This window comes from Anomalospiza imberbis, chromosome 8 (assembly GCF_031753505.1).
Source record: "Anomalospiza imberbis isolate Cuckoo-Finch-1a 21T00152 chromosome 8, ASM3175350v1, whole genome shotgun sequence".
Classification (NCBI taxonomy): Eukaryota; Metazoa; Chordata; class Aves; order Passeriformes; family Viduidae; genus Anomalospiza; species Anomalospiza imberbis.
The window spans coordinates 34649906-34719979 of NC_089688.1; the positions used below are offsets into that span (position 1 = coordinate 34649906).

General features: G+C 49.9%; 2 protein-coding genes across 2 annotated transcripts; one reads left to right on the forward strand and one right to left on the reverse strand.

The window, feature by feature from the left end:
• Positions 1–27037: 27037 nt before the first annotated feature.
• Positions 27038–31556, reverse strand: C8H10orf143 (chromosome 8 C10orf143 homolog). The gene is made up of 4 exons (XM_068198361.1): positions 31465–31556; positions 28567–28707; positions 28375–28440; positions 27038–27668 (listed from the first exon to the last, which is right to left on the reverse strand). The coding sequence occupies exons 1-4, from the start codon at positions 31531–31533 to the stop codon at positions 27639–27641; spliced, it is 306 nt and encodes a 101-aa protein (XP_068054462.1). The 5' UTR covers positions 31534–31556; the 3' UTR covers positions 27038–27638.
• An 8572-nt stretch (positions 31557–40128) lies between these two features.
• Positions 40129–60692, forward strand: GLRX3 (glutaredoxin 3). The gene is made up of 11 exons (XM_068198362.1): positions 40129–40287; positions 44203–44311; positions 46540–46614; positions 47946–48141; positions 54593–54765; positions 54851–54912; positions 56338–56395; positions 57069–57121; positions 58510–58549; positions 58630–58722; positions 60455–60692. Exons 1-11 carry the CDS (start codon positions 40220–40222, stop codon positions 60503–60505), a joined length of 978 nt encoding a protein of 325 aa, XP_068054463.1. The 5' UTR covers positions 40129–40219; the 3' UTR covers positions 60506–60692.
• The last annotated feature ends 9382 nt before the right edge of the window (positions 60693–70074 follow it).

Consider the following 70074-nt stretch of genomic DNA (forward strand, 5'->3'; position numbering starts at 1 on the left):
TCTGTGCCACCCCTGCCATGGCAGGGACACCTCCTGCTGTCCCAGGCTGCTCCAGCCTGGCCCTGGGCACTGCCAGGGATCCAGGGGCAGTTGCCAGCCACAGCTGCTCTGGGAATTCCAGCCCAGCCCTTCCCAGGGAACAATTCCTTCCCAATATCCATTCAAATCTCCACTTTCCCAGCAGGAGCCCGCTCCCTGTGTACCTGCCAGTGTCCCACATTCCAGCCTGCTCTTGGCACTGCCAGGGACCCAGGGGCAGCCCCAGCTGCTCTGGGCACCCTGTGCCAGGGGCTGCCCACCCTCCCTGTGCTTCACTGCTGCGAGGTGCAAACGGAGGCACAAGGGAGGAGTGAGGGGTACAGAACTCGTGGTGGCTCTTCCTACTCATCCCACGGGTCAGGAGGCTCAGGTATTGCATTCCCCCCCGGCGGCTCCCCGAACACTCGTGTCCCTGCGCGCAAGCCATGGCCCGTGCTGCTGCCGGGGTAAATCCCGCAGAAGCCGGCTGGCTTTCCCCTCTCCAGCCGTGCTCCATCGGAACGGCTGTGAAATGCAAATCGCCGCTTCCGCCGCTCGCTGATTACCGGCTCATTAAAATGCGTAACCCAAAAACTCTCTCCCCTCATTACGGAGCTCCGTGCCGTATCACTCCACACTAGAAAGCAGCCGCGTGTTGGCTCTTTGATATTGGAAACCCTATTGTCATTAACCTCATTATGACAATACTCCTTTATGGTATTTGAAGCGCCTGCCTTTCAAGGAGGATGCTACAAGGATGATAATATTTTGCTGGTTTGCATAATGCACAGTGGAGGAGGGGTGGAAAACAGGCGGCAGGAGATGAGGAGACTTGGATTATTTATTAGTGTCCTCAGGAACCGTGGTGCTTCTGGGAGGTTGGACACCACTGAATGCTTGTGCTTTGAGCAGGGGTCTCTCAGCAGGTGGGAATAGTGGAAAATGTAGTTTTCACTCCAAAGCCTGTTGCTGTGGATAAATGACCTGAGCTGTAGGAGACACGGGCTGTTGCATTGGGAATTTCTGAGGTGCTAACCCCACATGGATCACTCTCCCCTGAACTTGTTCTTGCTTGTTGTACGTTCCATCCTGAAGAAGTGTTCCCTGAACGCAGTAATTCTTCTCACCACGAAAGTTCTTTCCGTTTCTACAGGTTTTTTTACCTTTTTTTCTTTAATTTTTTATCTTGACTTTGAGAGTGGGAGGAGCTGGAGCTGCAGGTGGTGTCCAATGGGCAGCTACACCTCGGATCTGCACACCTGCAATGTTTGTTTTCCTTCCTTGTAATCCTTAATGCTCCAGTTTTTACTGGGCTGGATCCTTCATGGAAACCAGATTTTGGGCTTGGGCTTTTGTTTCCATCTCTCGGGTCAAGAGAGAAAAGGAACAGCTGGAGAGGGCTCAGTGGAGGGCTGTGAAGGCGAGTCCTGGCAGAGAGGCGGTGGAGTCTCCTTTCCAGCTGGAGATGATCAGAACCCACCTGGGTTTGATCCTGTGCCCCCTGCTCGTGGTGACCCTGCTTTGGCAAGACGTGGAGCAGATGATTCCCAGAGTCCCTTCCAGCCAAGCCCTCAGGGATTCTGTGCAGGGCAGCAGAGGTGTGGGCAGTGCTGCATCCTCCCTCCTCTTCACGGCCTCAGGATGCCCAGGGAGGGCTCAGCTTGGACAGCAGCAGGAATTTCCCCGTGGAAAGGGTGCTCAGGCCTTGGCAGGGGCTGCCCAGGGAGGTTTGGAGTGCCCAGCCCTGCAGGTGGCACTCAGAGCTCTGGGCTGGGGACAAGGTGGGGATCTGGCACAGGTTGGACTCGATCCTGGAGATCTTTCCCAAGCTCAGTGGTGTTTCTGCCTCCCTTAACCAGCATTTATCACCAGTTAAACATGGCAAGTTCCAAACCAGAGCAGGATCCAGAGCCAGGATCTTCCCTGGCATCACATCCTGTGGGTGGGGCAGTGCTGAACTTTCGCTCTCAGGGCGATGCTGAGGTCAGCAAACCCCACCCGAGCCCTGACGAGTCCTTCCAGCCCATTCCCAAACTTCGGGGCTGTTTTGTTTACACTGCACAAGGGATGCTCCATCTGCATTTCTGATTGGGAATGCCTCTTTCCATCCGAGTGCACTCCAGTTTGGCTGCCTCCTCTCTGGGGTGAATAACAAAGAGCATGCCAGTTGTCTGGAGGAGCAGCGGCTTTCTGAGTCACAAAAGAGCCCATTTTATCAGAAAATCTAATAATGTGCAACACTTTCGTGAACCAAACCCTGTGTGACCAGCTGGAACTTTGAAAAATTTCACAAGAGGCCGTGGGGACAGTTAATCATGACAGAGGCAACTTTTATGCAATTCCTGAAGCAGCACGGAGTTACATGATCTGTCCAAGGGTAAAGAGGGCTGGGGGATGCTTTGGGGGAGGAGTTTTTGTGTACAGGCTGTTTGCCCAACGAACTGCTGCTCAGGACAGGGTGGTTAGCTCCCCTGTGTGCCTCAGCTCACATTAGAGACACTGAATTTATCCTTTCCACGTTCTTGTCTGGGATGCGGCTTCCTCAAGGGTCTGGAGCACACGTGCAGGACTCGCTGGCTGTAGCTGCTCTGCACAGCAATGAGAGATCAGCCATCAGCCAGTGGTTTAAAAACTGCTAAACTGGGGAGTTACTGCAGCTCCAAGTGTTCTTCTGATGACAGGTCTGCCAAGCATCCAGCTTCCTGACTGTGCTGGATTAGACATCACATATTTAACTGTGCATTACAGGAGAGCCTCGGGAGCCCAGTCATACTTCCAAGAAGGCAGCTGTGAAGAATCCCAGAATCCCTGAGGCTGGAAAAGCCCTCCCAGACCATCGACCCCAGCTGTGCCAGATCCCCACCTTGTCACCAAGTGCCACCTCCAGGAATTCTTTGGACACCTCCAGGGATGGGCACTCCAAGCCTCTCTGGGCAGCCCCCTCCAATACCTGACCGCCCTTTCCATGGGGAAATTCTTCCTGATGTCCAACACTATGTAATCATTACTTAATTATTTGGGGTGCTGTGGGGAGAGCTCTTTCCTGCATGTTTAATTCTGGGGCTGGTGGGCAGGAGGGGCCTGAGGGTGGAGGAAGTTGAGGTGCTCAGCCCTTGGACTGCCCCATCCCTACTGACCTCTCTGAGAAATACAAGTGGGGTTGATTCTGTGAGGTCTGGACAGCCTGGCGTAGCAGGAAGTGTCCCTGTTTGTGGCAGGGGGTTGGGCAGGGTGGTCCTACAGGTCCCTTCCAACCCAAACCCGTCTGTGACCCAAGCGCCGTCCAGCTCTTCCATGGCTTGGGTTATCAATGCAAATTTCATCCTGACCTCACAAGATATCCAAACCCACCCCCTTGATTAATTATTCTCATCCAAAATCCCTTATTTGCACAAGGCAGGCTCAGTCCTGGCTCCATCAGAGTGCTGCTGCTGGTGGGGAGAGAGGGAGGGATGGCTGTGCTGCTGATATCCCTGCAAACATCCTTTCATTTCCTACATGAAGGTTAAAATCCTGCATTTCAGCTCCGTCTTTCTTCTCTCCTTCCCTTTTAGCAAAATCTGCTTAAGTTTTGAAGCAGTTCTTGAACAGCTCCAAAGGCCCTCCCTGGTGGATTGCTCCACCATTAAGGCAGCTCTTTACGGATGTGTCCCGCTCATTTCGGTGGAATGAAACGGCAGCTCTGTCTCTCACACCATGGGTAAAAGCTGCAGGAAACTGAAACTGAAACAGAAGTACAACCCACAGGGGAAGCACTACCACAGGTTTCATGTATTCCCCCCGGAAATCACAGAAGTCTTTCAGGGTCTTACGTGTTTATGCTGAAGCGTGTGCAGCCCCTGCCTGGCTGAGGGCACCTGTGTGTTTCACATTTTGGTGTCTGGGGGGGTTTGCAGCAGATGCTGGAGCTGCAGGAACCTCTTTGCTTTCTGAGCTGGAGCTGCTGGTGCAGCTCAGAGATGTTTTCCAAGGCTTGGTGTTGGTTTTTGTGACACTGGGCAGGGAGGGTTTGTGCTTTTTGGGAGTGCAAGGGATGCTCAAACAGCCATGCCGTGGTGCAGGTTGTTATTTCATGGAATCCTGTTGTTATTTCCTGTTTCCTGATGTTATTTTATATAAATCCAAGCTGTTATTTCATGGATCATGGAGTATCCTGGTCTGGAAGGGACCACAAGGATCGAGTCCAGCTCCTGGCCCTGCACAGACACCCCAAAAATCCCACTGAGAGCATTGTCCAAACACTTCCAGAGCTCTGGCAGCCTCAGGGCCGTGCCCATTCCCTGGGGAGCCTGGGCAGTGCCCAGCACCCTCTGGGGGAAGAACCTTTCCCTGAGATCCAACCTAACCCTCCCCTGGCACCACTTCCTGCTGTTCCCCCCAGCCCTGTCACCAGAGCCCTCATGCACAGCTCATTACCAAAACCAATTATTTATTTCAATCCACGTTTTGCTGGGAATGTTCAGCCAATGACTCAAGCACGAGCTGTGATTCCGGCCAGCTCTGGGTGCAGCTGGCAGAGCATCAGCAGTACACACTCCCCAAAAATGCCTCCTTCCCTGGTTTGGAATGCAATTAGAAGGGCTTGTGTTTGTGCCTCTGCTGGGAGCCCAAGTGTTCCAATTGCTGAGCAGTTTCCCTTCATTTGAAAACTTTTCCCTTCCCTTCAGCCCAGGAGAATCTTCATAAAATAGCTGAACTTTGCTTATCTCTTTATAAAGTGCTGAACTTTGACCAGGGAGGCAGGACAAGTGGGCGTGTGAAAGCCAGGAGTGGTAGCTCAGCCTCGGGATTAAACCAGGATTAAGAAATGCCCAAATAAGAGGAAATAGGGCCAGAATTACCCGGTGAGCTGGGCAGGGCGAGCTGATCCTCCAGCAAACACCAGGCAGGAGCTGGGCCCTGCCATCCCGAGCCTCGGCCCCTCATGCTGGTGCTGCTGCTCCAGTTTCTCTGTCGTCTTGCACTGAAAATTTGTCACCGAGTCTGCAATGGAAATACTTCTGTAATTGCCAGTATTATATGGATCATTGACCTTCAACAGGGAAGCTGCTGAAGCAACTGTCCATTTATCTGGAAAATTACCACATGGCAAGAGCACATTAGGCTGCTCCCCTCTGTCTCCTGCAGCAAGGGCTTTCAGCTGCTGGACGACGAATCCCTGCCCGTGGCTCCAGCTGCAGCTTCGGTGCTGGGATACAGCAGGGAAAGGGGAGAAAGGAAAAAGGGCTTTCTCCACTGCAGCACCTTGAGGGGGGTTTGACATCCTCAGAGGGACAGCAGATCCCGGGTTTGGGTCCCCAAGTTAAATTTCAGGTTGAAAATAGAGATGTGAAAGGTGTAGGTCAAGGAAAGAGTGTCGGAGATGACAGGAAGCCTGCAGGGCCAGGGCTCCTGCTCCAGCACAGTGCCTGAAATAAAGGATAAATACAGTGATAATATGGTAATAAGTGAGACATACAGTGATAATATTGGAATAAATGAGAAATACAGTGATAATATCTTAATAAATTATAAATACAGCGATAATATCATGATAAATGAGAAATACAGTGATGATATCATAATAAATGGTAAATACAGTGATAATGCTGTAATAAATGAAAAATACAGTGCTGGGGCAGTGGAATGTGCTCCAGCCTGGAGCATTCCCAAAGTCCTGGACACACCAAATCCCAGCAGTGCTGCTTTGCATGGTGGGTTTGAGGGGATGGAGGTTCAGCACTTTTAGAGAATCCCAGGATGGTTTGGGGTGGAAGGGACCTTAAACCCCACGCAGTGCCACCCCTGGCATGGCAGGGACACCTTCCCCTGTCCCAGGTGCTCCAGCCTGGCCTTGGGCACTGCCAGGGATGGGACATTTTCCCCAAATTCTGCCTCGTGCAGTCACAGGAGGTTTGATCACATCCCAGGCTCCAGAAGTGACGTTCTTGTGCAGAATTTTCTTCATTTCCAGCACTTTTGTGGCATTAGAATTCGTGTTCCCGGCATGGTATTTCTGGAAACCCTGTGTGTGCCCAGCTCTGCTTCTCATGGAGGGATGGCTGCTCAGGGGCTCTTGTGTCCACATGAGTTTTGGGGTCAAAATAAACCTCGTTTAGTGTTTGTTCAGCAAAATGTGTTTATGGAAATTTATTTATTTAAACAGCGTCAGGTGAAGTGGGGGAATGAAGCCAAACCTTTCAGCTACACTTCTGTGCAAAATGACTAAAAGAGGATTATTTCCTATAAATATACCGAGTTATTTCCTTCCCAAGTGTGGCTCCAGTTTTCAGCTCTGACTTTGCGAGCTGATGTTTATCAGGCAAAACAAAGGATAAAATTAGCTGCTCGTTAAGTTCAGATCCACTTCTCTTATCTTGTAACTCTGCCTGGGGGTTTAAAAAAAGCCAAATGAAAAGCAGCTCCCTGGAGCCCAAGGCCATGAGCTGTCCTTGCTGGGGTTCCAGGGCAGAGCATCCTCCTGCTCCTAATCCTGGATGCCTAAAGGAGCAAATTCCTAATATCAGATATCCTAAAAACGCGGTTTTATTGTCCCTTCCTGGAGCACTGGCAATGCCTTGAGCTTTATTCAGAGTGTATTAATAATCCATCTAAAAGAAGCATTTCCTATTTTCCTTGAGGCTCTTGCACAGTCCTGAAGCAGTTTTTGTTGGGATTCTCCAGCTGGATTATTCTTTGCCTTGTCCCATAATTTGCAGCACTCTCCCATGAGTACAGCACCCTTAAATAAACCCCCCTAATTTTCTCCTGTAAATATTTGTATTTTTACCCACATCACTGGTGGGGAAGGTGCTGGAGAAATATGGAGCTGGTGGATCACATCCCTTCCTCACTTCATTTCTTCCTTCGAGAAAATTTTAGTGGTGTTTTTTTTTTTTTTTAGTTTTTCCTTCCCACATGAAATATTATCAAGAAACAGAGAAATTTAAGTTAAAACACTTTAATTGAAGATTTTCTCTAGAGCAGGTTAAGACATCTCTTAACCCTGGTGGGATGGAGGGGTTGTTGTGGGAGAAGGAGCTGGAATTTGCCATGTCTGACCCATGAAATTCCAGAGAGAGGAGCGGTGAATCTTCTGCCTGGGTATTTTCTCTCTTAATCCCATATTAAACTTTGGGCTCAGTTTCCAGGAGAAGTTTGGCAATGGAAAAAATAAAATCTATTCTTTAAAAGCTGAATGCCTTTCAAATATAATTTACAGTTAAAAGTTTTCAATAAGCTCATTCAGAACTTGCATGGAAAGTTTGGAGATTTTAAAGACTGTAATTAATTGGAATTTAATCTGGCCCCTCAGCAAACGCCTTGAAACACATCTCTTATTTCTCTTATTTCCCACAATTTATGTTATCCTGGGATGTGCCAGGATTAGGATTGGAGCAGCCCCGTCTGCATCAGGCTCACATCACACTCTGCTGTGACTTTGGATGCTGCCATAAATCAAAATATTCGTAATTTTCATATTCTCCTTAGTGCTCTCCCGTGTCTTTTCCAGCTCAGGCTGCCTCCACTGTGCTGTTCCATTTATGTCTCAAATCCCACGCTGGAGGCAGAACATGGAAAGCCTCAGGAGGGGGGCAGCACCACCAGGAATGACCCCAAAGGTCCTGTGGAGGCTGGAGAGTGGGATCAGCACAGCCAGGGTGAGTTAGGGGTGAAAGGGGGATGTGACAAAGCGTTCGTGTGGAGTTCTGTGCAGCACTTGGAGCAAAAGGAAAATTCTTAATCACAGGATAAACTTTGAGGTGAAGGTGCTGAAGGTGAGTAAGGTTCCAGGCCAGGCTGGACACTGGGGTGGGGGCAGCCTGGGGCAGGGGAAGGGGTCCCTGCCGTGGCTGGGGTGGCACTGGGTGACTTTGAGGGCTCTCCCAGCCAGAGCAGTGTGGATTCCAGGGTGGGACGGTGGCATGAAGTTCCCACTGGGCTGCAGGGTTTCTCCCAGCCTGGAAGAGGGGCCACGCGGCGAACGGGGGCTGAGCTTTGTTTCAGGGGCACAGAACAGCAGTGTTTGGGGGAATCTGGAACTCTCAGACCTGCAGGCAGTGAGGGTGCCCTGGCCATGGAGCAGGGCAGAGGGAGGCTTGGCCAAAACCCTGCAGGGAGCCTGGAGTTCCGCTCTGCTCCCTGCGCTGTGCCAGCGGGTGGCACCTGCTCCACCTGCGGTGGCAGAGTGCCCTCAGCACCTGGGCACAGCTGCAGCTCCTCTCTCACAGGCTGTCGATGTCTCGGGGTTCAGAGGGGTCAGGGTGACCCCGAGATCCTAAAGAGTCTTGGCTTCCCTAGCCCAACACAGCCAAAGAAGGAGCCTGGAATGTGTCTGATTGCTCTTTCGAGGTTGTTTATTTCTCCTTCTCTATAACATTCTCTCTCTGCCCTGCCGAGCTCTGCCTAGCAAGGAGGCCATGGCATTCTGCCCGAGCCTCGGGAACTCCCACCTTATATACTGCAAACTACGTGTGTGTGTGTGTTTACAATTGATTACCAATTCCCATCACCCATGTTAGACTGTGAATCTGTGCCTTAAACCAACAGAAAAGTGTCATCATCACAGCAAGACATGGAGGGCAAGGAGAAGGAGGTCAGGACATACCCAAATTCCTCCATCTTGACCCCTGAACCCCATTCTAAAATCCCCAAAATTCTACTTTTCCACCCTGTGTTAATTCAACTACCACACTACTCAAACCCTTGTGGCTTGTAATTCCTCAAACAGAATTGACAGTGTTCCAAGGGCTAAAATTGTAGCCACAGGTGTTTTTGACTTCATGCCAAGGTCTCTGAGCCCCCTGCCAGGGTCTGGAGCCAGCCAGGGCAGCCAGAGAGATGTCCTGGACTCCGACAGCAGGCAACCTGGAAATATTTGCATTTTACTCCAGAGCTGCCCAGGCAGTACAGAGAGCAGGATGAGGCCCCAGGCAGCCTTTGCTTTGTTAGTGAGAGGAGTTTGTACCAGGCTTCATTTTCACTCCCTAAGCCTCCCTGTGATCTGCCTCGTGCATCTGTTTCCCCTTGATCTCGCTGCCTGACTGACAGCTACTTTACACCAGCATTATCTGTCAAAACATTATTTAATGGAATCCCTTCTAGAAGGAGTTTTTGTTATTATTAGAAATCAAAATGCGGTGATAATTGAATCCCTTTGTATTCCCTGTGTAATGCAGGGAGTAAGACACATTCACACCTGAGGGGAAAACACATCTGGATTTCCTCTTTGCCCCAAGTCCAGGAGCTCTCCCTCTGCCTGGCTTTGATTCTCCTGCCTCAGAGGGGGAGGAAATTTGCAGTGTGTGCATCTCATCTGAGGGAAACAATGCCATACATACTCTGATTTTTTTTTCTTTTTGCTGTAGGAATGGCATTAAATAAATACATAGCAGGCTGCAGTGTCACAACAAGGAGATGTACAATTACGAAGAAAAAATACCCCAAGGAAATCAACACAAGGCTTATTAATATCCAGACCTGCAGAAGACAACTGTCAGACAATTGGTCAACAAGGTACATGGTATCTGTTAGATACTGACTAACCCATTATGATCTTTATGAAGTGTCCTTTTGGGGGTCTAGATCTTCAAATATGAGTTGGAAGACCCTTTTCTTTTATTAGTTGCTAAGCTCTTTATACTTTTACCATATTGCGGCAGGTTAGAAGTCTGAGCTTTATTGTCTTATGTTATTGAAAATCCAGATTCCCGCAGCCTTCTCCCTCAGGTCAAGATTTGTCTGAGAATACATTCTCATTTCTCCATGTACAAAGGCTGTCTGGAGAGAGGCAGAAAAAGATTATGACTGTAATATACTTAAATCCAATTTATTTGCCTGACTAGAAACTTCCACACTTCACAATTGCTTCCTACAGAAGATTTTGTATTTAATTCCTTCATCGCAGCGAGGAGCAGGAGAGATCCGAGTCCTCCAACAGGTCTGTGCTCCACACACACCTGAGCCAGAGGAGAGGGAGGGAAGCAGCAAATGGACGCTCACTTTGCACGGCTGCAGGTTATTTCTGCTTCAGAAATGAGCAGAAATGGGAAGGGATTTTAAATACCCTTTGCAGAGCCAGGTCTGGGGCGCCGGGGGCTCTGGGCACCCTGGCAGTGCTGTTTGATGGAGACATCATTTGGCTCAGTGACTTCATTCTCGTGCTGCTCTCCCAGTTCTGGTTTGAGAGGAGCACCTCAGCTGCTCTGGTCGTCCTTCACCAGGTCCCAGGGCTATTTTAAACCTTCATTTGAGAAGGCTTGAAAAGCCCTGGCTCGGGTTTCCTGCACCCTTTCCCTAAGCAGAGGTGGCACCAAAGCCTTTCTGCCTGGCTCCAGAACAACATGGCCAGGCCAGAATGGCTCTGGGCCAGCTTGGGCCTCACCAACACCTTTGTTTGGGGGAAAAAATGTAAAATGGGGTGAAAAGACGCTTTGCAAAGTGCAGCACTTGCCTTTGGACTGTGGCTGGGAGCCCTGGCTGCTCATAGCACTGTCCAGGGTGTGGGACACTCCTAAAGGATGGATAAAGGATGGGTAAACCCTCACAAAGGGGCCAGGAGTTGCTGCTGCATGGCCTTGGCTCTTGCACCTGAATTTGGCACTCCTTGCTCGGGCAGGGCAGTGCCCAGAAGCGTCAAAAAGGAGAAATTCTTTAGTTCTGAGAACCAAGATGCACAAAAGCGGGGCACAGCATGGTTTAGTGTGCAGCTCAGGTGCCCTGGGGTGACAAGGGTGATGGCAGCATCTCCCTGGCCAGCAAGGGCCCTGCAGCCCCTCTGCAGCTCCTGGCGTGGGAGGCCCTGGGATTTTTGGGATGCAGGAACAGAGCCAAGGGCTCTGGTGGCTCTGGGGGATGCTCGGACAGAGCCTTTGGGACCCTCAGACAGGGCCTGGTGGCCACTGGGCTGCCACAAGCCAAACACCCTGAAGCTGCAAAGGAGGAGCTGCCTCCACATCCTTGTAGATTCTTCCTCTACTTCAGAGCTATTTATCTGTCCTAAGAGCAAAATCCAGCCTAAAAGGACAGGAAACCCACTCTGGCACAGCTGTTTATTTGGGAAGATGCTGCAGTGGGGTTTTTTAGCCATAGAAAGAGATCTTAGCTTAGTTCTTGGTTTGAAACAGAGACAACCTTAATTCTCCCAGAACACACCATGGCACTGATAACTTCAGAGCAGCTGGGCTGGATAAAGCTCCTTTTCACCACAAAATGTATCTAATTGCTCCCAAATTCCTGCAACTTGCAGAATTCCAGCTTGTGGCTGTGTGGCTCGTACTTTCCAGGAGCACCATCCCTCCACTCCCCCAGTGATTCCCTGGCCAGGTTTCCCAGCTCTGTCCATTCACCCTGTGAGCTGGAGCCCTGTAATTCCCTGGCCAGGTTTCCCAGCTCTGTCCATTCACCCTGTGAGCTGGAGCCCTGTAATTCCCTGGCCAGGTTTCCCAGCTCTGTCCATTCACCCTGTGAGCTGGAGCCCTGTAATTCCCAGGCCAGGTTTCCCAGCTCTGTCCATTCACCCTGTGAGCTGGAGCCCTGTAATTCCCTGGCCAGGTTTCCCAGCTCTGTCCTTGGGCTGGTTTTGCACGGCCATGGCACTGGATTTTTTCATTTTCCTCCCAATCTTTTGAACAAATTCTCATTTTCAAAGTCTGCACCATGTGGGGCTCTAAAATCATAACAATTAATGCTGGCAAAGACTCCTGAAACCACCTAAGCCACCCCTCCTAGGGCAGGTTTGCTGGAGCAGGCAGAGAAATAAATGGAGAGGGGAGGCACAGGAGCGAGGCAGAGACCTGCTCCCGAGCTAAAATCGGGGTAAAAAGTTGAAATCGCCTAAAAAAGCTGCTAGTGGGGAAGTGGCAGAGCTGCTCTCTCACCCGAGTGCTTGATAGTTAACTTGGAAGGAGTTGCAATCACTAATTTATCACAATTTTAACTCTTATTTCAACATTTGGGTTGGTTTTTTTTTTTCCCTTATTTTGACTTTTTCCTGGTTTTGTAGCAACAAGGGGTGATCAAACAGATTTACAAGAGTCGGTGTTTATCACCCTTCCAGAGGCGTTAAGTGGCTATAAATGCATATGAAATATCTGCGGTGGATCCCTCGCCTGCTCAGCAATGTGTTCTTCCTACGTTCCTAATTGCTAGCAGGAAAAATAGGGGGAATTTGTTTACCAGCTTCCTGCATAATATTCAGACATCTGGAGCTGCGAGGTCTGGCTGGCGCTCCTGGGGGACAGAAAATCCATCAAGGACAATTAGACAAGCGGGGAGCTGCAGCCGTCAGGGAATTTCCCAACCGTGGGGAACGGCTCCGAGCGAGCCCCGGCACCCTCCCACCCTCCCTGGGCTCCCCTGCTCTTCCTCCTCTCCCTGCCAAGTTCTTCCCTGCTCCTTTCATCATCCTGCCGCTGCTGGGAATGCTTGGGCTCCGTGATCTTAGCGGGATGATTCCTAAATGATTTCCTGACCTGCTGCTTGCCCTGCTCTGCAGGTGCATTGTCCCCATCCCTGTCCCTCCTTCCTGGGTGGGTTTTCCCAAAGCACCCTCAGGAAAACCAATTTTTGTGCAATAGAATTGCTGTCTGTGCCTCTAAGGGCGGTTTAGGCACTTTTTAGGGAATGGAAACACCTGGGCACCACCCTGCCGCGTGAGCCCTCCCTTCTGGCTCCTGTCACACACCTGGGGGGACAAACTCCTTCTTGAGGGTTCCTCTGGGCTCCTGCCACCCCTCAAAAATCCAGGGATTGCCATATGAGAGCAGGGAGCTCCGGTGCCCGTGGGGCTGCTCCTCATCTGTGACACAGATGGGTTATTGATGATTTTCTGTTTCTTATTTAACAGCTTGAGATCAGCAGAGAGAGACTGTGTGGTTTGATTGAAATCAGCCAAGGAACTGCTTTTAATCATGATTTAAATCGGGAAAAAAAAAAGTGAGAAACGTTGGTTTAAGTAATTGGGTTTTAAATTTGCTTTGCATTTGGGCTTTTTGAGTTGCCTACATAAAGGTCTGTCCCCTTTGGGGGTGTCCTGGAGCCAAAATTCTCTTTGTAACACATTAGGGCCAAAGACCATGTGGTCCTCACTTGTGTATTTTGTAAACATACTTAAATTTAATTTAATTTTTGTACAAAGCCCGCTTATCTGCTGTATTTTTATTCTTTTTCTGCTGCCTGTGTTTTGTAACTCCTGGTATCAGGCAGGAGGTGACTGGAAGGCAGCCACGGGACACTTTTTCCTGGAGATAAGACTTTTTCTTCAACACAGATGTGAGAAAAGATGCTTAAATAGGTTGGACAGCGGGGCAGGAGGCTGGGGCAGCCTTTGGGAGCGCCCAGGTGTGCCCAGGGCAGGGGATTTGGGAAGGGATGGGGGTCCCTGAGCCACCTGGCAGCCCCAGGAGCTCCCTGGGACCTCCCCCTGACCTTCTGCTCTGTAAAATTAGCAGATCTCATTTTCTCACACCTTTGGGCAAGGACAGGTGTCCAAATCCAGCTTGGACAGGGCTGGGAGCACCTGGGACAGTGGAAGTGTCCCTGGGCATGGCAGGGGTGGCTCTGGATGGGATTTATGGTCCCTTCCAACCCAAACCACTCTGGGATTCTGGGATTCAGTGAAACCGTGGGCAACAGGGAGGGGAAGCACAGGGGGACCCCTTGGAGCACCCACAAATTGTTAATTTAGGGTTAATCTAATTTTATTTATCCCCTTCCACTTCTGAGAAGTCCTTCTGGCCAAGCTGGTTCCAGGATGGGCTGGGCAGGGTTTTGGGGCCCCTCTCCCCTGGGCTGGGCTCCATGGATGCTTTGCCTGTGGATATTCTCACAGGAGAAGATCCACAGAGAGCAGGAGCTGAGTTACGGCTGAGGCCAAATGGCTCTCGTCAGCTCGTGGAGCTGATTCCAGCCCAGCTGCTGCTGCTTGGAGGGTCCTCCACTCCCTCTCCTGTGGATTTAGGGAATTCTGGAATGGCCTGACCGGGGAGGTGGTGGGGTCACCATCCCTGGGTGTGTTTAACAAAGCCTGGATGTGGCACTGGGTGCCAGGGTTGAGCTGAGGTGTTGGGGCTGGGTTGGGCTCATGATCCTGGAGGTCTCTCCCAACCTGGAGATTGTGTGAATTACAGTTCACCCACCTGGCAGCAGCCCAGGTGAGGATGGAGCTGTGTCAGGAGCACCCCTGGCTTTCTGAAGGGGCGATCAATACCTGAGCTGATCTGCTGCTGCTGCAAAGGTTACGCTGGGAGCTCTCCCTGCAGATAAAACAGAACATTATGTCTTCTTCAGACTGGCTCAGAATTGCAAATCCTGGAGTGAGACACACTGGGGCACTCGCAGGCAGCCTAGGAACGAGGTTTGTGGCAGGCAAGGTTCTGCAGCCCTGAGCTCCATCCTGTCCATCCCGTCCATCCCGTCCATCCTGTCCATCCCGTCCATCCCGTCCATCCTGTCCATCCCGTCCATCCCGTCCATCCTGTCCATCCCGTCCATCCTGTCCATCCCCTTGCTGTGGGGACAGGAGGGAGCCCAGCTCCCTGCAGGACCTCGGTGCTGTGGGAAGGGGATACTCGGGAGAAGGTGATGCCACAAGCTCCCTGTGCCAGAAGCAAAGAACAAAGCAGGGATTTATTAAAAGCCCTCACAGGTCACACCTTGGGCAGTGCAAGAGCCCGGCCAGGGCTCCACCCAGGCTGGAGCCCGGCTCAGGAGTTTTCACACTGTTAGGAGTTCTGGTCCATTTCCACATGGGGTTCAGTGTCCAATTCCAGCTCAGGTGCTGCAGTCCCACCCTCCCAGGTCGCTCTCCTCCATTCCCTGCTGTTGGCACTTTTTGGGGCTGGAGCTGCAGCGGTGTCCTTGGTTCTGGGCTGGAACAGGATTGCTGTGTGTGCCTGAGCTGTGAGGAGAGCTGCTGGCACTGTGTGTGGAGTTAGAGTCACGCTGAGGCGGTGCAGAGTCTGGAAACAGGAGAGCCCAAACTGAAGGCATCGGAGGGGATGGAGCACACGGAGCTGTAGGGGCAGACGCGAGCCCAGGTAGCCACCGGGCCGAGCGCTGCTCCACGAGCAGTGCTGGAGCTCCTTCCTGTGGTGGCAGCGATGAGTTACTGCCTGTGGAGCTCCAGCCTGGCAACCAGCCTGGGAACCAGCTGGGAACCAGCCTGGCAGCGTGGTCCATCCCCCGGGATCCAACCTCCAGCCCCGCAGCCCGTGGGCTCAGCGCGGAGTGACTCGCTGGACACTGCTCCGGGACACTGCGGCCGTGCTGGGCCAGTCACCTCACCAGCCCTGGGCCGGTCACCTCACCAGCCCTGGGCCGGTCACCTCACCATGCCTGGGCCGGTCACGTCACCCAGCCTTGGGCTGGTCACCTCACCCCCAGCCCTGGGCTGGTCACCTCACCAGCCCTGGGCCGGTCACCTCACCCAGCCCTGGGCCGGTCACCTCACCCAGCCCTGGGCCGGTCACCTCACCAGCCCTGGGCCGGTCACCTCACCCAGCCCTGGGCTGGTCACCTCACCAGCCCTGGGCTGGTCACCTCACCAGCCCTGGGCTGGTCACCTCACCATGCCTGGGCCGGTCACCTCACCCAGCCCTGGGCCGGTCACCTCACCAGTCCTGGGCCGGTCACCTCACCAGTCCTGGGCTGGTCACCTCACCATGCCTGGGCCGGTCACCTCACCATGCCTGGGCCGGTCACCTCACCATGCCTGGGCTGGTCACCTCACCCCCAGCCCTGGGCCGGTCACCTCACCCAGCCCTGGGCCGGTCATCTCACCCCCAGCCCTGGGCCGGTCACCTCAGCCAGCCCTGGGCCGGTCACCTCACCCAGCCCTGGGCTGGTCACCTCACCAGCCCTGGGCTGGTCACCTCACCCAGCCCTGGGCTGGTCACCTCACCATGCCTGGGCCGGTCACCTCACCCAGCCCTGGGCCGGTCACCTCACCAGTCCTGGGCCGGTCACCTCACCAGTCCTGGGCTGGTCACCTCACCATGCCTGGGCCGGTCACCTCACCATGCCTGGGCCGGTCACCTCACCATGCCTGGGCCGGTCACGTCACCATGCCTGGGCCAGTCACCTCACCAGCCCTGGGCCGGTCACCTCACCCCCAGCCCTGGGCCGGTCACCTCAGCCAGCCCTGGGCCGGTCACCTCACCAGCCCTGGGCCGGTCACTCACGGCGTGTTCCTTAAACAATGGCATTTTCTAACTGGTGCAACACACCTTTCCAGCCAGGAGTGGTGGCAGTGGGGAATTTGGGCTGGGCAGCTCTGCCTGGCCCCGGGCACAGCCGTGGGTGCTGCCCACTCTCCTGGCTGCAGCAGCAGGGATGAGCAAGTGCTGCCTGCAGGTCTCCGAAAGAACAGAATCTGGCCCTTAATGTTCTTTTGATGTGTTTTTTTTTGGTAGGCAAATAAGGTTTAATTTGCAGGTTGAAGGTTTAGTTGGCAGGTGAGTTTGTCAGAGCGTTGTGTTATTGAGTTTATACTCCTGGGGTCAGCCCAGGCATTGGGAAAGCACAGCGAGCATTATTTATATTGTTAAACAAAGTCAAGGAATTCAGGCATCTGCTACTGGCCAGGAAAACAGACACTCAAAACAAAGGCACGTTTGTAATCATTCTCAGTAGTCTTTTTAGGAGCAGTAATTACTAAAATAATTGACAGGCATGGAAGGGTTAGCCTGGAAGATCCATCCCTCCCTTGCACAAAGCAGCTGCGGGGTGGAACGAGCAGCTCTGGGCTTGTGGAAGGGCGAGCTCACACTTGGATTTTGTTGTGTCAGCTGAGGAGCTCTGAGGGGAGCAGAAACAGCCCCGCTGCTGCCCGGGCCGGGCGGGGATTCTGAACCCAGCACTCTCCTATCCCATGCACTGATTTTGCTCTTGCTGCTCTGAAGAAACCAAATGTAAGTTATTAATTAATTCCTTTTAATATGAGCATTTATATGCATCGAGCTGGTGAGATTCAAGCTAAGGTGGAAAACATCCAGGCTGCTTTACCACAGGGATGGGGCAGCGAGGAGGGAATGAGTGGGAACCTGCACAGGCTTCGCTGGGTCCAGGCTGGCACCCAGTGCCTGGATGGACACAGGGCCTTGGAGCAGCCTGGGACAGTGGGAGGTGTCCCTGCCAGGGCAGGGGGTGGAACTGGATGGGGATTTAAGGTTCTTTTCCAGTCAAACCGCTCTGGGATCCTGTCACATCTGTGGTGATGCTCACGCTGCTCCGCAGAGCTTACCCAGCCCCACCGGCCAAAATTATGAGGTACAAAGCTGCTTTAGAGAGAAAATAGAGCTACAGAGATCCACCAGGTCGAGCTGCAGCTCCCTGAACCCCGCTGGGTCTTCATTCAGGGCCAGGCTCTGCGCTGAGAGCCAAGGGAGGAGAGCAGGACTGGGAGGAGGTGGGAGCAAACTCCTTCCACGCTTCTGGAACAGGAGCAGCGGGAATAAAATGCCACTTTTCTGGCACTAATGAACGTGTGGCAGTGCAGGAATAGCTCCGTGCCCATAGGAAGTCTGGATTTTCAGCTACTGTTTAAGTTCCTTTTCTTCTAAAAGTGCTGGTGAGGCTCAGTCCTGTCATCCACTTCCTCTTACAACTGCTGCCGACTTCAAAGGAAATCCTGCTGGCAAAATAGCTACAGAATTGTGTCAGGAGTTTATTTGCTCCCAAGATTAGATAATTAATGAAGATAGAATATTAAAATTACATTTACATAAAGCAAAGGGTAATCTTAAAGCGTTCTATTATTTTGTAAATGACCTGAAGTTTGTAACGCATTTATAATGATGAATCAGGAGACGAGGCCTTTCAAATCAGGAAGTACAATTTATAATCTCACATTCCTTCATTATTTATTCATCCTGCTGTGGAATCATCTGCTCTTCAAAACCTGAAAAACCACGGAGCTCCCTTTACCTGCCACTGTTACTCTAGACGGAAACCAAGTTTTATGTTTGAGTCAGTCCCAATCACAGGGTGAGGGCAACTCCACACAGATCCTTTTCTTGGGCCCAGTTACTCTGAAATTCATAAAATTCCAGCCTGGTTTGGGCTGGAAGGGACCTCAAAGCTCATCTTTTTCCACCCCTGCCATGGCAGGGACACCTCCCACTGTCCCAGGTGCTCCCAGTCCCAGTGTCCAGCCTGGCCTTGGGCACTGCCAGGGACCCAGGGGCAGCCACAGCTGCTCTGGGCACCCTGTGCCAGGGCCTGCCCACCCTGCCAGCCAGGAATTCCTTCCCAAAATCCCATCTAACCCTGCCCTCCTTCAGCTGAAGGTCACAAATTCCACAGAACTTCTGCTGTCTGGCTTTCCCTTCAGGCTCACACTTTGCTGCACCTGAATTCCTGAGGATGTAAGTGAGGGTAAAACCAGACATTTTTTATTTTCAGCATAAACCCATGGAAATAGTGATTCCTTTCCACTCTGGTAATGTGTTTGTGGCAGTGCCCTGAAGGATTGCCCCTGCATGAGCTCATTGCTCTGCTCCTTTCAATCCAGCCTCTCACCCAGCAGAGCTTTATTTAAACCCACTGCCCATTTCTGGGTGCAGCAATTTCCCACCCCTCACAAGGAAGAATTTTCAGCACACAAACTGGGCTGCCCCTGGATCCCTGGCAGTGCCCAAGGCCAGGCTGAGAGCTAGGGATCAGCCTGGGACTGGGGAAGGTGTCCCTGCCATGGCAGGGGTTGCACTGGGTGGGATTTAGGGTCCCTTCCCACCCAAACCATGCCAGGATTTTATCCCAAGTGTGGTGTGCTCTCAGTGGGCACCAAGGGCTCAGGAGGTTCCCTCTAAGGACATCAGGTCCTTAACCCAAAAGCTGCTCCAGGAGCATTCCCTCATCCCAAGCAGAGGAACAAGGCCCCCAAATTCCCTGCTGTAAGAGCTGGCACTGAACCCACTGCTCTCAGCACAGAGAGCCACACTGAGGTCAAGAAATGGCAGAGAAAATCTTCTCTCCCCTTCCCTAAAGTAACTGTCCCAGCCCGGGGAAGTGAGTTCCTGCACACAAGGACTGAGAAAGCAAAGTTTGGACAGGGCAGGATTCTGTGACTCAGCTTTTACCAGAACTGGAATGACTTCAGCAGGATGCTCAGCACAAGTGATGTAATCCTGGCCATAAATTCAGACAGAAAATTCAGAATGTTTTTTACTGGCTACCCTAAACTACCCAATCTTCAGTGAAATAGCCTCCCTTCACTGAGTAACTCACACCAGCTATTTCCCTTTCCTTACAAACTCTTTTAAAAATTACTCAGAATACTTTCCCTTGTCAGCTTTGCCCAGAAATGCACAATTTAAAGCTTCCCAGGCTCTTTCCCTGCTGAGCTAGAGTCAGGGACTGAAGCACCTGGCACTTGCTGGGAGGTGTTGAGTTCAGAGAACTGAACTTTTATTTAAAGGCTCAAACAAAGCAGCACCCTGTTAGTGCAGGGAGTGCAGAGGGATTGGAGCTGGATTCCTGCCCCTCTACTTGTGCCTGTGAAGATGAGGGTGGTGAGGATGAAGGCTGGTGCTCGGGAAGGTGCTCACGAGCAGAGGGAGGGTTTGAGAGGCTCAGGGAGGATTTTAACTGTGTGAATTCAGCTGTGCTCTGCCCCGCTGGAATATTCACATTCCACTCAACTCTTGTTATTCCCAGGGCTTAGAGCACCACTGGCAAAAGGAGAGGTGTGCTGACATGTCTTTATTAATTAAGGCCTGAATAATAAATTAGGATTCAAGTTGTGGCTGTTCCTGGATCCCTGGAAGTGTCCAAGGCCAGGCTGGAGCTGCCTGGGACAGGGGAAGATGTCCCTGCCAGGGCAGGGAGGGGCTTTGAGGTCCCTTCCCACCCAAACCAATTTGGGATTCCATGTAATTAAGAGGTAAACGTTAATGGTTTGAGGGGGAAGAGCTTCCCAAGGAGCTGGATGGAGCTGGAGCATGGCTGGGCTTGGAACAAGTGGAAAGGGAAGGAAATACAACAGGAACTGGGTGGTCAAGTCCTGCCAGAATTTCATTTATCAGTGACCTCGGTGCCTGCTCAGAGCCATCAGTGGCCAGCACGAGGTGACAGCAGAGCTGGTGGGGAGAGATTCCAGGAGGGATCTGCACGTGGGGACACCTCAGGATGATGTCACAGTGCTGGAATCCTCCATGGATGAGGAAAAGCCTTGGTGCTGCTGTAGGTCTGTGTTCCATCTGCAGCCTTCCCAAAACTTCACAGGCCTCTCACTGTGCAATTACAGGAGGATTTTAGTCTGATTATACATTAAAAACTCCCCTCTCCAAAGAAACTCAAAGATCAGAGACATTTCCTTTCAAGTATTACACTGAAATTTGAACACTCCTGCTGCTTATTACAAAGTGTTTCTGCAAGGCACTGCCAAACTCATCGACTCGATACTTTTATTGTTAGAATTGTTTTGTTTTCTCCATAAATCCAAGCATTTCGCTTCCATACCCTTCTTTTTTTTAAGGAAATGTTGTTAGGGAAGTTTTAGTCACAGCTTGAGCAGGATGCACAGTCACAAGCCACTGCTGTGGGTACATTACCAGGACCATGAGAATCACAACCAAACACAAAATAAATGACATGTTTGTCCTTCAGCTGGGTGAAAATGGGAATGCAAAGTCTAGAGTCTTATTTTTCCTGATCCCCACGATTCCCTAATCTTATCAAATATACATTCCCATGTTCCAAGGCAGCCTGATAAAGCAGCTTGCTAGAAATAAGTTGCATTAGATTGTGTAGAGCACATTTTCCTGGGAAATCCAATTTCACAATCATGTTCTGGTGACATTTAGCCATTGCTCAGTGCAGCAAGGGCTCCTCAGATATTTGAAACGCTGAGTCCTGTGGCAGCAGGACCAGGGCAGGGATTGTCCCCTGTGCCACCACAGGGCTCAGTCCAGCTCTGGGTCTCACTGCAGGAGAGCCCTGGAGGGGCTGGAGTGTGGCCAGGGCAGGGAATGGAGCTGGGAAGGTGCTGGAGAACTCCTGGTGGAGCTGGGAAGGGGCTGGAGAACTCCTGGTGGAGCTGGGAAGGTGCTGGAGAACTCCTGGTGGAGCTGGGAAGGGGCTGGAGAACTCCTGGTGGAGCTGGGAAGGGGCTGGAGAACTCCTGGTGGAGCTGGGAAGGGGCTGGAGAACTCCTGGTGGAGCTGGGAAGGGGCTGGAGAACTCCTGGGGGAGCTGGGAAGGGGCTGGAGAACTCCTGGGGGAGCTGGGAAGGGGCTGGAGAACTCCTGGTGGAGCTGGGAAGGGGCTGGAGAACTCCTGGGGGAGCTGGGAAGGGGCTGGAGAACTCCTGGTGGAGCTGGGAAGGGGCTGGGGAACTCCTGGGGGAGCTGGGAAGGGGCTGGAGAACTCCTGGGGGACCTGGGAAGGGGCTGGGGAACTCCTGGGGGAGCTGGGAAGGGGCTGGAGAACTCCTGGTGGAGCTGGGAAGGGGCTGGAGAACTCCTGGGGGAGCTGGGAAGGGGCTGGAGAACTCCTGGGGGAGCTGGAAGGGGCTCAGCCTGGAGCAAAGGAGGCTCAGGGGGGACCTTGTGGCTCTGCACAGCTCCTGCCAGGAGGGGACAGCCGGGGGATCGGGCTGTGCTCCAGGGAACAGGGACAGGAGGAGAGGGAACGGCCTCAGGCTGGGTCAGGGCAGGCTCAGGGTGGGCAGCAGCAGGAATTTCCCCATGGAAAGGGGGTCAGGAATTGGAACTGCCCAGGGAGGGCTGGAGTGCCCATCCCTGCAGGTGCCCCAGGAACTCCTGGAGGTGGCACTCAGGGCTGGGGACAGGGTGGGGATGGAGCAGTGACAGGGTGGACTCAGGGGTCTGGGAGGTCTTGTCCCACCTCAGGGATCCTGTCCACTCCTTCCCCCAGAGCCTGCTCTTCCCTGGCTTTAGAGCAGCTCGCTGCTCACCCTCTGCAGGCAGGAAAGGATCACTGCCCCTGAAGCCCAGATTCCCAGAAATGCCCGATTCCAGAGGCTGCCTGGCCACGGCACAGCTGCACAGGGAGCGTGGCTGTCCCTGTTTGTCTGGGAGTGGAGGTGCCTCCAGGTTCATAAATCTGTATGCAGTAGTAGGGGTTCTCCACCAGCAATTCATTTTAATTATGTGAGACATAAAAAGACCACCTACAGATGAGACAATACAGCTGTAAGATTCTCAAGGTTACTACGGGGAATACTTCATAACTGAAGTATGTTTTCCCCAAGGAATTTGACTACCATTTGATTTAATTTTTAATTTTTACATTTTAATCAAAAATAGATCAAATGGTGGTGTTCTCCCCTGGGAACCATACTTCAGATATGAAGCAGTCCATGTTCCTTTTAAATATGTAAAGCTGCCATTTATGTATAACTCATGAATGACACCCTGTGTTGCAAGCAAATATCACGCGGCGATTTCGGGATTGTTGCAGTAACAACACCATAATCACACCAAAATATCCCCCAGCACAGTCACACCAAAATATCCCCAGCACAGTCACACCAAAATATCCCCCAGCACAGTCACACCAAAATATCCCCATCATAGTCACACCAAAATATCCCCCAGCACAGGGCCAGCAGCAGCCCAGGGAGGCCCTGGGAGCTGATCCTGCCCATCCTGAGGGAAGGAAGAGCCCCAGGGATGGAGGATGTGCCCCGTGGGGAGGAGCTGCTCTGGGAGCTGGGCTTGGGAGGCTCAGAAGCAGAGTTTGGGACATCAGAGCCAAGCACGGCTGCTCCAGGCTGGAGAGGGACTGGGGACAAGGGATGGAGGGACAGGACCCAGGGAATGGCTCCCACTGCCAGAGGGCAGGAATGGATATTGGGATATTGGGAATTGTTCCCTGGCAGGGTGGGCAGCCCTGGCACAGGGTGCCCAGAGCAGCTGTGGCTGCCCCTGGATCCCTGGCAGTGCCCAAGGCCAGGCTGGACACTGGGGCTGGAGCAGCCTGGGACAGTGGGAGGTGTCCCTGCCATGGCAGGGGTGGCACTGGGTGGGATTTGGGGTCCTTCCAACCCAAACCAGTCTGGAATTCTCTGACAAGAAACAGCCTCAAGCTGTGCCAGGGGAGGTTCAGGATGGGTATTGGGAAAATTCCTTCCTGGAAAGGGCTGGAGTCCCAGCCCTGGAGGGATTTCACAGCCCTGTGGATGTGGCACTGGGGGACACGGTCAGTGGTGGCCTGGGCAGTGCTGGGAAGGGTTGGACTCGAAGGGCTCAGAGCCTTTTCCAACCTGAACAATTCTGTGACTGTTGCATCTTCCTGGGATTTTTTATTTTTCTGTGTGTTTAAACATTGTGGCCACTGCCTTTTCTGCTTCCTTGAGAAGAGTTGGGAACAACTCAGGAGGGGAGAGGAATGGCTGAGTCCTGGTGGCCCCAGGGTGGGGGAGCTGCTGAATCCCTGGGCAAGCCCCTGGGAGATGGGGGAGAAGAGGAGGAGCAGCTGCTGCAGGCTCCCAAACTCTGCCTGTGCAGGAGCTCCCAGGGAAAGTCCCTTTGCCCAGAACTCCATTCCTGGTCCTGCTCAGAGCACCAAGCCCAAGAATGCACACGCAGGGATCCTGAGTGGAAGCTGGATGTGGGGGGAAATGCCCAGTGTGAGTGCTAATCGGATAATTATCTGCAGTAATCAAGGCAAAGGCAGATTTATTTATGTGTGACTGCATCTGCTAACACAGGGTATCACACCACGCTCCCAGGAGAGCTGCCGAGGTTTTAAGCAACTAATTTAGACACAAACACCACGGATTTTAAATCTAGTCAATAAATTATGATATCTAAAATAAACAAAAATAAATTTAAATATATTAACTATATTCATTTCAACACATAAGTCTTGGCTTGTCAGATCCAGGTTGCCTTTAAACCCCACGTATCCCAGTATTTTGATTTTCCATCTTTTTTTGGCAGTCAAGATGCCAAGTGGACCTGTAATGACCATCAAATTAATAAAGTGAGCACCTAAACCTACTACAAAGATTTTACATGACATAATTAATGTATTTCTTCTCCTCATCAGAGGTTTTATTTACCTTTATTCCTCAGAAACCATTCATGGAATAACACAGACAATTCCATGCTGCAGCCAAAGTGGTGTTTAATGCTTCTGCTTTTGTAAGGAGCAATTTACAAAATACAAAGTTAAAAATAAGAATTAGATCCTTTAAACCTGAATTAAAAACAGGCCAGGGGCCTTTCTCTCTATATACAGGTAAATAAAGCATCACTCTGGTTATTCTGTGTACAAACCACAGCAGTAGGAAATAGAAAGTTTATATTTTTTTTTTTCATCAAGAAAACAAAATTTCAGAGTTCTACAAGGCATACAAAAATAACTCTGTGGTTCCACTGCAGATTTGACACAAATCTGCTTGAAAGGAATATTCACTGCCCCAGCCTGTGCCAGCTATATGATCCTGGAAAATCCCAAAATAAATTACAAACACACCTATTTAAAAAAATATCACAATTAAAAGCCTTCAGTGGAGCAGACAATTAAACTCCAGTTTGTTTCCAGCCAGACTGATTTAAAAAAGCAATCCTTGCCCTGTTGGAAAACATGGAGCAAGGAATCACATCCGAGAGGAAAAACTCACCATGGAATTGATCTAGGAGCTTCTGCCTTCCAATTTGGGAAAAAAATCAGGGATACTGAGGGGTGTGAGAGGAGTTCAGGGTGCTTTTATTCAGCTGCAGAGGCCAGGGAGCCGCTCTGCCACGGGAACTCCTGGATGTGAACTCCAGGGAGCAGCTCCAGGGGCTCCACGTGGGGACAATTCCCACGGGATGGAGCTGAAATGTGCATTTCTCCAGCCCCAGGCTGGGCAGGACTGGCACAGGTGCTCAGAGCAGCTGGGGCTGCCCCTGGATCCCTGGCAGTGCCCAAGGCCAGGCTGGACACTGGGGCTGGGAGCACCTGGGACAGGGGAAGGTGTCCCAGGTGGAGCTGGGTGGGCTTTGAGGTCCTTTCCAGCCCAAGGCAGGCTGGAATTCTGCAAGGAAGTGGAGACTGGGGCAGCTGGAAATGAGGGCAGTTACCTTCCCACTGCCTGGTGCCCTTTCTGGGGCTCATTGCCAGCACAGATGGCATTAGGAGGAGAATACATTTTATTTATTTAAATGTCAGAATGGACTTGCTCTGCTTTCCCCTCTGCTGTGCTCCTGGAGAATCCCTGTCTGGGATCTCTCCCATCAGGGGCAGCGTGGAAAACACCTGCAGGAATGAATTCCCAAAGTCCCTGCCAGCCTGAGCTGCACATGGCATTTGGGATGTGGCAAGGACATCCCTGCTCACCCCAGAGCAGCTCCCAGGGCCAAAAGCAGGAGCAGGATTTCCTGGTTTGCTCAGCTGTGGAGCTCAGGAATGCCCTGGAAATGCAGCGAAACCCCTGCTCCATGCCAGTGCCAATGGGGAATTCTCATTAAATAAATCAGTGTCACATCAATACTGAGCTTACTCAAGTCATACATGAGGAAATAAAAGCAGACCTGCACTACACGGGCATTCAGATTTTGGTTAAAAAAACCCAAAAGTTCCCAAAAATCCCATTAAAATTCTGCTGCAGCCACCAACTGGGACCAGCCCTGGGATTCACCACGACATTTAAAACAAATGCAATGGCTGCTGGAAAAGCAGGAGAATTTAAAAGGATGTGCCACAAACCCCACCAGCAGCAGAAGGAAAACCAGAAAGGAACCAGCTGGTTCTTGGTTTTACCCTAGAGCAGATCCAAGTTCAAAGCAAACAGAGGAAATGTTGACACAGGTAACTGTGAACACTTGAACACGATAAAATTGGAGTTATTTAAGGAAAAAAACACTTTTTGGTTTGATAATCCATGTTTTCCCTGTGTTTCAGACTTGATCCCATACTTCTGCCTGATGTATTCTGGCAGAAAACTCACAGTCTGAGTCCAGTTTTGGTATTCCCCTCTTTGAACACCCGAAATTTTGACTATATTTGACCAAATTTTGACCAGTCCTAATCATTACTTGTCACACTTGAGGTTTTGAGTGATTTTGCAGGAACTAAACCCTTTTAGCCCATTACATTTACATCACATATTTCAGCTTTTGCAGCACAGAACTGCTGTTTATCCACCTTTTTTTTTTTTTTTTAATACTGCTTTGATTACCAGGATTTTTAAAAGACAAGGATTGGGGATGTAAAAATGAATTCCCCACAAATTCTGACGCCCCAGATCTTGGCATCAAGTATGTAAATACTAACTCGAAAGTATTTATTCTTAATTTAACTAAAATTTTTATTGGCTTGGAGGAAACTTCATTTTGTAAACCAAAATCTGAATGCCAATTAAGTGCAGGTCTGCTTTTAGACTTATTTCCTCATGTATTATTTAATTAAGATCAGTATTTATGTGATATTCATTTATTTAATGAGAATATCTCAACTCATTAGTTGGAGTGCTGACTCCAACTCCACACACCACATGGGAAGGATTCAAGGACTGCAAAACACCTTTGCCTGAGGATTTTTCAGCCTGATAACCCCCAAAATTAACCATTCAGAGGTTAATTAACCTGTCATTAGGTTTGTGCCAATAAAAGCCTGCTGGGGGATGAGGTCAAGCCTTTTTAAACAGATTTTTTTGGGGATTTAAATGCAAGCTTCAATGGGATTTTTCCTGGACTTCACAGCTGCAAAGCCACTCAAAAACTAAAATCTGTGTCCTCCCACTCCAGCCTGTGGGCCTGCACAAGGAGGATTTTCCAAAGGAGCATTTTCCAGGGGAGTCAGGGCTGTTGGGAAAACCTTTGGAATCAACACAACACCTGGCCCAGTCCCAGGTGAAGCCTGGGCCCGAGGCCAGCTCAACTCAACCAGTCTAAAACACAAAATCAGCCTTTCCTTTCCTTTTAAAACAAATTCTGATCTAAACACAAAATCAGCCTTTCCTTTCCTTTTAAAACAAATTCTGATCTAAACACAAAATCAGCCTTTCCTTTCCTTTTAAAACAAATTCTGATCTAAACACAAAATCAGCCTTTCCTTTCCTTTTAAAACAAATTCTGATCTAAACACAAAATCAGCCTTTCCTTTCCTTTTAAAACAAATTCTGATCTAAACACAAAATCAGCCTTTCCTTTCCTTTTAAAACAAATTCTGATCTAAACACAAAATCAGCCTTTCCTTTCCTTTTAAAACAAATTCTGATCTAAACACAAAATCAGCCTTTCCTTTCCTTTTAAAACAATTTCTGAGCGACCTAAACATGAAATCTGCCTTTTGTTTCCTTTTAAAACAAATTCTGATCTAAACATGAAATCTGCCTTTTGTTTCCTTTTAAAACAAATTCTGATCTAAACATGAAATCTGCCTTTTTCTTGTCTTTTTCAGACAAATTCTGAGCTACCTAAACATTAAATCAGCTTTTTCTTGTCCTTTTTAGACCAATCCTGAGCTATCTAAGCATGAAATCAGCTTTTTCTTGTCCTTTTCAGAGCAATCCTGAGCTACCTGAGGAGCAGCAGCATTTTGGGCAGGTGCAGAATTGCAGCCAGTCGTGCTCAGAGTGGCAGCAGGGCAGGGTGGGGTGCTGAGGCAGGCAGGGCAGGGCAGGATCCAGCTGCACCCTGGGGATCCCAGCAGGAAATCAGAGCTGCTCCTCTGGCCCCTCTCCTTTCCTAGAAGCCCAGGATGTGACTGAAGTGGCCCTGGAAAGAGAAAATCTCAGGTCACTACAAAGGAGCTTGGCAAAAAGGCTTTTCCTCACTCTTCATTTTCCAATTTTATTTGAAATTGCTGAGTACCACCACAAATATTCCCTTTTTTTTTTTTTTCCCCTCCAGGGATGAGTGGAAATAAATTAACACAATCAATGTCTGCTCAGTCACAGGTCCTGATGGATACTTTGATTGAAACTTTGCCTTTAATTCCATAAATCAGAGATTTTGCTTATGAACATCCAGCATTTCCTCACACCTCTCCTCATTTTGGCTCTGGAAGGAGCAATATTTTCAATATTTTATCAATTCCTTAGAAAGGAAATATCCAATTACAGAAAAACATAGGAGAGAGAAAGAGATTCCTGAATACTTTGTTATGATCCAGTAAATCAAAGACAAGTAAAATGGGGTAGAGGAAGTGTTATGTTATTGTTTCTTTCAGTTACTTCCCAAATTCTGCTTTTTAGAGAGAATTTGAAAAATGTGTTGAGAATCTCCAGATTTTCCAACTGCTGCTGGAAATATTAATTTGTGCTCTGCTGCAATGCTAAATCCATCTCCTTCATTTTTAATTTCCACGCTTTATTCATGAGCAATGCAACTGTGGAGGTTATTAACTTCATGTTTTATGGATCTAATACTGGGGAACAACTCCCAGTCTTTTTTGTCCCAAAAAGCAGATTCCCACACTTACAGATTCTCCAGCAACACATCTCGGGCAGGGCTGGGAAATGCTTTTGCTCCCATGATTTTCCAAAATCTGAGGAACAAAACCAGACACAAATTCATCAAACATTTTAAAAAAGAGTGCAATTATTTGCAGCTTTATTATCAAACGTATTTGAGAAGTGATTTTGTAGCAAACCCATGGACAGTGGGGACTCACCATGGAATTCTGCCTTGTCTTTGCAGCCCAGGGAGCAGAGTCAGGAAGAAGTTTCTGCCTGGAATCCACATCCATGGCACAGTCCAAGAGCTGGGTACCAGCCTCCCGTGGGATGGTGTCCAGCAGTCGGCACACCCGCTTCTGGAAGACCCAAAAGCAAGATTTACCTGTCTGCGCCAGGCACAGGACCCAAACCCTGGGGAAGTTCCTGCCTGTGCCTCCCAAGGATGCCACATCCACGGGAAGGACCCCAGGTTAATCACGGGCTATGAGGCACGTGGCCAGAACCCCAAGGTTTGGGTTTCCCAGTGCCCCTCGTGCTGGGAGAGCAGGAATTCTGTACCTCACGCCTCTCTGTGCCCAGTCCCACGAATTCCCCTGGGAAAAGGCATCCCTGAGCCTCCACCCCAGCAGGGCTCGGGATGGGGCGGATCCAGGGAGCACAGCAGGGGGATTGAGTGGAAGGAGTGCTTAAATCCAGGAAACAGAAGGAAAAGCCTTGGATCCGCGACCCCAGGGATGGGAACATCCTTGGAGAGGGGTTTTGTGTCTTCCCTGAACGCTGGCACCTTTTCCCAGCTTTCCAGGGCTGCTTCTCCTGGAGCTGTGCCCAGGACCGAGGGGAGTTTGGATGTGCTGGGAGCCTGCCCCTCACAGCACCAGGGACTCCCAAAAATGCTGCTCTGAGCAGCAGGGACACGGGAGGTTAAGCTGCAAATCCATGGAAAACACCAACTGGAAACCTTCAGAAGAACATCCCTGGCCTGAGAGTGCCCATGGAAAGGGAGGGTGACCCAGACCCCAGGGCTCCTTGGAACTGCAGCAGCAAATTAACACAAGCATGGGAATTACAAAACTGACAGAGAGTTAGAAAACTGACACAGGAGTTACAAAACAGACTCTGAATTCCAGAGAGGCACTCACACACTTGGGACATTCCTTCCCAAACAAACTTTGTTCAAAGAATCCCAACATTGCGTCTCTTTCTCCAGCACGTGATTTCCCAGGAGGAAGGTGTGCTGGCACAGAACTAACAGGCTACTGAAGCACAGAAACAGAATTTAAAAGTTGGAATAAGTTATGGAAAAGCAAAAATGGATCAATGCACCAGGAACCTCAGCAGGAAACAGCTGAGATGGGGTCACCAGGAAGGGAGGCAGGATATCAGGATGGGAAGGGAATCCAAAAGTGAAACATGTACTGTAGTAAGAAAGGGAAAAATGGAATAAAAGTCTGGGGAGGTCCCCTGAATCCTTGAGATTGCCTCCCACTGGGAAAATATCCCCTGCCTCTGCTGCTGCAGAACTCCTCCCTTATTGCAGGGAAAGGCAAAGTGCAGCAGCAAACTGGGAACACGTGTGAGACGAGGGGGAAAAGGGAAAAATGACTCAGAGCCCCACAGCAGAAGGAATTTGGCCGATTAAAAACAAACTCCAGGTATTGTTCTGGGGGAGTTGCTCGGTGTCAGTGCCAGGAATTCAGCACATGGAGGAGACAAACTCATCCCACCAATGCCAAGCTGGGGGAGCTGCTTGCTCAGGGGAGACTCCAGCCTCTGGAATTGTCTCTCGGGGAAGAAGCAGCCACTGCACCATCCCTGCCTGGGCGGGATGCAGGGACCTGTGGCTGACAGGGATCCACGAGCTCCCTGCTCCAAAGGCAAGCAGGGACTGTTGGCTTCTGCCAGGGAATGATCTGCCCCAGGCAGCCGGGAACAGGCAGAGAACAACACATCCCTGCAGGGAAGTCGCTCTCATTCTCTTGTCCAGCTGAAAGTCCTGGGAAATCCCACTGTTTTCACTGACAGGATAAAGGCCCCAGAGATGAAACCAAGCTGCTGCCAAACCCAGCTCCACTGGACAACCAGCGTGAAGGAGCTGTAGGAAAAGTTCTGCTCACTTGTTGGGGTATTTTTGGTACAATTTTTAAGATTTCCTCCACGTTTAGGATGTTCTTCTCGTGCAATTTCTGCTTTTTGACCCCGTTTTTAAGGCCAGGCTGTCTCCTGTTTGGGGTTCCACCCAGCCTGTCCCACAGGTGTCCCCAGAGCCCAGCTCTCCCTGGATCAGCCCCACTGGATCCCTGAGGAATGATGGCCCTGGGGAGACGCTCCTTGCTTTTTTCCCTGTGGAAAGATGGCTGTGTTTCGGAAAGCAGAGGGAATGTGAGATCCGTGCAGATCCACCTGGGAAACTCTACCTGAAGATCAATCCAAACACACTGGGAGCTCTGGCCTTGAAAATCTGATATTCCTCTAAGCCCAAATGCCTTAAAACCCAACCTTCCAACCCAAACCAGGCTAGGATTCTGATTCCTCTCTGTCATCTTGGAGCAGAAATAGATGGAATTAGTGAGACTGCCTGGTAAAGAGGGGGTCAGCCAGAAAAAAAGAAAAAATAATAATTTAAAAAAGAAAAAAGGAGGGGAAAAGGAAAAAAAAAAGGGAAGGAAAGAAAAGGAAAATAAATGAAAAGAAAAAAGGAAAAAGAAAAAGAGGAAAGAAAAAAGGGAAGCAATAATTAAAAAGGAATAAAGGAAAATGACGAAAGGAAAAAGGAGAAAAACGAAAAATTCAAAAGGAAAGAAGGAAAAAGGAAAAAAGAAAAAAGACAAAAAAAAAAAAAAAAAAAAGAAAAGGAGGGGAAAGCAAACGGGGCAGAGAAAACGCGGAGAAAGAAAGGACGGAAGAACAGGAAAAAAGAAGGAAAAACCCCGAAGCCTGTTGAGCTCCGTCCCCGAGCCGGCACCACCCGCGACAGTCGCGACACGGCCCGGGCGGCGAGGGGACCGGGACCGGACCGGGCCCTGCCCGAGCCTCTGCCCCGTGGCCGTGGCCATGGCCGGTCCCGGTGCCGGTGCCGTCCCCATTGCCGATTCCCATCCCCGTTCCCGACTCACGCATTCCGGCTCCCCGGCTGCCTCCGGCCCGAGCGCCCCACGCCGGCCCCGCACCGGCACCGCGGCCATGGCGGCACCGGCACCGGCACCGCCCCGGGACCGCCCGGGATCCGCCCCGGCACCGCCCCGGGACCGCCCCGGGACCGCCCGGGATCCGCCCCGGCACCGCCCCGGGACCGCCCGGGATCCGCCCCGGCACCGCCCCGGGACCGCCCGGGATCCGCCCCGGCACCGCCCCGGGACCGCCCGGGATCCGCCCCGGCACCGCCCCGGGATCCGGCCCAGGATCCGCCCCGGCACCGCCCCGGGACCGCCCGGGATCCGCCCCGGCACCGCCCTGGATCCGGCCCGGGATCCGCCCCGGGACCGCCCGGGATCCGCCCCGGCACCGCCCCGGGACCGCCCGGGATCCGCCCCGGCACCGCCCCGGGACCGCCCGGGATCCGCCCTGGGACCGCCCCGGGATCCGCCCCGGCACCGCCCCTGGAACCGGGATCCGCCCCCGGAACCGGGAACCACCCCTGGATCCACCCCCGGAGCCTTCCCCCGGCACCGGCTTCGCCCCGGGATCCGCCCCTGGAACCTCCCCTGGATCCACCCCCGACACCCGGATCCGCCCCCGGAGCCTGCCCCGGTTCTGCCGGGGACGCGGTCCCGGTTCCGACACCGGCGCGGAGCGATCGCGGCCACTCCGCGTCCATCGCGCAGCGCTGAGCCCGGCCCCGTCCGGACCATGGAATGGCCACACTTGGAAGGGACCCCAAATCCCACCCAATGCCACCCTGCCGTGGCAGGGACACCTCCCACTGTCCCAGGTGCTCCAGCCCCAGTGTCCAGCCTGGCCTTGGGCACTGCCAGGGATCCAGGGGCAGCCCCAGCTGCTCTGGGCACCCTGTGCCAGGGCCTGCCCACCCTGCCAGGGAACGATTCCCGATTCCCAATATCCCATCCAAATCTACCCATTGTCAGCTTAATGCCATTCCCTGTGTCCTGTCCCTCCATCTCTCGGCTCCTTCAGGCCCTGAAAGGTCACACTTAGCTCACCCCGGATCCTTCTCCAGGCTGAACAATCCCGATTCTCCCAGCCCTCCTCACAGGGGAGAAGCTCCCTCCATCCTTCTCTAATAAGACACTGCTGGCCTTCCAGCTGCACCTGGCAGTTCTGCAGGAGAGAACACAGATTATCCCCTGGCATCCATTCCTTCTGGAGCTCATTCTTCACTCGGGATCCAGCTGTACTTCCAGGAGATGCTCCATCGCATTCCCTGGGCCCGAGGGCGTCTCATAAAAGATAATCCACAAATTCTTCCGTTTTTCCTTTTTTTCATTTAGCACTTGCCATGCCTGATAGAAAAATAACCAAAATCCAGGTAAATCCAGTTTGCAGAACACGCCAAGTCCCTGCAGAGCTGGGACCAAACCCAAACCCAGCCACAACAAATCCGGTTTGTTTCATTATTTCCAAGCCACCTCCCAGAGCTGCTTACGTGTCCTGCCAGTACAGCTCTGGGGAATGTTTCCCAGTGCCTATTCCTGGTGAGAACAATGGGATGCACTACAAACCCCAGGCATTCTGTGCCACATCCCTGTCAGTGTGCCAGCGAGGGCCAGGACATCCCATCCTGCAGGTGCCAGCTGTGGACACACCTCCAGATTTCCACCTTGCCTTCTCCAGGTGAGCCCTGACCAAGAAGCTCCTCCAGGATAGGAACACGGATGTGCTGTTGCTGGCAGAGGGAGCTTGTTTTCCTCCATGCCATCAGCTGGACTTTCCTGATTTTTATCTGACATGTTTTGCCCTGGATTTGCAGAGAAATTTCTTTGTACCACCCCAAAACCCTGTTTTTAGCTTTGGTGTTGGCTCCTGAGAAAGCGAGGGCTCCCAAGTCTCATTCCCCGCTCAGTTTTCCCCCTTTTTCTCCATCCTTTCTCTGCTGTTAACACCCTCATTTCACGGGGATCCAGGTGATTTAAAAGGAGAAGAATTTCTCAGAATTACCTGGGTTGGAAGGAACCCCTTGAGATGCTCCTGAAGCAGGATTGTGTCCCGAGGGAAAACTCCTCTTCCAAGGATGGAGATCCCACACCCCGCCCCAGAGTTTGGCCACCCTACAGAATTAAACCTGGGTTTGCCTGGGTTCTGCTTACCCCAAATAAACGGATTTAGGAGTCACAAACTCCTCACAGCTTCCCCTCATTCCTTGCTGAGTGCTGGGAGACAGCCTCGGGACTTAAAACATTAATTGCAATTCCAAACCTGTTTGTTCTCTTTTTTTGGTCCAAAGCTGAATGAGATACTTAGAACTTCAGCTGGACCCTTCATTTTACCATTTTCCCAGAGGACAATACCAGTATTTCCATGTTTTCCCAGTAAAACTCCCCATTATTTTGTTCTATTCTGTGTGTACATCTGTGACATTTATCCAGGAAAACTGGTGACCTGCCAGACCCTTTTCCCAGTGCCCTTCAGTAAATGTTTTAAAATTTAATTTCATTTCCTCATTTTTTTTTAATTTCTTCATTTAATACCAATTCTATTTTAATATCAAAATAATAATATCAGAATAAAAAAGGATGTAGCCACATAAGAAACCGGTTGCTAGGTGTATTCTGAAGTCATTATTTTATATTTAACACTGCAATAAATACTATTTCTGGATCAAAACAGAGTGTGGATATATCCTGAATACTTGGCAAGTTCCAGCTACTTCCACCTGGAATTCCGGTCTCTTTCCTGTTATGTCTTTTTGTCTGTAATATTAACAGCATTAAGCACCAGGAACTTTTCTGCCATGCAAGAAACAGTGGGCTCAGGGCCTGGCTAGAACGGGAATTAGGTTAAAACACCAACCTTTCAGGGAATTCCCAGCTGGAATGTGTCAGGTTAACCCTGTGTCCATAGGGGAGGTGCTTTCCCTCCTCCAGCTGGGCACTAAAATGTGGGAATTAGCACATGGAAAGGTGTTGGAACCCTGTTTGCTGAGAGTTTCAGACTTTCTGTGCTGCCAGGCACTGACCCCCAGGAGAACACTGCATTGACCTGGGGCCATGGAGAAGGCTTCCAAAATGGAATGGCAGAACTGGGATTGTGGGGGTGGAGTGGGTAATGTCACAGGGTGGGAAACTTAGAGTTTAAGGGCTTAGAATCTAATAATATATATAAGACAAGATGGAGGTTTTAGGGCAGTGGCTGGTCCTTCTTCTTCACCTCCTTCCCCATGGGTTTGGGTGGTTTTGTGTACTTGGATAAAAAAGTCCACATTGCAGATCACAGGTGGTTGGTTATTGGGTTAAAAGTAAAAATAATTTAGGTGCCATTTCTTAGTTGGAGAGTTTATCCTTAAAAGGCCTTGGAGAAAGAGAGATGGGGCTCCCCATTTTTAGTTTGTTGGAGTGAAGGGCTGCAGAACTCAGGGTTTGTAAGACTGTAACAGAGACAAGAACTAATAAACATCTGAGTCCCAACAAGAAATACCCTCTCACACATTTAATCCCGACCTTGGCAGAAAAGAAACAAAGAATCCTTAGAAAGGCAACACACGATTCTTTGGGAAACCCACTGGCAAAGTGCAGTGGGATTTGGGAGCAGCTGGGAGCACCCACCCAGCCTCTTCCCTCGGGGGTTTTTCACCCCCGTTTGGGCTCCACATCCATCTCCTTGGGGCTGCAGGTGAGCAGGGCATCACCTGGCACCTGCCAGGTTAATTTGTCCCCCTGCCTGTTCCATCCCGAGTCCTTGAGGCTTCCCTGGGACGCTCCTGCCAAGGCTCCATATGGGATCCCAGAAATACAGCCGGATGGGAGGGAGATTTAGCTCTTCTCTGTCTCCGTGGGCCTATCCATTTGGAGCAGCAATCCTCGCCTTTCCCTTCCCAAGGAACCTGGAAAAGGTCTCGGGAAGCTCTCTCAAGGCTGAGGGTTTGATTTATGGGGCAGAGCTGGAGTTGACATCGGCCACGGAGGGAAGAGATTTATTTCCAGGGGCTCCATCTGTCCCACGCCTCATTCCAGGAGCGGAACCATGGCACGGAGCCTCGGCCTCCATCCCATAATGTCTGGACCCAGACCCTTGGGATTCCCTCTGCTGAATTCCTTCACAGCCAAAATTCACCTCTGTTTGCTGGGAACTCACCAGGAATGGGACTGGGACAGGGCAAAAGAATCCCAAACCCAAGAGCGAACGCGGCAGCGGCAGCAGGAATTCAGTGGAATTGTCCATGGACCATTGAGGGAATGTCCACAGCAAAATTCTGTTTGGTGGGGAACTCCAAGGGCAAAAGGATTTCCCCTTGGAAAACAGAAACAGGTGGGTTTGTTTGTGGAATTCCCTGGTTCAGCCTCACTCATGGCCCTGAGTGGGGCCCGCTCGTCGCAGCCAGGTGTTTTCCCTGTTGTTCCACGTGGGATTTTATTTGATATGAGCTGGAAACTAAAATGAAAGTGGGCAATCCTATTGATAGCACAGAATTCAGGATTTAAACAAAATTATTTGCTTCAAAACAAATATTTTATGTGGGGAAAACCCCCACGTTTTTTCCTTGTTTTGTGAGAGAGGAACAATAATTTGTAAAAGCTCTGAAAATCAGCCAAATGGGATAAAATCCCAAACATGCTTTTCTTAAAGGCTGGAATTTCTGACTATTCCACTGGGTTTCTGTCAGGTTAAAATGTCAGAGAAAATAACAGAATTGGACTTTATTTTCTCCACTCACACAATTTATATCAACTAGAATGTATTTATGGAAAATGTGCCATTTTACATATTTTTCTTTGTTTTCTTTGAAAGTATTTTAGCCTATAGGAAAAGACAATAAATGGAGATATTAATAGTTTATTCTGCATTAATTTGCTTTTTGAGAATTCAGATAAAACATTGTTGATTAATGTGTCAAAACTGTACATGAAATTTATCCAGTGAAATTCCAGGCTGTTTCATGACCATCTTTGTAACAGCACAGAGATCAGAGTGCTTTGGATTAATTTTTGTCTGTTTCTGCAGCAGGAGGATTATTGGACAGACCAAAACAAACACTCACTGTTCTCTCCCATCACTGGGGTAATCCTGGTCCCAGGGGTGAGAACCTCACTTCTCCCTGACAACACCCCAGGTTCTTTTCCACGGAATCTCCTGGCAAAGACAAAGGAAAATGGGAATTGGTCACCCTGAGCAGCAGCCTGGTACTGCAGAGGGTCAGCAGGGAGCAGTGGGGTCCCCAGGGGCTGTACTGGGACCAGGGACACTGGGGACACACCAGGGGATCGTGGTCCCGCTGGCACCTGGGCAGGTGACGCCAGGCTGAGGGTGCAGTGACACCCCTGGAGGATGGGATGGCATCCAGAAGTGCCCTGGAGCGAGGGTGGCACGTCTGGGGGTGCTCACCTGGAGAGGAGCAGCTCCAGGGAGAGCTCAGAGCTCTGCCAGGGCCTGAAGGGGCTCCAGGAGAGCTGGAGAGGGACTGGGGACAAGGGATGGAGGGACAGGACACAGGGAATGGCTCCCACTGCCAGAGGGCAGGGCTGGATGGGAGACTGGGAATTGGGAATTGTTCCCTGGCACAGGGTGTCCAGAGCAGCTGTGGCTGCCCCTGGATCCCTGGCAGTGTTATCCCAAACGGGTTTTATTCCCTGGTGTGGAAGAACCCGGCCCCACACAGAGTTATGGGATTTATTTCCAGCTCTGCACTGAAAGGGGACGGGGCTGATCCCCCAAGCCAGCACACGATCACCAAAACTTGTCACTATTGATACATTTCACCGAACAAAGACACAGACATTCACTGGCTGCATGTCACACAGCTGCCTTATTAATCAGCGTTCTGTCTCCTCGTTAACGATTCTCTGCTTCTCCAGTGATTCCTGGTGTTCCTCTGCTTTTGGGGTTTCTCAGGTTGCTGGTTGCCATCTGCTCCCCCGGGAATTCCCTTCTTTCCCAGTGGGAGCTGGCCCAGCACAGCTGGCCAGATGTTTTTATTAGTTTCTTCCTCATCCTGGGAGTTCTGCTGAGTGCCCTTGGAGCTGGCAAATTCTGTATTCCCCATGCCCTCTGTCAGGGGGAATCCTTCTGATGCCTCAGGTTTGGCTTTTCTGTTTTCCAGGTTCTGTGCTGCTTTAGTGTGAGGGTCTGGGCTCCACATCAGGGGATGCTGAGCTCTCTGCACAGAGCAGGGACACAAAACAATTCCTGCTCCAGCTGGGCACCACGGACAAATGATCCAAACCTCAGGCCCAGGAGCACAAACAACGTGGGCTGGAGAGAGAAAAACAAGCAGGATGGGACTGCATGGGCTAAAGCTGGAATGGGACAATGAACTCCAGTGTGCCCATGGAGCAGAGCTGATCCCATTGAGAGCCCCCGGGAGCGCTCGTGCATTTTGGGACCATTTGGGTTCATTTGGGTGCAGCCCTGGCTGGGCTCTGGTGCTGCCCAAGGTGGATCCATGAGGAGATCCTTTAATAAATCCCTGCTTTATTCTGTGACTCTGCCCAGCCTCTGCTCCAGGGCAGGCTCACAAGGAATCATTTTTTCCCGAAGCGTGCTCTCGTGGCCTGGGCTGGGCCCGCGGGGGGATGAGCGAGGCCACGCCGGCAGCGCGGCTGCAGCCCCCTCTGCCGCCCCCGGCCCGGGCGGAACGGCCGTCAGGGAACGACTGCCCGGGCAGCACAGGCTCCAGGCGATGGCAGGTTCTGTGTGGGACACAGCCTGCGGCGGCCGCAATGTTTGGAGGCGGCCGCCCGCTGAGGGCCACAGCCCCTGGAGACAAAGACCGGCCCTTTTCCCTGGGAAAGAAAAGTGGCCAGCCCAGGTTGCTGATGTCAGTTTGTAGGGTTCCCTTGGGACTGTCAGGGCAGCACAGGTTTGAGGTGGGGGCAGGTTGGGTCCGGGACATATCCTTGGTTGCTCGCGTTTTTTGCAGGCGATCGGCCACGCAGGGCCGCAGGCCGCTGAGCGCAGCCGCGGCCTCCGGGGGAGGATCTCACCGACCGCGCACTGCGGCGGCTCCGGGCCGGGACCGCGGGCAGCCCGGGCCCCGGGACGCGTCCCTGCCCTCGGAACGGCACGGGCCACGGGGCACGGGACATGGGACACGGGACACGGGACACGGGACACGGGGCACGGGGACACGGGACACGGGACACGGGGACACGGGGACACGGGACACGGGACACGGGGACACGGGGACACCGGGACACGGGGACACGGGACACGGGGACACGGGACACGGGGACAGGGGACAGGGGACACGGGAAACGGGACACGGGACACGGGGACACGGGGACACGGGACACGGGACACGGGGATACGGGACACGGGACACGGGGACACGGGACACGGGGACACGGGACACGGGGATACGGGACACGGGGACAGGGGACAGGGGACACGGGGACACGGGGACACGGGGACACGGGACACGGGGACACGGGACACGGGGACACGGGGACACCGGGACACGGGGACAGGGGACACCGGGACACGGGGACACGGGGACACGGGACACGGGGACACCGGGACACGGGGACACGGGACACGGGGACAGGGGACACGGGACACGGGGACACCGGGACACGGGGACACGGGGACACGGGGACCGGGACACGGGACACGGGACACGGGTCACGGGACACGGGACACGGGGACACGGGGACACGGGGACACGGGACACCGGGACACGGGACACCGGGACACGGGGACACGGGGACACGGGACACGGGACACGGGACACGGGACACGGGGACACGGGACACGGGGACACGGGACACGGGACACGGGGCATGGGGCACGGGACACGGGGACACGGGGACACGGGACACGGGGACACGGGACACGGGACACGGGGCATGGGGCACGGGACACGGGGACACGGGCCACGGGGACACGGGAAACGGGGACACGGGGACACGGGGACACGGGACACGGGACACGGGGCACGGGGACACGGGACACGGGACATGGGACACGGGGACACGGGACACGGGACACGGGGCACGGGGACACGGGACACGGGGACACGGGACACGGGACACGGGGACACGGGACACGGGGACACGGGACACGGGACACGGGGACACGGGACACGGGGACACGGGACACGGGACACGGGACACGGGGACACGGGACACGGGGACACGGGACACGGGGACACGGGGACACGGGGACACCGGGACACGGGGACACGGGACACGGGACACGGGACACGGGACACGGGACACGGGACATGGGACACGGGGACACGGGGCATGGGGACACGGGGACACGGGACACGGGGCATGGGGACACGGGACACGGGGACACGGGACACGGGACACGGGACACCGGGACACGGGACATGGGACACGGGGACACGGGACACGGGGCACGGGGACACGGGACACGGGACATGGGACACGGGGACACGGGACATGGGACACGGGGACACGGGACACGGGACATGGGACACGGGACACCGGGACACGGGACATGGGACACGGGGACACGGGACACGGGACATGGGACACGGGGACACGGGAAACGGGGACACGGGGACACGGGAAACGGGGACACGGGGACACGGGGACACGGGACACGGGGACACGGGGACACGGGACACGGGACATGGGACACGGGGACACGAGGAAGACCCGTGGGGCGGGGAGCGCACGTGACACGGGGAGGTCACGTGAGGCGGGAGGAAGCGCGTGACCCGGGCGGACGCACGTGACGCGGCGCCGCCACGTGACCCCCGGTGACACCGCGTGTCCCTCCCTCGGCCCGGCCATGGCGGGCGCGGTGGCGGCCGCGGGCTCCGCTGAGCAGTTCCAGAAGCTGCTGCAGTGCCCGGACAGGTGAGGCGACATCGCGGGGGTGGGGGGATCTCCTTCCTGTGTCCCTTACCGGGGCTCCCGTCCCGCCGTGCCATCCCTCAGTCTCCTCCGTGGCTGCCATCTCCGGCTCCCGTCCCTCGGTGCCATCCGTGGGTGCCATCCCGGTGTCCCCTCTTTGGGTCCCGTCCCTCGGTGCCATCCCGGTGTCCCCTCTTTGGGTCCCGTCCCTCGGTGCCATCCCGGTGTCCCCATCCCGGTGTCCTCTCTTTGCGTCCCGTCCCTCGGTGCCATCCCGGTGTCCCCATCCCGGTGTCCCCATCCCGGTGTCCCCATCCCGGTGTCCCCTCTTTGGGGCCCATCTCTCGGTGCCATCCCGGTGTCCCCATCCCGGTGTCCCCATCCCGGTGTCCCCTCTTTGGGGCCCATCTCTCGGTGCCATCCCGGTGTCCCCATCCCGGTGTCCCCATCCCGGTGTCCCCATCCCGGTGTCCCCATCCCGGTGTCCCCTCTTTGGGTCCCGTCTCTCGGTGCCATCCCGGTGTCCCCATCCCGGTGTCCCCTCTTTGGGTCCCGTCCCTCGGTGCCATCCCGGTGTCCCCATCCCGGTGTCCCCATCCCGGTGTCCCCATCCCGGTGTCCCCTCTTTGGGGCCCATCTCTCGGTGCCATCCCGGTGTCCCCATCCCGGTGTCCCCATCCCGGTGTCCCCATCCCGGTGTCCCCCCTTTGGGTCCCGTCCCTCGGTGCCATCCCGGTGTCCCCATCCCGGTGTCCCCTCTTTGGGGCCCATCTCTCGGTGCCATCCCGGTGTCCCCATCCCGGTGTCCCCATCCCGGTGTCCCCCCTTTGGGTCCCGTCCCTCGGTGCCATCCCGGTGTCCCCATCCCGGTGTCCCCATCCCGGTGTCCCCCCTTTGGGTCCCGTCTCTCGGTGCCATCCCGGTGTCCCCATCCCGGTGTCCCCCCTTTGGGTCCCGTCCCTCGGTGCCATCCCGGTGTCCCCATCCCGGTGTCCCCATCCCGGTGTCCCAATCCCGTTGTCCCCTCTTTGGGTCCCGTCCCTCGGTGCCATCCCGGTGTCCCCATCCCAGTGTCCCCATCCCGGTGTCCCCTCTTTGGGTCCCGTCTCTCGGTGCCATCCCGGTGTCCCCATCCCGGTGTCCCCATCCCGGTGTCCCCATCCCGGTGTCCCCCCTTTGGGTCCCGTCCCTCGGTGCCATCCCGGTGTCCCCATCCCGGGTCCCCCCGCAGGGCACAGCTCGGGAGGGGCCGGTGCTGCCGCTGCGCTCCGTGAAACCTGCGAGGGGAAGAGAAAAAACCCCAAAATGGAGAAGAACCGAGCCCCAAACCGCGCAAAGGCCGGGCTTTGGGCTGGTTCTGGCCTGGCTTTGGCTCGGGCTCAGGCCGGGCTTAGGCTCGGCCTTTCCCAGCCGCGCGTTCCCCTGGCTCAGCAGTCGGGGGTGCTGCCCTGCAGCAGCTCCTGCCGCCGGGAATCTGGGGGCAAATGGGGCAAATAGGCTGGAAAATCCTATAAACCAGAGCTGCCCTGTGAGCTGGGATTGTTCTCCAGCCGTGGAAGGTGTCACCAAAACCACCAGGACACTTCAGTGGGAACAGCAGTGACACTTCAGTGGGAACAGCAGTGACACTTCAGTGGGAACAGCAGTGACATTTCAGTGGGAACAGCAGTGACACTTCAGTGGGAACAGCAGTGACACTTCAGTGGGAACAGCAGTGACATTTCAGTGGGAACAGCAGTGACACTTCAGTGGGAACAGCAGTGACACTTCAGTGGGAACAGCAGTGACACTTCAGTGGGAACAGCAGTGACATTTCAGTGGGAACAGCACTGGAATTTCAGTGGGAACAGCAGTGACACTTCAGTGGGAGCAGCAGTGACACTTCAGTGGGAACAGCAGTGACACTTCAGTGGGAACAGCAGTGACACTTCAGTGGGAACAGCAGTGACATTTCAGTGGGAACAGCAGTGACACTTCAGTGGGAACAGCAGTGACACTTCAGTGGGAACAGCACTGGAATTTCAGTGGGAACAGCAGTGACACTTCAGTGGGAACAGCAGTGACATTTCAGTGGGAACAGCACTGGAATTTCAGTGGGAGCAGCAGTGACACTTCAGTGGGAGCAGCAGTGACACTTCAGTGGGAACAGCAGTGACATTTCAGTGGGAACAGCACTGGAATTTCAGTGGGAACAGCAGTGACACTTCAGTGGGAACAGCAGTGACATTTCAGTGGGAACAGCACTGGAATTTCAGTGGGAGCAGCAGTGACACTTCAGTGGGAACAGCAGTGACACTTCAGTGGGAACAGCACTGGAATTTCAGTGGGAACAGCAGTGACATTTCAGTGGGAACAGCAGTGACACTTTAGTGGGAACAGCAGTGACATTTCAGTGGGAACAGCACTGGAATTTCAGTGGGAACAGCAGTGACACTTCAGTGGGAACAGCAGTGACACTTCAGTGGGAACAGCAGTGACATTTCAGTGGGAACAGCAGTGACACTTCAGTGGGAACAGCAGTGACACTTCAGTGGGAACAGCAGTGACACTTCAGTGGGAACAGCAGTGACACTTCAGTGGGAACAGCACTGGAATTTCAGTGGGAACAGCACTGGAATTTCAGTGGGGACAGCAGTGACACTTCAGTGGGAACAGCAGTGACACTTCAGTGGGAACAGCAGTGACACTTCAGTGGGAACAGCACTGGAATTTCAGTGGGAACAGCAGTGACACTTCAGTGGGAACAGCAGTGACACTTCAGTGGGAACAGCACTGGAATTTCAGTGGGAACAGCAGTGACACTTCAGTGGGAACAGCAGTGACACTTCAGTGGGAACAGCAGTGACACTTCAGTGGGAACAGCACTGGAATTTCAGTGGGAACAGCACTGGAATTTCAGTGGGAACAGCAGTGACACTTCAGTGGGAACAGCACTGGAATTTCAGTGGGAACAGCACTGGAATTTCAGTGGGGACAGCAGTGACACTTCAGTGGGAACAGCAGTGACACTTCAGTGGGAACAGCAGTGACACTTCAGTGGGAACAGCACTGGAATTTCAGTGGGAACAGCAGTGACACTTCAGTGGGAACACCATCGTTTGGGTGTTCATTGACACAGAAGTGGCTCTGAATTATTCCTCTCCTGCCCAGGGTCTCATTAATCTGGGTTTGTGCTCTGTGATTAATGGCAGGGCTCTGCTTTTCCTACAACCCCAGCCTGGTCTGGGACCTGCAAGCCCATCCAGGGACACCTTGCACTGTGCCCGGGTGTTCCCAGCCCTGTTCAGCCTGTCCTGAACAATCCCAGTGCTTTTGTTCCAGTATTCCATGCACATGTTTAACTTTGGGAGGGAAGAGCTGCAGTAAGTAGCTCAGTAATTACAGATTTACAGCTGGGCACCAAGGACAAATGATCCAAATCTCAGGCCCAGGAGCACAAACAACGTGGGCTGGAGAGAGAAAAACAAGCAGGATGGGACTGCATGGGCTAAAGCTGGAATGGGACAGTGAACTCCAGTGTGCCAATGGAGCAGAGCTGATCCCAGTGAGAGCCCCCGGGAGCGCTCGTGCATTTTGGGACCATTTGGGTTCATCTTGGGTGCAGCCCTGGCTGGGCTCTGGTGCTGCCCAAGGTGGATCCATGGAGGATTTCCTTTTGGTAAATCCCTGCTTTATCTGTAACTCTGCCCAGCCTCTGCTCCAGGGCAGGTTCACAAGGCATCACAGGAAGGTGGTGGGGGTGGGTTTTTATGGAGTGCCCATCCCTGGAGTGTCCAAGGAATTCCTGGAGGTGGCCCTTGGGGCTCTGGGAACAAGGTGGGTGTGTGGCCCCTGGATGGTGACCCTGGAGGCCTTTCCCGGGCTCAGTGGTGCTGGTGGATTTTGGCAGCTGTCCCCAGGAGTGCTGTTTCTCCCCAGGTCCCTGGTGGTGGTGCACTTCTGGGCGCCATGGGCTCCGCAGTGCGCGCAGATGAACGAGGTGATGGCAGCGCTGGCTCGGGAGCACAGCCAGGTCAGCTTCGTGCAGGTGAGGCCACGGCAGCTCCTGGAGCCAGGGGCAGCCCTGGGGAAGGGAAGTGTTCCAAAACAGAGGGGAGGTTCCTCTTGGGGTGCCTGTATGGCCTCACATTTCAATTGCCCCTCTCCATCTGTTATCCCGGAGGTGCTGCTGCCATCAGAGATGGCTCAGACAAGGAATCCTGGAATGCTTTGGGTGGGAAGGGACCTCAAAGCCCATCCAGTGTTATCCCAGAGGTGCTGTTGCCCTCAGGGATGGCTCAGACAGGGAATCCTGGAATGCTTTGGGTGGGAAGGGACCTCAAAGCCTATCCAGTGTTATCCCGGAGGTGCTGCTGCCCTCAGGGATGGCTCAGACAGGGAATCCTGGAATGCTTTGGGTGGGAAAGGACCTCAAGGCACATCCAGTGCTACCCCTGCCATGGGCAGGGACTCCTCCCACTGTCCCAGGGTGTCCAGCCTTGGAGGTGTTCCTGGTTCAGGGATCTCAGGATTCCAGAGGGTTCCTGTGGCACTAAAATGACCCTTCAGGAGGGTGAATTCAGCCCCTGCACGTTGTCACTCTGCTTTCTGGGACTCTCTGCACATCCCACTGGGATCCAGGGCAAGGAAAAAGGAATTCACTTCATCCACGTGCTGATTGTTTTAAACCAAATTTCTCTGGTTAATGAGACACTTGTGGGATGATGAGGGCAGGGAGCAGTGGAGCAGCCAGCTGTGTGTGAGTATTTTAATGTGATTTTTACAGCCTTTAGGATGTGTGTATGGGTTTTTTTAATGATTCCTCTCAGTTGGTATTTGAAAAACAGGACAGAATTATATTAATGGTATCTTATGACTTAGAGCTTCACGGGACTAATTTTCAACATATTGCAAATTCAAGATGCTTAAATTTATCTAGAGTTTAGTAGCTTTTACTCAGCCCAACAAAGTCTGAAATCTCTCAGTTGCCTTTTTTATTATTCCTATAAAGTTTATTTATGACCTTTATTATTCAGCTGTAATTTATTTTTTAATAAGGAGATTCCAAAGTCATCCAGGACTGTAAAGCCAAGACAGTGGCACATCCTTTCACCAACTTCCCTTCTCCCAGTAATTTTAACATTACTGGTGTTCTTGCTTAGAGAAAATAAAATTCTTGGGTGAATTTTACTGATACGTTTTGGAGGGAGGAGCTCCTCAAGATGAATATATTTGATTTTGGCAGTTCTTGATGGGATTTTTGTATTGCAGAATATCCAGCCTGCCTTTGAATTGGCAAACACCTGTGTTCACATCCCAAAACAAAAACACAAACAACATTTTGGGAAGCTGTGCCAATAAGAGCAAGTTCCTGAAATATGAAATGAAATCTGTTCTGTGTTTTGTGGAACATAAATATCCAAGCAGGACATTTTGCTGGGAAAGAAAATGAGTATTAGAGGTGGAAGTCATCATTTGCCCCTGGAGAAAGAATCAATAATTTGAACTATCTATTCTCTTTCGATCCTGTATAAGCTTTCCGTTCAATTTCAGCTAATGTAAGCTTTCATTTTCTAGCTGTCGTTTCTCAGTTGATTCTGTTGGAGTGGTGATTTACAGGAGGAGGCTGGAGCTCAGTTTTGATGCTCCTGCTTTGCCTCCCTAATTAGTGGGTTCATTAAGAGCCTGTGTAGCTGGAGCAGCTCAAAAGCTGAGCCAGTGAAGCTAAATTTCCATAGCAAATCCCTACGTGATGGAAGTGGGAGCAGTAATCCAGGCTGGGCACTTGGCAGCCTTGCAGGAGTTAAAAATGAAGTTCAGCTGAAGGAACACCTCCTTTTTCCCTCCTAATTTGCAGGGGGCTTCAGATGTCAGGGGTGATGTAGAGCCCCCCAAAGGGGCACAAAGGCACCTCTGTGATGGTGACATAACTGGGGGCAGTGATTTATGGATTCCAATATAGCAGGAGCTGCACAGCATTGAGAATTTACTAGGTCAGGAGTGCACCAAAAATTTTATTCGCAGCCTCCGGGCGTCTTTTGAAATGTGCAACAAAATAAAAACCTCTGAACCTGTTTTGACACCGTGGAGGTTCAGCGGGTGCCACGGCAGCCCAGGGAGTCTCATTTAAATGCAAATGTCTCACAGACTTCAGCAGCAGATCCTGTTTAAACGTATAAAATGCCAGGGAGAACATTCCAGGATTGACACTCACAGTGAAACTTTAAAGAAGATTATGAAAATAATCCAGTTTTTTTTTTTTGGTTTGGTTTTTAGCTGGAAGCTGAGGCTGTGCCTGAAGTGTCTGAAAAATATGGAATTAGTTCTGTTCCAACATTCTTGTTCTTTAAGGTAAGAGGAAATGGATTTAAGAGGAAATGAATTTAAGAAAAGTGGATTTAAAAGAAAATAGAATCCATGTGGACTCTTAATACTTATACTTTTGTAATACTCTACCAGAACCTTAGGAGCTTTCTCATTGAGGAAACACCTCTGTAACTGATTGAAGTCTATCCAGTGGAACCTAAAAATGGAGATAGAAATGTTTTTTTGCACTTTATATGGAATAGTTCAGGGCCTCCTTAAGTGCTTCAGCATTCATACATAGTTTTTATTTCACTTGTTGTACTTGGGTCAAAAGATTTACAGCAACATTTGTCTTGTAGTTGGGAAAATGCCCGAGTAAGTATGGTAATAACAGGAATAACAATTCTGTTTGGCTGCTATTTGCCTGTTGTGATAAAATTGATAACATTTTCTGAAATAATTATTTCTAGAGGCAAACTTGCTGCTGTTACTGATGCCTTGGAGTGGCTGCCTAGGACAGAGGCTAGACAAGGTTAGGAGGATAAAGTGGGTATTTATTGAAGGCCTTCCATAGCTACACCTTGGGCAGTCAGAAGCCTCAGAGGCTACACCCAAGGCGGATGATGGTCACGAGTTTTTCAGGCAGATGTAAGTTTGGTCTGTTTGCACATCAGGGGTTATTCCTCCAATTACAGCTTTGGGTGATGAAGTAATTTACCCCCAATTTGCTCCCCCCCAATTCAATTTTGTTTATACTTCATAGGGCCTGAGGCTGTAGGGCGTCCTTGAGTTTCAGGCCTGGAGGAATTGTTTAGTCTGACCAAAATGCGAAGACAGTAACTAACACTTTGTACGGAGTTCAGCGTTAGGCACTCGTGCGGCACAGGATCTGAGAACCGATGTCGCCCCGTTCTTTTAAAAGGTCTAAAGTTCTGTTAAAAGTTTTCTGTGCCTTCTGATGTCTCCATATTTCTACTGGAGTTCTCACGCATGTTCATGTAGATAAGGATTGTTTTGCATTCTTCTTTGTGAGAAGAGAGACTTGATGGACTGTTGGTTTGACCAGTTAGTGGCTAGAGAAGTAACCTCTCTTAGTGGTTAGAGAAGTGGTTAGTTTGTGGTTAGAGAAGTAACAATTTGATCCTCCAATCTGCTGTCGCTTTTAGAATTCTGCATATTGCGAGGTCAGAAATTACACTTCCTCTTTCGTAGCTTCAGGTGTGCGTAAGTTACTTCGTGTCGTAGCGCGACAAAGCAGAACAGCCGCAATCCCTGAGGCGCCATCACGGCCGCCAGGAGCACAGCCAGGCCCGGCTGCTGGCCTTGCTGTGCCTTTGGCCCAGCCTGGGCTGACGGCTGCGTTCGTGTCCCCGCAGAACTCGCAGAAGGTGGACAGGCTGGACGGAGCGCACGCGCCCGAGCTGACGCAGAAGGTGCAGCGGCACGCGGCCGGCGCCGCGCCCGTGCCCGCTGCCCCCGCGCAGGAGCAGCTGCACGCCCGCCTCAGGAGGCTCATCAACGCTGCCCCCTGCATGCTCTTCATGAAGGGCTCTCCCAAGGAGCCCCGCTGCGGTGAGCCTTTGCTGCCCTGGTTTTTAAAAGTGTTCTTTCAAAAGTTTTACGGTTCTTTTCTTCCTGTGCCTTCCGATGTTGACATATTTCTACTGGAGTCCTCACACATGTTCACGTAAATAACGATTGTTTGAGTTCTTCCTTGTGGGAGGAGAGAATTGATGGGCTGTTGGTTTGACCAGTGTGGTTGACCAGAAATAGTGATTGTTTTGCATTCTTTGTGGGAGGAGAGAATTGATGGGCTGTTGGTTTGACCAGTGTGGTTGACCAGAAATAGTGATTGTTTTGCATTCTTTGTGGGAGGAGAGAATTGATGGGCTGTTGGTTTGACCAGTGTGGTTGGAGAGGTGGCGATCCCATCCTCCAACCCACTGCCACTTTCAGAATTCTATATACTACAAAATCTGGACTAAAACCCTCTCTTTTTCTCCTTTGGACCTGCCGAGCTCCTGGGTACTCATTTCGTGTCCAGTAGCAGCAAGCCTTGCCTGGGATCCCTCTCCAGCCCGGCACTTCTGGGGGATGTGCCCCACGGTGCCGTGCCCACCAGGGGGGTCGTGGAGGCGTTGGTGTCACAGTGATGCCTCAGGATCCTAGTGTTTCATATTCACCGTCTGCCGTCTCTTGGGTGAATTTTACCGATTGATTTTGGACCCAAATTTTATATATGTATACATATTTTAAATGTGTATATATTTTAAATTTGCATATATTTGAAATTTTAAATTCGTGTATATTTATGTATGTATAAATATATACAATTATTACAAATAACAAATTTTACATAAATATTTTTATAATTATAATTTTATATATGCATACATATTTTAAATATGTATAGATTTGAAATTTTAAATTTGTATACATTTTAAATGTTAAATATATATTTATGTATGTATAAATATATATAATTATTACTAATAACAAATTTTATATAAAATATATTTTTATAATTATATTTATATATGCATACATATTTTAAATATGTATAGATTTTAAATTTGTATACATTTTAAATTTTAAATATGTATATATTTATGTATGTAAAATGTATGTAATTATTACTAATAACAAATTTTATATAAAATATATATTTTATATTTATATATAATGTAGGCAGGCAGCACTAACAGAACCAGAGGACACAGTCTCAAGCTGCACCAAGGGAAATATAGGTTGGATATCAGGAAGAAGTTTTTCACAGAAAGGTGATCAAGTTCTGGAATTCTCTGCCCGGGGAGGTGGTGCAGTCACCATCCCTGGGTGTGTTTAACAAAGCCTGGATGTGGCACTGGGTGCCAGGGTTGAGTTGAGGTGCTGGGGCTGGCTTGGACTCAATCTTGGAGGTCTCTTCCAACCCAGGGATTCTGGAATTCTGTGAATTTATATATTATTTATATATTATACCCAAATATTAGAGGGAGGAGCTCCTCAAGAGGAGCTTTTAGCATTTGTTCATGAGTTGTTAGCATTTGTTTAGCTTCTCAAGAGGAGCTCCTAATATTTTTTTAAATCTAAAAAAACTATTTTTAACTTACTTAGTTAATTTACTAATAAACAATTAACTAATACTATAAAATATTTTAAAATATTTTTTATATTTTATTATTAATTTAACTAAAAAAATGAAATATTTAAGCCAAACTTATCTTTAAAATACTTCATAAACTTTAAAAAATTAAAAATTTTTAACTTAAATAAAATTTAATAGAATATTTTATTTAAAAAAAATAAAACAAAATAAAAATAAATTTATAAATATTACTTTATGTTATAAAAATATAAATATTACTTTAAATTATAAAAAAATCATAGAAATTACTGTAAATTCAAGAGGAATAGATTTGGTTTTGGCAGTTCTTGGTGGAGGTTTGTATTGCAGAATATCCAGCCTTTGAACTGGCAAGCACCTGCTGCCTCCTCAGCGATTTGCTTGAAGTGAGTGTGCTCCCATCCCAGAGCCCTCAGAGTCCTGTTGGGGAGCTGTGCCCAGAAGAGCACATGTAATATTCATATTTTTGCAGTCCTGCAGTTGTTGAGTGTGCGACTCCAGACTGCACACGCGGGCTCAGCTGCTGGTCCCAGTTTGGGCAGACACAGCAGCTCCTCTCCAGCCTGGGAACCACGGACACCTCACTGCCTCCAGCCCCGAGATGCAAACAAAAGTCATTCTGGGGGAGAAAACCCGAGGTAAACGACTTCATTAGCTGAAGCTGTAACTGCAGATCGGCCCCAGTATGCCAGTATTCCAAACTTATAAAAATATGAGAACCTGTGACCCATTGTCCATTTTGGGTGTAGCCCCTGGGGGGCTTTGTCTGCCCTAAATGCACCTGAGAGCCCTGCAATAAATACATACATAAATAAATGCATACAAATAAATGCATACAGTAGTAAATACATACAATGTATAAATACAAATACAAAATATAAATAAATAATATAAAATACAAACAAAATATAAATACAATATAAATATTAATGATATATATATAGAAATATATAATATAATTTTATATATAATAAATATATAATGTATATTATATATAAATACATAAAATATAAGTACAAATATAATTATAACTACAAATAATAAATACATACAAATAAATGCATACAATAAATAAATGCTTTTTATTCCCTTAATTCTATGTGGTTTTAGGTAGCCCCAAAAGGCAGCTGCAGAGCTGGTGTTGCAGTAGCTGAATTTTGGGGATGAGCTGGTGGATTTGGGCCGTGTGGGGAAGGTGGGTGGGTGATGGTACCCTGCCTTGGGCACTGCTGGCAGGGATGGTGGGGCAGGCACCTTCCTCTCTCTCAGGAGTTTTCATAGAGCAGCACAGAGGGAAGAAAGAGAAAACAATTTCTATTTCTGCTCCTTGTTTTTCCCATGTGGAATGTGTTTGGAGAATTGTTCACCTGGGGTGGTTGCTTGGTTGGATTCTGGTGAGGATTGTTGGAGCTGATGGCCAATCCAACCCACCTGTGGCTGCACTCTCAGAGAGGGGCACGAGTTGTGAGGAGTTGGATATGGGAGTTAGAACGAGTAGGTTTGTAGTTTTAGTATCTCCTTTAAACAGTATATTAATGTATTATAGCACAGTTCTAATACAGAAATCATTCAGCCTCTGAGCTGGAGTCACTCCCCAGCAGGTTCACCTGCATTCACAGCAGGATGGGCTGCTGGCAGCTGGCCCTGCCCTGCTGCAGCTGTTTGCATTTGGAGATCCTTCCCAAGCCAAACCGTGCCGTGGTTCCCTGCCGTGGTTCCCTGCCTTTCTGCCACGGTGCAAATGCCTTTTCTTAAGCTCGTTCTCTTCACTCGCAGTGCTCCCCGTTCAGTGCCCAGCCCCAGACTGACTCAAGGTGTCAGTCCCTATGAAAAGCTCATGAACAAATGCTAAAAGACAAAGTTTTCAACACCATGAAAATGCAGCTGTGTGTAGTTGCTGGAATCCAGGAGCTGAATCCACGGAATAAGTAAGAGTATTCCTGTTAACTTCAGGTGCTTTTGGGTCAGGAGCAGAGCCTGGCACATAAAGGAGCTGAGAGGGGTGGCTGAATCTGGGCTCAGTTAGGTGCTTTTGACTGATAATAATCTACATCTTCCCGTGAAAAGCGGATGAATTCCATCTCTTCGTGTATAAATAATTCTGCATTTGTGTCATGTAACAACATGGTGGCAGCTGGGTGGAAGGAATCATTATAGGGATTTTTTAAGTCATAATTTTAGGAATGGAAATTCTTATTTTGCAGTAGAGCCCCTGCTCTGATGAGCTCCTGAGATTTCTCAGTTCATTTGGGGATGTCTAAAGTTAAAATAAAGTTAAATATTCAGATACATCTCCAGGCTTTCAGTTCGTAGAGTTGCTCCTGGTACCCCATGAAAAGGGCAGAGGAAAACAGGGAAACAAAACAGGGAAACTTTTCTCCTCAGGCTGGCCACTTAAAAACACACAAAAATCTTGTAAAATCAGAATATTCAGTGTTTTGTGTCCTGCTGAGAGTGTTGATACGAAAATCTGTCAGAAATGAAAACAAAACATGGCATGAAGGTATCAAAGGGATAATAAAATAACATTAAACACTCAGGAAAACATAAAAAATTAAAAAATTAAAAGGAATTTGCCTTTTAGGTGAAGTTGGGAAGGGTGCTCATAAAGGAAAATAATAGAAAATATAAGTAGGAAATACTTAGAAAGTCAAGCTTTTAAGCTAAACTTGTGACAACAGTAATAAATAAATCAGCAGTAATAAATGGCTAAACAGAAATAGTTTTAAATGGAATTTGCCATTTATTTGCCAGGTATTGAATGGTTTATTACATGTAAAAATGTAAAAAAACCCATTGAATACCTGGCAAATAAATGCCAGGAATAGCATTTTATATTGTTTTTACAGCTTTTATATTGTTGATAAAGCAAAGAATAACAACCCGGGGTGCTTTGAGCTTGCTGTGGAGAAAAAGATACATATTTTAATATATTTTCTATATTAGATGTAATATTAATATATTTAATATTTAACACATTAATATATATAGTATTATTAAATTACTAATATAGTATACATTATGAATATGTTTATAGTAATATAGCATAATAGAGCATAATATAACATAACAAATATAACTAATATAATGTAATATAATGCAATATAATGTAATATAATACAATATAATTATAGTACCATTATAATGTAATAATGTAATATAATTACATATAACAATACATAATATATTTACAATAATATATGTAATATATTATAGTAATATATGTAATATAAATATGTAATAAATATACAATAACTATATAAATATATAACAATATAAATATATTTATTACATTTTATACATTTATGTATTTATATATTATTTATATAATATATATTTCTATATTTTTATAAATACATATATATTATTTATTATATTAATATATTGATGTACAAAAATATATATTAATATATTTGTTATATTTATATAAATATATAAATATAACAAATGCAGATAATATATAATATTTACAGTAATATAATATATATATTATATAGTATATAATATGTAATATAATATATACTATATATTTTGTATATTATATAATATATATTATTTATATTATATTATATTATATTATATTAATGTATACAAGAAATGTACAACATGGACAGCAATACAACACGAGTATGCCCAGTACGTATTGTAGAGTGTGTCCAGTATCGTTCTGTGCCGTGTTATGATTATTTTATTTTATTATATAAGTTTTCAGTAGTAAATACCAGAGCTGTACGTTGACGGCCCTGCAGCACGAGTGTGCCGGTATCGTTCTGTGCCGTGTTTGATTATTTTATCATATCAATTTTCAGTAGTAAATACCAGAGCTGTACGTTGACGGCCCTGCAGCACGAGTGTGCCGGTATCGTTCTGTGCCATGTTATGATATATTTTATTTTATTATATAAGTTTTCAGTAGTAAATACCAGAGCTGTACGTTGACGGCCCTGCAGCACGAGTGTGCCGGTATCGTTCTGTGCCGTGTTATGATATATTTTATTTTATCATATCAATTTTCAGTAGTAAATACCAGAGCTGTACATTGACGGCCCTGCAGCACGAGTGTGCCGGTATCGTTCTGTGCCGTGTTATGATTATTTTATTTTATCATATCAATTTTCAGTAGTAAATACCAGAGCTGTACGTTGACGGCCCTGCAGCACGAGTGTGCCGGTATCGTTCTGTGCCGTGTTATGATATATTTTATTTTATCATATCAATTTTCAGTAGTAAATACCAGAGCTGTATGTTGACGGCACTGCAGCAAGAGTGTGCCGGTATCGTTCTGTGCCGTGTTATGATTATTTTATTTTATTATATAAGTTTTCAGTAGTAAATACCAGAGCTGTACGTTGACGGCCCTGCAGCACGAGTGTGCCGGTATCGTTTTGTGCCGTGTTATGATATATTTTATTTTATCATATCAGTTTTCAGTAGTAAATGCCAGAGCTGTACGTTGACGGCCCTGCAGCACGAGTGTGCCGGTATCGTTCTGTGCCATGTTATGATATATTTTATTTTATCATATCAATTTTCAGTAGTAAATACCAGAGCTGTATGTTGACGGCACTGCAGCAAGAGTGTGCCGGTATCGTTCTCTGCCGTGTTATGATTATTTTATTTTATTATATAAGTTTTCAGTAGTAAATACCAGAGCTGTACGTTGACGGCCCTGCAGCACGAGTGTGCCGGTATCGTTCTGTGCCGTGTTACGATATATTTTATTTTATCATATCAGTTTTCAGTAGTAAATGCCAGAGCTGTACGTTGACGGCCCTGCAGCACGAGTGTGCCGGTATCGTTCCGTGCCGCGGTGTGCGCTCAGTGGCGCGCTCTCACCGGCCCGTCTCTCACCTGTGCTGCGGGTGCCGCTCGGAGGTGCTGAGTGCCGTGTCCCCGCAGGCTTCAGCCGGCAGATGGTGCAGATCCTGCAGCAGCACGGCGTGCCCTTCAGCACCTTCGACGTCTTCTCGGACGAGGAGGTGCGCCAGGGCCTCAAGGACTTCTCCAGCTGGCCCACCTACCCGCAGCTCTACGTGGCTGGGCAGCTCGTCGGGGGCCTGGACGTCGTCAAGGTGCCGCCCTTGCCTTGCTCGCCTCTTGCCTGCCACAAATGTCTGTTCCTTGCTGTTCCCGCCTCATTGCTTGCTTTTTCCCCAGGAGCTGGAGGCGTCAGGAGAGCTGGACACGATCTGCCCAAAGGGCCAGACGCTGGAGGACAGGTGGGGGAATTATAACCAATTTGGAGTGGTTTTTTTGTGTTCATGTAGGGGAAACCCTCTGCTTTATTCTGCTTTTAAATTCCTGCTTTATCAGAAGTGCCTCAAGAATTTATTTATTTACAGAATTCCTGCAGCTTTTCAATGCCTGTTGGGGTTTGTGCACCTAAGTCCAAGACTCTTCACTTATATTTGTGGTTAATTTCTGCTTGTTGTAAGAATGTATCTGTTTCTATATTTATATATCTCTCTATATATTTATGCATTTATATATCTATACCTATCTATATATCTCCATGTATCTATATATTTATAAGTATGTCGTTTCTATATTTATATATCTATATGTATAAATATAATTTATATTTATATAATATAATTTATATTTATAAATACATATGTATTTCTATATTTTTATTTATATATCTATATATTTATATATGCATTTATATAAATATACAAGTAGATCTATATAGAGATATATTTATATATCTATATATCTACTTGTAGATTTATATATCTATATATATCTACTTATATATTTATATATCTACTTACATATTTATATATCTGCATCTATAGGTGGCTATATAGAGATAGATTCATTCTTGCCCCTCTTAAACAATTTATTCTTTAAAAATAACTGGGAACATAATCTTTTAAAGATTTTTTCAGCTTTATTTGCCACAGATTTCCCATTTCTGGTGTCACTGGAGGGAATCTCTGCCCGGTTCTTCTCTCTGCTCAGTGCAGTGCAGAAATAATTTCATTAATCCCATTTAAAAGTGGTGATAAATAATAATCCCACCATTCTCAATTCTAGGGATTTATTCATTCCTTCCAAATTTGTCCCAAGGCCTGGGTTACTTCACTTTGAAATTATTTCACTGAGCCCACAAACCCCAATTAATGCTTTTAGCAGAGATTAAATTGGAGATTAAGATGAGATGGGCGCATCTTCAAAACCTTTTTGTTGGTGACCTTTAAAAACTTACATTTTAAAACCTTTTAGCCCCTTCCTGTGCTTTTTAAGGAGTTTGTTAAGAAATCGAGCATTTTTTGGCCAGTTCTTGATGAAAGTCTGCAAACTGCACAAGCAGTAACTCCATTTACACAGAATCTTTTTGCTTGGCACAAACTTCAGAGGGAAAGAAGGGAATGGGAAATGTCCTCTGCCTCCCAAAGGGGTTGTAAAGAGCCTTCCCCAGTTTTATTTTAGGCTAAAATTGCCCACGAGCTGTGTTTTAAGGAGCAGCAGCACCTTTGGGTGACATTTCCCACCCGCCTGCTGCGTGGGAGAGGGATTCCTGCTGGGACTGGCGCTCCCAGCCCAGGGTGGAATTGGGGAGATTTATCTGTTTGATTTTCCCCTTCCCCGTCTGCATTCAGTTTGGGCTGATAACCAAGGGATTTCATGTCTTTTTCTAGGCTTAAATCCTTGATAAACAAAGCTCCTGTGATGCTCTTTATGAAGGGAAACAAGCAGGTAACGTGGGGTGTTCCAGAAAATACTGAATTTTTAGCTTGTTCTTCCTTAATTCAAGTCAGTGCCGCTGCAAAAGTCATTTATATTTTTATTTGGTGCTTCTATAAACCATGGAACAGCTCTGGTTTTTATTATTGCTGAATATTATCGAAGCATTGGATGTTTCTATTAATATCTATTAATATAGATATTAATAGAAATATCTAATGCTTAGATGTTATAATAGATATATCTAATATCTTAGATATCTTAAATAATAGATATAATATATATATATTATATAATACCTATAAAACCTATTAATATCTAACAGTTGCTGCGTGGTTTTTGTCTTCCTGTGAAGAGTTTGCAGTGGATATGAATCATTAATGAATTATAATTCAAATTGTAATTAATTTAATTATAGTTAAATTATTGGATAATTAAATTAAATATAATGATAATAAACATAACAAGTTCTTGTTTATTATAGTTTATTATGGTGAATCCAGGGCAGTGATGCCTCAAAATGAAGCAGATTTATTCCATAAATCCATAAAAATCAGGAGATAAAGGATGGAAAAGGGATTAAGGAGTGGCTCATCCTGCAAAAAATTGGGAATTGCTGTAGAGCAGCTGGAATTCCTTGGATTAAAAAGGCAGAGGCATTTAATATCTGTATTTTATCTTTTAGATGGCAAAATGTGGCTTCAGCAAGCAAATCATAGAAATCATGAATAACACCGGGTAGGTAACGGGTTTGGGAGGGCAGTTCTGGGTTAAAAACTGCATTTAATGGAAAATGGATTAGAAAATATGAGTGCAGTTATTCCCCAAATATTGGATTTTATTTTTAAAGAGGATTTCAAGCAGTTGAAGGGTTTCCTGGGAATTTTAATGCTTTGTTTTGAGGTCATTGAGGAGTTTTTTGAGAATTTTGAGGGTTCTTTCAAGATTTTAAGGGGTTTTTTTGAGAATTTTGAGGGGGTCTTGAGAATTTTGTCGGGTTCTGTTAGAATTTAGAGGAATTTTTGAGGGCTCTTTGAAAATTTTTGAGGCTTTTTGGTGAGAATTTTGAGGATTTTTTTGAAGAATTTTGAGTGTTTTTTAAAGATTTTGGGTGTTCTCTGTGAGAATTTTCAGGGTTTTTTTTGAGGAATTTTGAGGTTTTTTTGTGAGAATTTTGAGAGGTTTTGAAAAATTTTAGGGTTCTTTAAAAACCTTGAGGTTTTGAGACTTTTGAGGGTTTTTTAAAAAAATCTTGAGGTTTTAGAACTTTGAGGGGGTTTTTTAGAATTTTGAGGGGGTTTTGAGAACATTGAAAGGTTTTTTTATCATTTTGAGGATTTTTTTTAGAACTTTGCAGGGTTTTTCCACCATTTAATGAGCTTTTAAAAATCTTGAGTTTTTAGAACTTTGAGGGGTTTTTTCTTAGAAATTTGATGGGTTTTTGAGAACATTGAGGCTTTTTTGACAATTCTGAGGCTTTTTTCCAGCAATTTATTGGCTTTTTAAAAATCTTGAGGTTCTAGAATTTTGAGAGGTTTTTTCTTAGAATTTTGATGGGTTTTTGAGAACATTGAGGCTTTTTTGATAATTCTGAGGCTTTTTTCCAGCAATTTATTGGCTTTTTAAAAATCTTGAGGTTCTAGAATTTTGAGGGTTTTTTCTTAGAATTTTGATGGGTTTTTGAGAACATTGAGGCTTTTTTTGATAATTTTGAGGCTTTTTTCCAGCAATTTATTGGCTTTTTAAAAATCTTGAGGTTCTAGAATTTTGAGGGTTTTTTTTCAGAATTTTGATGGGTTTTTGAGAACACTGAGGCTTTTTTTGATAATTTTGAGGCTTTTTTCCAGCAATTTATTGGCTTTTTAAAAATCTTGACGTTTTAGAACTTTGAGGGTTCTTTTGAGAAATTTGAGGACTTTTTGAGAACTTTGCGGGTTTTTTCCAGCATTTTATGGACTTTTAAAAAATCTTGAGATTTTAGAAATTTCCGGGGGGGGGGTTTGTGCTTTCTGTGAGAGTTTTGAGGCCTTTCTTTACCAGCGTTGCGGGTTTTTGTTGTCTTTTGAGCATTTCTTCCCCCCTGCAGTGTGCATAACGTGAATATCCCATTTTCTCCCTCTCCCCAGCGTGGATTACGAGACCTTTGACATCCTGGAGGACGAGGAGGTAACAGCACCTCCCCATTGCCCTGCTGCCGTTTCCAGAGGCAGAATTCCCAAAGAATTACATTCCCCTTGGTCTTCCAGGTGCGCCAGGGGCTGAAGTCCTTTTCCAACTGGCCCACGTACCCCCAGCTGTACGTGAAGGGGGAGCTGGTGGGGGGGCTGGACATCGTCAAGGTAGGAGCTGGATTTCTTTGCCATCCAAACTCCAGTTATTGCATTGCAAAACTCCGTTGATTGGAGTTTTCCTGCCTGGCCCCCACAGAATTCCTGCAGCCACCCCAGCAGGCTTTTCCAGGGGAAGGGGCTTTAATTCTCCATTGAGTGACTGGAAAAAACTCATTTTTACCCTTTTTTTTTGCACTTTTCTCATCCTTAATTTTGCTCCTGATGCTGGATTTTTTTCCCAGAAAACATTCCTGGGAAAAAGGAAATTTTCTTGGAGTTGTTGGAGCAGCCCCAGAGTTCCCAAATCCTCCTGAGCCCATTCCTGCCTGGATGGTTGAGAGCCAATTCCTCAGGCTCTGGGACTCCTGGGAATGCTCGATCAATAAATCCCATTTAATTCTAAAAATACTGGGACCACTTCAATTACAGAGATTTGTTGGATTTGTTTAAGAAGTGTGAGGATTGCCTCAATTACATAGATTAATTTTATTTACAAAGATTAATTTTACTTCAATTACGTAGATTAATTTTATTTATATAGATTAATGGTACTTTAAGTACATGGATTAATTTTTTTACAAAGATTAATTTTACTTCAATTGTGTAGCTTTATTTTATTTATATAAACTACTTCAATTATAGAGATTAATTTTACTTAAAGTATGTAACTTTTTATTTATTTAACAAGTGTAGGGATTGCTTCAATTATTATATAAATTTTTAATTGAAATTATAGAAAATTATTATATAAATAATAATTTTAATTGTAGATATTATTTTTACCTAAGTTCTGTAGATTAATTTTATTTATGTAGATTAACTTTACTTAAATTATATATAGATTAATTCTATTTATATAGATTAATTTTACCTAAAGTATATAGGTTAATTCTGTTTATTGAGCAAGTGTAGGGATTGCTTTGATTATATAGATTAATTTTGCTCATATTATATAGATTCATTTAATTTATAGATGAATTTTATTTGTTTAGCAAGTGTGGGGATTAAATAAATAAAATTAATCTGGATAATTTAAGAAGTGTGGGGGCTTTTTCAGTGCTGAGGAAGAGGAGTCTTGGGCATTGTGAGATGCTGTAGAATCCTTTTTTCTGCTATTTCAATGCAATTTCTCTTTTGCATCCTTGGGCTGCTTGAGTTCATGACTTGTACGGGTGGGTGGATGTTGTCAGTGGTTTAAATTTCATTTCTTCATGCAGCATAGTATGGAATTATTAAAATAGAGTTGTTTATTCCAAGGTGTGGGAAAAGAAGACCATTGCACGTTGTTCCCAAGTGTTTCCTGGCGTTCCTTACCAGCCCTGAAGTGTGAATTTCAGTCCCCAGGATGAGCAGGGCAGGCACCTCCCACCTCCTGCTCAGAGTCCCGAGGATATTTTATTTTCTTGCTGGGGTTTGTGGGTGGGAGGAACAAAACCCAGCCATGGGTGGCACCTTTGGGGTGCTGGAAAGTTCTGTGGGTGCCTGGAATGTCTGGAATTGCACCTGGGAGGAGATCCAGGGACCCCAGCCAGAGCTTTCAAGGTGTGATTTTCCACGCCAGTATTTGTCTTTTTTACTAAATTCACCAAGCCAGCATTTAAATCCTTTAGAACCCTGAGAGCTGGCCAGGTGGGAGCTGTAGTGAGGCACCAGCGCAGGCCCTGCTGCAGGGAGCGTTCCCTGCTGGAATCCCCTTGGATAATCCCAACAAATCCATCACTGCCGCCCTTCTGTCTTTCAGGAGCTGAAGGAAAGCGGGGAGCTGCTGCCTGTGCTGAAGGGGGAGAATTAGTGGGGAGGACATCAGTGGGAGGAGAAATCCCTGGAACAGCTCGAGATTCTCCTGGAGGAACAGACACCTTCAGCCCTGAGGAGCATCGGGACGGGAAGCAGACAGGAAATAAATACAAATATTCTCTGTATGAAAAGGGGTTTCACTGGGGACACAGCAAGGTCAATTAAAATCCACTGCTCCAGGATTTGTGGTGTTGGGGTTTCATCATTTGCACCCCTGTCCATCCCAGAATTATTTAAGGTGAAATTGGAACCTGGGTTTTTTTGGGCTCAGCTCTCATTAGGGGAATATTAATGGAGCACCATCTCTTCCTGCCCCCGTTAATTGTTTCCATGTCTAATGAACAAGGAAAACACTTTGGGAGCCTTCACCCAGCGCAGATTTAGGGAGTTATTAATGAGCCGCAGCTCTGTCCTCAGCAAAGTGGGCGCACTAATTGCTAATTTGGGGTGCTCAGTCACAAGCGTGGGGGTTTTGGGAACGTTTCCGAGGTTTTGGAAGTGCTGGTGGATCCTCAGGGATCCTTCAGGCACGAGGAAAGGTTTCCTGGGCTGCTCCAGGGATCCTTCCCTGCTGGATCCAGGGCATTCCACCTGGGCTTAGTCCTTTCAGCACCTGAGTCTGGTAAATTCCAAGGCCCAAAATCCTTGCGGAAGTCTCTCCTTGTTGGGAGGGGCCAGGAGCGACCTCCCCAGGTGTGCCTGGAAAAAGAGCTCCAGGTGAGGTGCAGACCCTCGGGCAGCACCTTGGAAGGCTTGGGGAGCAGCTCTGGGGCTTTTCCCCCCAAATTCTAAATGTGTTCCAAGTCTCAGAACCTAAACCAAATCTGGTGTCAAGCTTATCCCAACCTGGGGAAGGTTGGCAGCCGGGAAGCAGCTCCTTCCATGTGTTAGAGGATTCCTAGGGATGGATATTTAATTTTCTTGGATTAGTTTTAGTCATTGCTATCAAATATATGTTATAACTTTAAACCCGATTTTAATTGCTCTGAAAAAAAAATCCTTGTCATGAAAACAAGCCTTAATTAATCCTCTTAAGTGAATTGCAAATGCATTCAGGTAGTTGTCAGTAGGAAAAAAATAATTTATTACAGCACAACACAGCACCCCTGTGGTGAAATAAGGAGTTAGAAGCTTTAATTAAATACTAAATACCAAATGCTATTTATTTTTCCTTCAGTATTCAGTGTAGTGGAATTTATTTGGGGTTTATGGAGTCCTGTCAATGGATTTATAGACGTGCAACAGAGCAGCAGGGAATAGCAGTTGATTCCTGACAATTTGTATTTTTATTTTTTCCAGTACTGGATATTGGGAAGGAATTGTTCGCTGGCACAGCGTGCCCAGAGCAGCTGTGGGTGCAGTTAGGTCCTCCTTGTCTCTATTTCCCTCCTTATTTTGCAGTAGTTCCCTTGTTTGTCCCAACATTTCAGCTGGATTATTTTCCCTGCAATTTAATGCTGGGATATTAGGGAAAAAAAAACAAAACCAAGCTGTTCCTGAGGATGATGAAGAGAGGAACAGCCAGTGATTAAACCCTTTGTGCTACTAAATAAATTAAATAACTTCACCCGCCAGATAACTGTCACCTCCCAGGTGCTGGGATAAGAAATTCCTTCCGAACTCCATAAAATATTCCAGGTTTGAAAGGGAAGTGTCACCTGGCTGAGATCAGGGATGCAGTCAATACTGATTGAGGGCTTCTGCCGGGCCAAGGAGAAATTGGGGTTAGTCAATGATTTTAATTAGGGGGTATTTCATGGGGAAATTTGGGTAAGTTTATAATTTTAATTAGGGGGTATTTCATGGGGAAATTTGGGTTAGTCAAGGATTTTAATTAGGGGGTATTTCAAGGGGAAATTTGGGTTAGTCAAGGATTTTAATTAGGGGGGCATTTCTCGGGGAGTAATCGGGATTTCATTTCCTGGGGCTGAGACCAAGGGGAGCAAATAGGGACTTGTTTTTCCTTGAAGGTGTAGATGCAGGGATCAGGTTCAGATGAGATTTGGGGGATTTGAAGGACAGTCAGGGGACATGGGGTTCAAGGAGCTGTTCTGGGGTTCAAGGAGCTGCGTTTGGCCCATGCTGGGACTCCCCTCACCCCAGCGGTGTCACAGGGCTGTGCCCGGTGTCACTCGGGCAGGTCCCTGTCCCCTTCCCTCCTGCCGGTGTTCTCCACCCTGTCCCGGGGGCAGGGCAGCCGAATCCCTCCGAGCCGGGGAAACTCCTGGAAGTGAGCTGGAAAATGCAGGAGCGGGGACACAGATGGCAGCCCAGCCCTGACCTCCTTTAGGGAAACCTGAACCCCACATTGGTCCGGGGTCCCCAGGCCCTTCTGCCATCCCGTAATTCCCGTTCCGCCATCCCGGGCTGGGGGCGAGGGGCTTCTCCCGAGCCAGAGCTGCCCGTGCCCCGGCAGGAGCCTCCGGAGGAGCTGCGGGCACTGGGCACGGCAGGGGCGGGAGCCGGGCTCCGGGCATCCCGGCGTTCCCAAGGGCACAGGGCACGGCAGGGACGGGAGCCGGGCTCCGGGCATCCCGGCGCTCCCAAGGGCACAGGGCACGGCAGGGGCGGGAGCCGGGCTCCGGGCATCCCGGCGTTCCCAAGGGCACAGGGCACGGCAGGGGCGGGAGCCGGGCTCCGGGCATCCCGGTGCTCCCAAGGGCACAGGGCACGGCAGGGACAGGAGCCGGGCTCCGGGCATCCCGGCGTTCCCAAGGGCACAGGGCACGGCAGGGACGGGAGCCGGGCTCCGGGCATCCCGGCGCTCCCAAGGGCACAGGGCACGGCAGGGACGGGAGCCGGGCTCCGGGCATCCCGGCGCTCCCAAGGGCACAGGGCACGGCAGGGACGGGAGCCGGGCTCCGGGCATCCCGGCGCTCCCAAGGGCACAGGGAGGGCATAGGGAGGGCACGGCCGGGACTGGAGGGTCCGGGACTGGAAAAGCCAATCCCGGGGATTTTCCTGCCGGCGGCAGCACCGGGGATGGCCACAGGGCGGTGCTGGGCACCGCGGAGCGGGAAAACGGGATAACGGGAGAGCGGGATAACGGAAGAGCGGGATAACGGGAGAGCCGGATAACGGGAGAGCAGGATAACAGGATAGGGGGATAATGGGAGAGCCGGATAAAGGGAGAGCGGGATAATGGGATAGGGCGATAATGGGAGAGCGGGATAATGGGATGGGGGATAACGGGAGAGCGGGAAAATGGGATAACGGGATAGGGGGATAGCGGGAGAGCGGGATAATGGGAGAGCGGGATAATGGGATAGGGCGATAATGGGAGAGCGGGATAATGGGATGGGGGATAACGGGAGAGCGGGAAAATGGGATAACGGGATAGGGGGATAGCGGGAGAGCGGGATAATGGGATAGAGGGATAGCAGGGCTGGGGATGCTGCCCCGGGATGATGGGATAGCAGGATAACGGGATAATGGGATTGCAGGATAATGGGATAGCAGGGCAAGGGATGCTGCCCCGGGATAACGGGATAGTGGGATAACAGGATAAGGAGATCGGGAATGCTGCCCCACAATAACAGGGTTAGGCATGCTCCCTCAGGATAAGGGGATAGAGGGATAACGGGACTGGGAATGCTGCCTCAGGATAATGGGATAGAGGGATAACGGGACTGGGAATGCTGCCTCAAGATAATGGGATAGTGGCAGGGCACGGGGGCAGAGCTGTGGGGGACACGGGGCTGGGGATGCTGCCAGGAGGGATTGGCCATGGGATAATGGGAATAACGGGGCTGGGAATGCTGAGAGGGAGCTCGGGGCGATAACGGGGAGTGGGAGGTGGAGTGAGGAGGGAAATCAGGCTGGGAATGCTGCAGGGGGGGATAACGGGGGGCACGGGGCAGGGAATGCTGTGGGGTGGCTGGAAAACAGGGACAAGAGGAGGGGCCACAGGGCTGGGGGCTCCTTAGCCCAGCACCCCCCGGTCTCAGGGTGAGGCGTCCAGCGTGGCTTTGCTGGGGATTCATTTTCAACTTTCAATTTAAATCCACTGGTTGTTGTTCCCGAGGCAAACCTGGACTTTTCAGATCAAATGCTTGGGAATACTAATACTAATACTAATACTAGTACTAGTACTAATACTAATACTAGTACTAATGCTATAATGATGACAATGATGATGCCAATCGCAGCTGTGGTTGCTGCTCAGTCTGAGTGTTCCCAGGAGCAGCTCTGAACTCCTGGGGGTGCCACGGGTGCCTCTGAAGGAAGGGCAGGAGCCGAGGCTTTCCTGCCGCTGGGAAGGTTTGGGTTAAACTGGGAATGCTCCCACTGGGCAGGCTGGAGTTGTCAGGAAGACTCAGACTCTCAGGGATTTCGGGCTCCTGGCAGAACCAGCCCCTCGGTGTCTGGGCTGATCCCTCACGGAGTGCCTGAGCCTGGCACTGCCGGGGTGCCAGTCTGGCTGCCAGCTCTGCACCCCGAGGGCTGCCCAGATTCCTCCAGGATTTGGGTCCAGTCTTGGTCACAGTGCAGATCTTGGGGGAATTAAGTGATGGCAACAGAATTCATGGATCACGTGTGAGCCATCAGAGAATTCCAGAAGGGTTTGGGTGGTGGGGACCTCAAATCCCACCCAGTGCCACCCTGCCATGGCAGGGACATCTCCCACTGTCCCAGGTGCTCCCAGCCCCAGTGTCCAGCCTGGCCTTGGGCACTGCCAGGGATCCAGGGACAGCCCCAGCTGCTCTGGGCACCCTGTGCCAGGGCTGCCCACCCTGCCAGGGAACAATTCCTAATTCCCAATATCCCACCCAGCCCTGCCCTCTGGCAGCGGGAGGCATTCCCTGTGTCCTGCCCTCCCTTTCCCAAAGCCACGATGGAAGATCTGGTCTTCACCTTCTGTGGACAGCAAAACGCGGTAGTAAAATCAGTTGTGGATTTGTTTTGGTTTGGTTTGGTTTTTTGTTTGTTTGTTTTTCCCAGGGCAGCTTAAAGCCCCGTATCAATTATTGGAGAGTGGCTTTCCCCCGCCTTTCCCCCTTTTTCCCGGGAACATGCCTGTGTGACACTAGATGGAGCCTTCTGTGCGCGGGAGGAGTTCGGGGAGCTGGGAGCGGCTCCTCCAGCACGGCTCAGGGTAAATCGTGTAAATGCCATCGCCGCTGGAACAGGGGCGCTGTTCAGTGGGGAAAACACGGTGGGAAAGGATTTCCTACCCCTGCAGAGGGCAAAACTCACCTGGGGTTTCCCTTCTGTGTCCGAACCGAGAGGTAGGATTGCGCACAGCATTTTTAAAGTGGATTTTTAAGGCTCCCTGCCCGTGGCAGGGGGTGGAATGAGGTGAGCTGGGAGGTCCCTTCCAGCCCAAACCAGTCTGGCATTCCGTGGTTTTGAAGGATGTGGAGAGGAGGAGTTGTGCTCGTGGCTTTGGCAACACGTAGGGATGTAGACCACTCCCTGTCCTTCAAATATCTGGCTGTCTGTGGCTGTCTTTCTTGGGAAAATGGCTCAAAGTGGGCTAATTATTAGATGATGTGGCTTTGGTGGCCATGCTGTGGTGGGGAGCACTTCTCAGTGTTCTCCTCGCAGCAGCAGAGTGGTGTCACCAGAGTGTGTCACATCTGTCATTGTGAGCACATCCCGAGCCTCTGAGAGCACCCAAAAAAGCAGATTATGGAATGCCAGTGTCAGGGGAGATGGAACTGCAGCATCGTTCTGGGATAGCTGTGGCATCTCGATTGTTCTCTGCCAATTTCACAGCGAGTGCAAACAACCTGGACACTTTGCTGGCACTCTGATAATGAGAAAATGCAATTTTCAAACAAATTTGGGGCATAGGATCTCTGTTTCTACTGAGGATGAGAGCTGAGAGGGGAGTTCTTGTAGGAAGCTCTGGGATAGGGATGCAGGGGCTCACAGAGGGGAGATCCTCTGCCCCAAGGTTTTCAAACTGCAGAAATGGATCTGCCCCATCCCTGGAAGTGTCCAAGGCCCGGTTGGAGGGGCTTGGAACAACCTGGGATAAAGGAAAGTGGGGGAGGGTGGATTTGATAGAATCACTTCATTCTGGTCTCTTCCGTGGGAGAACAGAAAGTGAATTCAGTCCTTCACACTCCAACGTGGCAGGACAGATTTTTAAAGTGCTGAGGTCCAAGATTCATTGCTTAGAAGAAGAAGAAAAAAAGACATTTTCATCTTAAAGTTTGTTCCTTCCTTCCTGTACTTTGCTTGTGAGCAGTTGAAACCCATTTTTGGGGAAGGGAAGGAGCGGGAGAAGCTGCCAGTGTGTCCTGGAATGGAATTGTCTCTTTTTAGTGAAAACAACCTCTGCCTGCAGCCCCTGCTCCCAGCCAGCCCCTCTTCAGAAGCTTTGGCTTGATGGATTCCACTGAAAGGAGCTGAAAACAGCAGGACCATCCCCACTGTAAGGCTTCTGAATCCCTGCGGGGGCCAGGGGGGCGTTGAACTCTCAAAGAATTCCCGCAGATCCTTGGCATTTCCCCCGGAGCACCTGAGCTCTGCTCTGCCTTCCTCGGGTTTGGGATGGGATCAGCCCCGGCTCTGCTTTCCTCGGGCTTAGGGATGGGATCAGCCCCGGCTCTGCTTTCCTCGGGTTTGGGATGGGATCAGCCCTGGCTCTGCTTTCCTCGGGTTTGGGATGGGATCAGCCCTGGCTCTGCTTTCCTCGGGTTTGGGATGGGATCAGCCCCAGCTCTGCCCTGGGTTTGGGATGGGATCAGCCCCAGCTCTGCCCTGGGTTTGGGATGGGATCAGCCCCAGCTCTGCCCTGGGTTTGGGATGGGATCAGCCCCAGCTCTGCTTTCCTCAGGTTTGGGATGGGATCAGCCCCAGCTCTGCCCTGGGTTTGGGATGGGATCAGCCCCAGCTCTGCCCTGGGTTTGGGATGGGATCAGCCCCAGCTCTGCTTTCCTCAGGTTTGGGATGGGATCAGCCCCAGCTCTGCCCTGGATTTGGGATGGGATCAGCCCCAACTCTGCCCTGCCTTTGGGATGGGATCAGCCCCAGCTCTGAGGCTCCTGGCCTCGAGGGGCTCTGCCTGGTCTGAACCCAGCATTTGTCAGGGGCCTTTTACAAAATCACAGAATTCACAGAATCCCTGGGTTGGAAGAGACCTCCAAAATCATCGAGTCCAACCCAGCCCAACACCTCAACTCAACCCTGGCACCCAGTGCCACATCCAGGCTTTGTTAAACACACCCAGGGATGGTGACTCCCCGGGCAGAGAATTCCAGAACTTTGTCACCCTTTGAGAGGATGTCCAGGCTGGCACAGGGATCCCCCAGGGCTGACACGGATCCCCTGTGCCCCAAAGCACTCCCTGTGCCGCCCCAGCCCAGCCCAGGGCTGGCACAGCCAGCTCAGGAATTCACTTCATCCTTGTTCCAAAAGCTCTGCCACTGGTTCTGCTGGGGGTACAGGGAATGTCTGTGGGAATGTCCGTGCACAGGGGCAGGGAATGGGCTAGAGCTGGAGCTGGGGCTGGAGCTGGGGCTGGAGCTGGGGCTGGAGCTGTGGCTGGAGCTGGGGCTGGGGCTGGAGCAGGGGCTGGAGCTGGGGCTGGAGCTGGGGCTGGAGCTGGGACTGGGACTGGGACTGGGGCTGGGGCTGGAGCTGGGGCTGAGCTGGGGCTGGAGCTGGGGCTGGAGATGGAGATGGAGCTGGGGCTGGGGCTGGAGCTGGGGCTGGAGATGGAGATGGAGCTGGGGCTGGGGCTGGAGCTGGGGCTGGAGCTGGGGCTGGAGCTGGGGCTGGAGATGGAGATGGAGCTGGGGCTGGGGCTGGGGCTGGAGCTGGGGCTGGAGCTGGAGCTGGAGCTGGGGCTGGAGATGGAGATGGAGCTGGGGCTGGGGCTGGAGCTGGGGCTGGAGCTGGGGCTGGAGCTGGAGCTGGGGCTGAGCTGGGGCTGGAGCTGGGGCAGGAGCTGGGGCTGGGGCTGGAGCTGGGACTGGGGCTGGAGCTGGGGCTGGAGCTGGAGCTGGAGCTGGGGCTGGAGCTGGGGCTGGGGCTGGAGCTGGAGCTGTGGCTGGAGCTGGGGCTGGGGCTGGAGCTGGAGCTGGGGCTGGGGCTGGGGCTGGAGCTGGAGCTGGAGCTGGGGCTGGAGCTGGGGATGGGGCTGGAGCTGGAGCTGGGGCTGGAGCTGGGGCTGGGGCTGGGGCTGGGGCTGGGGCTGGGGCTGGAGCTGGGGCTGGAGCTGGAGCTGGGACTGGGGCTGGGGCTGGGGCTGGGGCTGGAGCTGGAGCTGGAGCTGGGGCTGGGGCTGGGGCTGGGGCTGGGGCTGGGGCTGGAGCTGGGGCTGGAGCTGGAGCTGGGACTGGGGCTGGGGCTGGGGCTGGGGCTGGAGCTGGAGCTGGACAGCCACAGCCTCCAGCGGGGAGGTAGCTCCTCCAGCCACCCCCTTTTGGCATTTTTGGGATCTTTTCCTGCTGCTCAGGCTGTGTTATCAGTCCTTTTTGCCCAGGGAGGGTTGGAGTGCCCATCCCTGGAGGTGTCCCAGGAATTCCTGGAGGTGGCACTCAGAGCTGGGGACAAGGTGGGATCAGCACAGCTGGGACTCTGATCCTGGAGTTGTTTTCCAGCCTGAATGATCCTGGGATTCCATGGTTCTGTGGCAGCTGGGTACCTGAGCAGACCTCATTAACTTCAGATCAAATGCAACACAAATCCATGCCCTGCAATGGTAATTTTCAAAACATGTTTTGTGTTAAAAGGGGTCTTTTTTCTCCTCTCGCTTCACTTTCATCCGGAATTCATTTCCAGTCTCTCTGCAACCAACTCCTGTGTTTCAGGAAATGTTTCCGAATTCCTGAGCTAAAAACCCATTTGAAAACCTCATTTGAATTTTTAAACAGCTTTGCCTGCCCCAAATGGTTTTTGCCAAATGAAAGAGCAGCACCTGAAAAGTTTTTCCCAGCTCCAGGGAAGAACTGGGTCTGCATGTGGAAGCAGCTGGAACGCTGAGGGGGAGCAGGGAAAGAGAGACAGCACGATGGGAGGGAAGGATGTGGCTTCCCATTAGTGAAACCTCCACCTCCATTTTTAAAGCATAAATAAACCACAACAGGCCTTTGGGAACACGAGGTTGGAACACAGGGTCCTGATCTCCTCTGCTCTGGGATTAAATCAGGATTTATGCTAGAGCTCAGTGCCATGGAAAGTCCTTGGTTACCCTGGGTTTTCCAGGGCTTTTACATGGAAAGGGGAAGGGCTTCAAACTGAGTAGGTTTAGATGAGAGACTGGGAATTAGGAATTGTTCCCTGGCAGGGTGGGCAGGCCCTGGCACAGGTGCCCAGAGCAGCTGGGGCTGCCCCTGGATCCCTGGCAGTGCCCAAGGCCAGGCTGGACACTGGGGCTGGGAGCACCTGGGACAGTGGAAGGTGTCCCTGCCACAGCAGGGGTGGGATGGGATAGGATGGGATTTTAAGGTCCCTTCCCACCCAAGCCAGGCTGGAATTCTGTGAAAGCTGATGTTTGAGTAGCTTGGTATCTCAGGACAAAAGGAGTTAGAATCATGGAATCTTTAAGGCTGGAAATATCAAATTAAAATAATCAGATCCCAGCAGCAAATGCTGCTCTGCATTGTTTGT

What these genes read in the sequence shown, in the direction of transcription:
- GLRX3 (XM_068198362.1), top strand. Translation starts at nt 40,220, where the DNA reads ATGGCGGGCGCGGTGGCGGCCGCGGGCTCCGCTGAGCAGTTCCAGAAG. An exon ending in GGCCAGACGCTGGAGGACAG is followed by an intron (nt 54,913 to 56,337) that starts GTGGGGGAATTA and finishes GTCTTTTTCTAG; the next exon opens with GCTTAAATCCTTGATAAACA. An exon ending in GAAATCATGAATAACACCGG is followed by an intron (nt 57,122 to 58,509) that starts GTAGGTAACGGG and finishes CCCTCTCCCCAG; the next exon opens with CGTGGATTACGAGACCTTTG.
- C8H10orf143 (XM_068198361.1), bottom strand. Translation starts at nt 31,533, where the DNA reads ATGGCCGCGGTGCCGGTGCGGGGCCGGCGTGGGGCGCTCGGGCCGGAG. An exon ending in CAGCCGGGGAGCCGGAATGC is followed by an intron (nt 28,708 to 31,464) that starts GTGAGTCGGGAA and finishes TGGGTCTTCCAG; the next exon opens with AAGCGGGTGTGCCGACTGCT. An exon ending in AGACAAGGCAGAATTCCATG is followed by an intron (nt 28,441 to 28,566) that starts GTGAGTCCCCAC and finishes TTTGTTCCTCAG; the next exon opens with ATTTTGGAAAATCATGGGAG.